Here is a 69,798-nt window from a genome sequence, read left to right on the forward strand (position 1 = left end):
ATGCAAACCTGATGACTTGCCTTTTAGGTGAGCTTTTTAATTATTGAAGAGAAAAGATGCTTGTCATTTTTTCTCTCAATCAATGTCCCCTTTGATGTAGTAAATATAATGTACATTTGAAAAACAGAACCTTTTAATGAAGGCTCACTTTTAGATCCCAAGAATATGTTTATCTAGCAATCAGCAGAAAAAATGCTGTTGTAATACACATTTTCTTAATAAAAAAAACAAAAACAATACAAACTTACTTTAGACTTGATCAGGTTAGCCCGCTGTTTAAAGGCTATTGATGATGGAATCTGCAAATCAGTTGTGAATGTCTCTCCATCAGATCTGAAGGTTACTCTCTTTTTCTTTAAATTTACTGCGGCTGTAGAAGTTGTTGTTGCTGATGTAGTCATGAAGGTAAGTGGAGTTGATGATGCAGTTGATGGTGTAAATTTTGAAAGAGTTGTCACAGCAGTGCTTGTTGGATGTTGAACTTCGGTTGTAGAACTAGATCCAGCTTGTGTTGTTTCAGTTGTTGGTTTTGCTGTACTCAGACCTAACATTGCTGTTGCAGAAGGAGTTGTTGGATTAGGAGTGGTCTCAGCTGTTGCTCTAGAACTAACTCCAAGAGTTGATTGGCCAAATATTGGAGTTGCTCTTTCTGAAGGTCTAAAAGTGGTCGATGAATAAGGGGATAATGTTGCAACATTTTCTGTTGTTGGAGCAGATGAAAGTATTGCTTCTGTGCTTTCTGGTATATAAGGTGTGGTAATCTCTGTTGTTGCTGTAGATGGTGTGGCTTCAGCTGTAGTTGAAGACTTGACAAAATGTGTTGTTTGTTCAAATAATGTAGGAGTTGTTTCTACAGGTACAAATATGGTTGATGAAGTAGTGGTTGCTGTTGCAATATTATCTGTAGTTGGAATAGATGAAAGTATTGTTTCTGTGCTTTCTGGTATATAAGGTGTGGTCTTCTCTGTGGTTGCTGTAGATGATGTAGCTTCAGCTGAATTTGAAGAAGTGACAAAGAATGTTGTTTGTTCATATATTGCAGGCATTGTTTCTAAAGATTCCAAAATGATTGAAGAAGTGGTTGCTGTTGCAACATTTTCTGTAGTTGGAGTAGATGAAAGTATTGTCTCTGTGCTTTCTGGTATATAAGGTGTGGTCTTCTCTGTGGTTGCTGTAGATGGTGTAGCTTCTGCTGTAGTTGAAGAAGTGACTAAATGTGTTGATTGCTCAAATCTTGCAGGTGTTGTTTCTACCAGTTCAAATGTGGTTGATGAAGTAGTGGATACTGTCGCAACATTTGCTGTAGTTGGAGTAGATGAAAGTATTGCTTCTGTGCTTTGTCGTATATAAGGTGTGGTCATCTCTGTTTTTACTGTAGAGGATGTAGCATCGGCTGTAGTTGAAGAAGTGACTAAATGTGTTGATTGCTCAAATATTGCAGGAGTTGTTTCTAAAGGTTCAAATGTGGTTGATGAAGTAGTGATTGCTGTTGAAACTTCTTCTGTTGTTGGAGTAGATGAAATTATTGTTTCTGTGCTTTCAGGTTTATAAAGTGTGGTCTTCTTTGTTGTTGCTGTAGATGGTGTAGCTTCAGCTGAATTTGAAGAAATGACAAAGAATGTTGTTCGTTCATATATTGCAGGCATTGTTTCTAAAGATTCCAAAATGATTGATGAAGAAGTGGTTGCTGTTGCAACATTTTCTGTAGTTGGAGTAGATGAAAGTATTGTCTCTGTGCTTTCTGGTATATAAGGTGTGGTATTCTCTGTGGTTTCGGTAGATGATGTAGCTTCAGCTGTATTTGAAGAAGTGACAAAATGTGTTGTTTGTTCAAATATTGCAGTAGTTGTTTCTACAGGTACAAATCTGGTTGATGAAGATGTCGTTGCTGTTGTAACATTTTCTATAGTTGGAGTAGATGAAAGTATTGCTTCTGTGCTTTCTTGTTTATAAGGTGTGGTCATCTCTTTTGTTGCTGTAGTTGAAGAAGTGACTAAGAATGTTGTTTGTTCAAATATTGAAGGAGTTGTTTCTAAAGGTTCAAATGTGGTTGATGAAGTAGTGGTTGCTGTTGCAACATCTTCTGTTGTTGAAGTAGATGAAAGTATTGTCTCTGTGCTTTCCGGCATATAAGGTGTGGTCTTTTTTGTGGTTGCTGTAGATGATGTTGCTTCAGCTCTAGTTGAAGAAGTGACAAAGAATGTTGTTTGTTCAAATATTGCAGGCGTTGTTTCTAAAGATTCCAAATTGGTTGATGAAAAAGTGGATACTGTTGCAACATTTGCTGTAGTTGAAGTAGATGAAAGTATTGTTTCTGTGCCTTCTGGTTTAGAAGGTGGGGTCGTCTCTGTTGTTGCTGTAGATGATGTAGCTTCAGCTCTAGTTGAAGAAGTGACTAAATGTGTTGTTTGTTCAAATATTGCAGGAGTTGTTTCTACAGGTACAAATATGGTTGATGAAGAAGTGGCTGCTGTTGCAACATTTTCTGTAGTTGGAGTAGATGAAAGTATTGTCTCAGTGCTTTCCGGTATATGAGGTGTAGTCATCTCTGTGGTTTCTGTAGATGATGTAGCTTCAGCTGTAGTTGACGAAGTGACGAAGAATGTTGTTTGTTCAAAAGTTGCAGGCGTTGTTTCTAAAGATTGCAAATTGGTTGATGAAGAAGTGGTTGCTGATACAACATTTTCTGTAGTTGGAGAAGATGAAAGTATTGTTTTTGTACTTTCTGGCCTATAAGGTGTGGTCGTCTCTTTCGTTGCTGTAGATGATGTAGCTTTAGCTGTAGTTGAAGAAGTGACTAAATGTGATGTTTGTTCAAATCTTACAGTAGTTGTTTCTACAGGTACAAATATGGTTGATGAAGAAGTGGCTGCTGTTGCAACATTTTCTGTAGTTGGAGTAGATGAAAGTATTGTCTCAGTGCTTTCCGGTATATAAGGTGTGGTATTCTCTGTGGTTTCTGTAGATGATGTAGCTTCAGCTGTAGCTGAAGAAGTGACGAAGAATGTTGTTTGTTCAAATATTGCAGGCGTTGTTTCTAAAGATTGCAAATTGGTTGATGAAATAGTGATTGCTGATACAAGATTGTCTGTAGTTGGAGTAGATGAAAGTATTGTTTCTGTACTTTCTGGCCTATAAGGTGTGGTCGTCTCTTTCGTTGCTGTAGATGATGTAGCTTCAGCTCTACTTGAATAAGTGACTAAATGTGTTGTTTGTTCAATTATTGCAGGAGTTGTTTCTACAGGTACAAATATGGTTGATGAAGAAGTGGCTGCTGTTGCAACATTTTCTGTAGTTGGAGTAGATAAAAGTGTTGTCTCTGTGCTTTCTGGTATATAAGGTGTGGTCTTCTCTGTGGTTTCTGTAGATGATGTAGCTTCTGCTGTATTTGAAGAAGTGACAAAGAATGTTGTTTGTTTAAATATTGCAGGCGTTGTTTCTAAAGATTCCAAATTGGTTGATGAAGAAGTGCTTGCTGAAGCAACATTTTCTGTTGCTGGAGTGGATGAAAGTATTGTGTCTGTGCTTTCTGGTATATAAGCTGTGGTCTTCTCTGTGGTGACTGTAGATGATGTAGCTTCATTTGTATTTGAAGAAGTGACGAAGAATGTTGGTTGTACAAATATTGCAGGCGTTGTTTTTAAAGATTCCAAATTGATTGATGAAAAAGTGGATACTGTTGCAACATTTGGTGTTGTTGGAGTAGTTGAAAGCATTGTCTCTGTGCTTTCTGGTATATAAGGTGTGGTATTCTCTGTGGTTTCGGTAGATGATGTAGCTTCAGCTGTATTTGAAGAAGTGACAAAATGTGTTGTTTGTTCAAATATTGCAGTAGTTGTTTCTACAGGTACAAATCTGGTTGATGAAGATGTCGTTGCTGTTGTAACATTTTCTATAGTTGGAGTAGATGAAAGTATTGCTTCTGTGCTTTCTTGTTTATAAGGTGTGGTCATCTCTTTTGTTGCTGTAGTTGAAGAAGTGACTAAGAATGTTGTTTGTTCAAATATTGAAGGAGTTGTTTCTAAAGGTTCAAATGTGGTTGATGAAGTAGTGGTTGCTGTTGCAACATCTTCTGTTGTTGAAGTAGATGAAAGTATTGTCTCTGTGCTTTCCGGCATATAAGGTGTGGTCTTTTTTGTGGTTGCTGTAGATGATGTTGCTTCAGCTCTAGTTGAAGAAGTGACAAAGAATGTTGTTTGTTCAAATATTGCAGGCGTTGTTTCTAAAGATTCCAAATTGGTTGATGAAAAAGTGGATACTGTTGCAACATTTGCTGTAGTTGAAGTAGATGAAAGTATTGTTTCTGTGCCTTCTGGTTTAGAAGGTGGGGTCGTCTCTGTTGTTGCTGTAGATGATGTAGCTTTAGCTCTAGTTGAAGAAGTGACTAAATGTGTTGTTTGTTCAAATATTGCAGGAGTTGTTTCTACAGGTACAAATATGGTTGATGAAGAAGTGGCTGCTGTTGCAACATTTTCTGTAGTTGGAGTAGATGAAAGTATTGTCTCAGTGCTTTCCGGTATATGAGGTGTAGTCATCTCTGTGGTTTCTGTAGATGATGTAGCTTCAGCTGTAGTTGACGAAGTGACGAAGAATGTTGTTTGTTCAAAAGTTGCAGGCGTTGTTTCTAAAGATTGCAAATTGGTTGATGAAGAAGTGGTTGCTGATACAACATTTTCTGTAGTTGGAGAAGATGAAAGTATTGTTTTTGTACTTTCTGGCCTATAAGGTGTGGTCGTCTCTTTCGTTGCTGTAGATGATGTAGCTTTAGCTGTAGTTGAAGAAGTGACTAAATGTGATGTTTGTTCAAATCTTACAGTAGTTGTTTCTACAGGTACAAATATGGTTGATGAAGAAGTGGCTGCTGTTGCAACATTTTCTGTAGTTGGAGTAGATGAAAGTATTGTCTCAGTGCTTTCCGGTATATAAGGTGTGGTATTCTCTGTGGTTTCTGTAGATGATGTAGCTTCAGCTGTAGCTGAAGAAGTGACGAAGAATGTTGTTTGTTCAAATATTGCAGGCGTTGTTTCTAAAGATTGCAAATTGGTTGATGAAATAGTGATTGCTGATACAAGATTGTCTGTAGTTGGAGTAGATGAAAGTATTGTTTCTGTACTTTCTGGCCTATAAGGTGTGGTCGTCTCTTTCGTTGCTGTAGATGATGTAGCTTCAGCTCTACTTGAATAAGTGACTAAATGTGTTGTTTGTTCAATTATTGCAGGAGTTGTTTCTACAGGTACAAATATGGTTGATGAAGAAGTGGCTGCTGTTGCAACATTTTCTGTAGTTGGAGTAGATAAAAGTGTTGTCTCTGTGCTTTCTGGTATATAAGGTGTGGTCTTCTCTGTGGTTTCTGTAGATGATGTAGCTTCTGCTGTATTTGAAGAAGTGACAAAGAATGTTGTTTGTTTAAATATTGCAGGCGTTGTTTCTAAAGATTCCAAATTGGTTGATGAAGAAGTGCTTGCTGAAGCAACATTTTCTGTTGCTGGAGTGGATGAAAGTATTGTGTCTGTGCTTTCTGGTATATAAGCTGTGGTCTTCTCTGTGGTGACTGTAGATGATGTAGCTTCATTTGTATTTGAAGAAGTGACGAAGAATGTTGGTTGTACAAATATTGCAGGCGTTGTTTTTAAAGATTCCAAATTGATTGATGAAAAAGTGGATACTGTTGCAACATTTGGTGTTGTTGGAGTAGTTGAAAGCATTGTTTCTGTGCTTTCTGGTATATAAGGTGTGGTCTTCTCTGTGGTTGCTGTAGATGGTGTAGCTTCTGCTGTAGTTGAAGAAATGACTAAATGTGTTGATTGCTCAAATATTGCAGGAGTTGTTTCTAAAGGTTCAAATGTGGTTGATGAAGTAGTGATTGCTGTTGCAACATTTGCTGTAGTTGGAGTAGATGAAAGTATTTCTTCTGTGCTTTCTGGTTTATAAGGTGTGGTAATCTCTGTTGTTGCCGTAGATGGTGTAGCTTCGGCTGTAGTTAAAGAAGTGACTAAATGTGTTGATTGCTCAAATATTGCAGGAGATGTTTCTGCATGTACAAATATGGTTAATGAAGTAGTGGTTGCTTTCGCAACATTTTCTGTTGTTGGAGTAGATGTAAGTATTGTTTCTGTGCTTTCTGGTATATAAGGTGTGGTCTTCCCTGTTGTTGCTGTAGATGATGTAGCTTCAGCTGTAGTTGAAGAAGTGACTAAATGTGTTGATTGTTTAAATCTTGCAGTAGTTGTTTCTACAGGTACAAATATGGTTGATGAAGACGTGGTTGCTGTTTCAACATTGGGTGTAGTTGGAGTAGATGAAAATATTGTTTCTGTGCTTTCTGATATATAAGGTGTGGTCTTCTCTGTGGTTTCTGTAGATGATGTAGCTTCAGCTGTATTTGAAGAAGTGACTAAATGTGTTGTTTGTTCAAATCTTACAGTAGTTGTTTCTACAGGTACAAATATGGTTGATGAAGAAGTGGCTGCTGTTGCAACATTTTCTGTAATTGGAGTGGATGAAAGTATTGACTCTGTGCTTTCTTGTTTATAAGGTGTGGTCGTCTCTGTGGTTTCTGTAGATAATGTAGCTTCAGGTGTAGTTGAAGAAGTGACTAAGAATGTTGTTTGTTCAAATATTGAAGGAGTTGTTTCTAAAGGTTCAAATGTGGTTGATGAAGTAGTGGTTGCTGTTGCAACATCTTCTGTTGTTGAAGTAGATGAAAGTATTGTCTCTGTGCTATCCGGTATATAAGGTGTGGTCTTTTTTGTTGTTGCTGTAGATGATGTAGCTTCAGCTGTAGTTGAAGAAGTGACTAAATGTGTTGTTTGTTCAAATCTTACAGTAGTTGTTTCTACAGGTACAAATATGGTTGATGAAGAAGTGGCTGCTGTTGCAACATTTTCTGTAATTGGAGTGGATGAAAGTATTGACTCTGTGCTTTCTTGTTTATAAGGTGTGGTCGTCTCTGTGGTTTCTGTAGATAATGTAGCTTCAGCTGTATTTGAAGAAGTGACGAAGAATGTTGTTTGTTCAAATATTGCAGGCGTTGTTTCTAAAGATTCCAAATTGGTTGATGAAAAAGTGGATATTGTTGCAACATTTGCTGTAGTTGAAGTAGATGAAAGTATTGTTTCTGTGCTTTCTGGTATATAAGGTGTGGTCTTCTCTGTGGTTTCTGTAGATGATGTAGCTTCAGCTGTAGTAGAAGAAGTGACTAAATGTGTTGTTTGTTCAAATATTGCATTAGTTGTTTCTACAGGTACAAATATGGTTGATAAAGAAGTGGCTGCTGTTGCAACATTTTCTGTAATTGGAGTAGATGAAAATATTGTTTCTGTGCTTTCTGATATATAAGGTGTGGTCTTCTCTGTGGTTTCTGTAGATGATGTAGCTTCAGCTGTATTTGAAGAAGTGACGAAGAATGTTGTTTGTTCAAATATTGCAGGCGTTGTTTCTACCAGTTTGACTTTGGTTGATGAAGAAGTGGTTGCTGTTGCAACATTTTCTGTAGTTGGAGTAGATGAAAGTATTGTCTCAGTGCTTTTCGGTATATAAGGTGTAGTCATCTCTGTGGTTTCTGTAGATGATGTAGCTTCAGCTGTAGTTGACGAAGTGACGAAGAATGTTGTTTGTTCAAAAGTTGCAGGCGTTGTTTCTAAAGATTGCAAATTGGTTGATGAAGAAGTGGTTGCTGATACAACATTTTCTGTAGTTGGAGAAGATGAAAGTATTGTTTCTGTACTTTCTGGCCTATAAGGTGTGGTCGTCTCTTTCGTTGCTGTAGATGATGTAGCTTTAGCTGTAGTTGAAGAAGTGACTAAATGTGATGTTTGTTCAAATCTTACAGTAGTTGTTTCTACAGGTACAAATATGGTTGATGAAGAAGTGGCTGCTGTTGCAACATTTTCTGTAGTTGGAGTAGATGAAAGTATTGTCTCAGTGCTTTCCGGTATATAAGGTGTGGTATTCTCTGTGGTTTCTGTAGATGATGTAGCTTCAGCTGTAGCTGAAGAAGTGACGAAGAATGTTGTTTGTTCAAATATTGCAGGCGTTGAAGATTGCAAATTGGTTGATGAAATAGTGATTGCTGATACAAGATTTTCTGTAGTTGGAGTAGATGAAAGTATTGTTTCTGTACTTTCTGGCCTATAAGGTGTGGTCGTCTCTTTCGTTGCTGTAGATGATGTAGCTTCAGCTCTAGTTGAATAAGTGACTAAATGTGTTGTTTGTTCAATTATTGCAGGAGTTGTTTCTACAGGTACAAATATGGTTGATGAAGAAGTGGCTGCTGTTGCAACATTTTCTGTAGTTGGAGTAGATAAAAGTGTTGTCTCTGTGCTTTCTGGTATATAAGGTGTGGTCTTCTCTGTGGTTTCTGTAGATGATGTAGCTTCTGCTGTAGTTGAAGAAGTGACTAAATGTGTTGATTGCTCAAATATTGCAGGAGTTGTTTCTAAAGATTCCAAATTGGTTGATGAAGAAGTGCTTGCTGAAGCAACATTTTCTGTTGCTGGAGTGGATGAAAGTATTGTGTCTGTGCTTTCTGGTATATAAGCTGTGGTCTTCTCTGTGGTGGCTGTAGATGATGTAGCTTCATTTGTATTTGAAGAAGTGACGAAGAATGTTGGTTGTACAAATATTGCAGGCGTTGTTTTTAAAGATTCCAAATTGATTGATGAAAAAGTGGATACTGTTGCAACATTTGCTGTTGTTGGAGTAGTTGAAAGCATTGTTTCTGTGCTTTCTGGTATATAAGGTGTGGTCTTCTCTGTGGTTGCTGTAGCTGGTGTAGCTTCTGCTGTAGTTGAAGAAGTGACTAAATGTGTTGATTGCTCAAATATTGCAGGAGTTGTTTCTAAAGGTTCAAATGTGGTTGATGAAGTAGTGATTGCTGTTGCAACATTTGCTGTAGTTGGAGTAGATGAAAGTATTTCTTCTGTGCTTTCTGGTTTATAAGGTGTGGTAATCTCTGTTGTTGCCGTAGATGGTGTAGCTTCGGCTGTAGTTAAAGAAGTGACTAAATGTGTTGATTGCTCAAATATTGCAGGAGATGTTTCTGCATGTACAAATATGGTTGATGAAGTAGTGGTTGCTTTCGCAACATTTTCTGTTGTTGGAGTAGATGTAAGTATTGTTTCTGTGCTTTCTGGTATATAAGGTGTGGTCTTCCCTGTTGTTGCTGTAGATGATGTAGCTTCAGCTGTAGTTGAAGAAGTGACTAAATGTGTTGATTGTTTAAATCTTGCAGTAGTTGTTTCTACAGGTACAAATATGGTTGATGAAGACGTGGTTGCTGTTTCAACATTGGGTGTAGTTGGAGTAGATGAAAATATTGTTTCTGTGCTTTCTGATATATAAAGTGTGGTCTTCTCTGTGGTTTCTGTAGATGATGTAGCTTCAGCTGTATTTGAAGAAGTGACGAAGAATGTTGTTTGTTCAAATATTGCAGGCGTTGTTTCTACCAGTTTGACTTTGGTTGATGAAGAAGTGGTTGCTGTTGCAACATTTTCTGTAGTTGGAGTAGTTGAAAGTATTGCTTCTGTGCTTTCTTGTTTATAAGGTGTGGTCATCTCTGTTGTTGCTGTAGTTGATGTAGCTTCAGGTGTAGTTGAAGAAGTGACGAAGAATGTTGTTTGTTCAAATATTGCAGGCGTTGTTTCTAAAGATTCCAAATTGGTTGATGAAAAAGTGGATATTGTTGCAACATTTGCTGTAGTTGAAGTAGATGAAAATATTGTTTCTGTGCTTTCTGGTATATAAGGTGTGGTATTCTCTGTGGTTTCTGTAGATGATGTAGCTTCAGCTGTAGTAGAAGAAGTGACTAAATGTGTTGTTTGTTCAAATATTGCATTAGTTGTTTCTACAGGTACAAATATGGTTGATAAAGAAGTGGCTGCTGTTGCAACATTTTCTGTAATTGGAGTAGATGAAAATATTGTTTCTGTGCTTTCTGATATATAAGGTGTGGTCTTCTCTGTGGTTTCTGTAGATGATGTAGCTTCAGCTGTATTTGAAGAAGTGACGAAGAATGTTGTTTGTTCAAATATTGCAGGCGTTGTTTCTACCAGTTTGACTTTGGTTGATGAAGAAGTGGTTGCTGTTGCAACATTTTCTGTAGTTGGAGTAGATGAAAGTATTGTCTCTGTGCTTTCTGGTATATAAGTTGTGGTCTTCCCTGTTGTTGCTGTAGATGATGTAGCTTCAGCTGTAGTAGAAGAAGTGACTAAATGTGTTGTTTGTTCAAATATTGCATTAGTTGTTTCTACAGGTACAAATCTGGTTGATGAAGATGTCGTTGCTGTTGTAATATTTTCTGTAGTTGGAGTAGTTGAAAGTATTGCTTCTGTGCTTTCTTGTTTATAAGGTGTGGTCATCTCTGTTGTTGCTGTAGTTGATGTAGCTTCAGGTGTAGTTGAAGAAGTGACTAAGAATGTTGTTTGTTCAAATATTGAAGGAGTTGTTTCTAAAGGTTCAAATGTGGTTGATGAAGTAGTGGTTGCTGTTGCAACATCTTCTGTTGTTGAAGTAGATGAAAGTTTTGTCTCTGTGCTATCCGGTATATAAGGTGTGGTCTTTTTTGTTGTTGCTGTAGATGATGTTGCTTCAGCTCTAGTTGAAGAAGTGACGAATAATGTTGTTTGTTCAAATATTGCAGGCGTTGTTTTTAAAGATTCCAAATTGGTTGATGAAGAAGTGGTTGCTGATGCAACATTTTCTGTTGCTGGATTAGATGAAAGTATTGTTTCTGTACTTTCTGGCTTATAAGGTGTAGTCTTCTCTTTCGCTGCTGTAGACGATGTAGCTTCAGCTGTATTTGAAGAAGTGACGAAGAATGTTGTTTGTTTAAATATTGCAGGCGTTGTTTCTAAAGATTCCAAATTGGTTGATGAAGAAGTGGTTGCTGATACAACATTTTCTGTAGTTGGAGTAAATGAAAGTATTGTTTCTGTGCTTTCTGGTTTAGAAGGTGTGGTGTTCTCTGTTGTTGCTGTTGATGATGTGGCTTCGGCTGTAGTTGAAGAAGTTACTAAGTGTGTTGTTTGTTCAAATAATGCTGGAGTTGTTTCTACAGGTACAAATATGGTTGATGAAGTAGTGGTTGCTTTTGCAACATTTTTTCTTGTTGGAGTAGATGAAAGTATTGTTTCTGTACTTTCTGGTTTAGAAGGTGTGGTCATCTCTGTTGTTGCTGTTGATGATGTGGCTTCGGCTGTAGTTGAAGAAGTGACTAAGTTTGTTGTTTGTTCAAATAATGCTGGAGTTGTTTCTAAAGGTTCAAATGTGGTTGATGAAGTAGTGGTTGCTGTCGCAACATTTTCTGTTGTTGGAGTAGATGAAAGTATTATTTCTGTGCTTTCTGGTTTATAAAGTGTGGTCATCTCTGTTGTTGCTGTAGATGATGTAGCTTCAGCTGTAGTTGAAGAAGTGACTAAATGTGTTGATTGTTTAAATCTTGAAGTAGTTGTTTCTACAGGTACAAATATGGTTGATGAAGAAGTGGTTGCTGTTGCAACATTGGCTGTAGTTGGAGTAGATGAAAATATTGTTTCTGTGCTTTCTGGTATATAAGGTGTGGTCTTCTCTGTGGTTTCTGTAGATGATGTAGCTTCAGCTGTATTTGAAGAAGTGACGAAGAATGTTGTTTGTTCAAATATTGCAGGCGTTGTTTCTAAAGATTCTAAATTGGTTGATGAAGAAGTGGTTACTGTTGCAACATTGGCTGTAGTTGGAGTAGATGAAAGTATTGTTTCTGTACTTTCTGGCTTATAAGGTGTGACCTTGTCTTTCGTTGCTGTAGATGATGTAGCTTCAGCTGTAGTTGAAGAAGTGACTAAATATGCTGTTTGTTCAAATATTGCAGGTGTTGTTTCTAAAGATTCTAAATTGGTTGATGAAGAAGGAGTTTCTGATGCAACATTTTCTGTTGTTGGAGTGGTTGAAAGCATTGTTTCTGTGCTTTCTGGTATATAAGGTGTGGTCTTCTCTGTGGTTGTTGTAGATGGTGTAGCTTCTGCTGTACTTGAAGAAGTGACTAAATGTGTCGATTGCTCAAATCTTGCAGGAGTTGTTTCTACCAGTTCAAATGTGGTTGATGAAGTAGTGGATACTGTCGCAACATTTGCTGTAGTTGGAGTAGATGAAAGTATTGTTTCTGTGCTTTCTCGTATATAAGGTGTGGTCATCTCTGTTTTTGCTGTAGAGGATGTAGATTCAGCTGTAGTTGAAGAAGCGACTAAGAATGTTGTTTGTTCAAATATTGCAGGAGTTGTTTCTGCATATACAAATATGGTTGATGAAGTAGTGGTTGCTGTCGCAACATTTTCTGTTGTTGGAGTAGATGAAAGTATTGTTTCTGTGCTTTCTGGTTTATAAGGTGTGGTCTTCTCTTTCGTTGCTGTAGATGATGTAGCTCCAGCTGTAGTTGAAGAAGTGACTAAGAATGTTGTTTGTTCAAATATTAAAGGAGTTGTTTCTAAAGGTTCAAATGTGGTTGATGAAGTAGTGGTTGCTGTTGCAACATCTTCTGTTGTTGAAGTAGATGAAAGTATTGTCTCTGTGCTATCCGGTATATAAGGTGTGGTCTTTTTTGTTGTTGCTGTAGATGATGTTGCTTCAGCTCTAGTTGAAGAAGTGACGAATAATGTTGTTTGTTCAAATATTGCAGGCGTTGTTTTTAAAGATTCCAAATTGGTTGATGAAGAAGTGGTTTCTGATGCAACATTTTCTGTTGCTGGAGTAGATGAAAGTATTGTTTCTGTACTTTCTGGCTTATAAGGTGTGGTCTTCTCTTTCGTTGCTGTAGATGATGTAGCTTCAGCTGTAGTTGAAGAAGTGACTAAATATGTTGTTTGCTCAAATATTGGAGGTCTTGTTTCTAAAGATTCTAAATTGGTTGATGAAGAAGGAGTTTCTAATGCAACATTTTCTGTTGTTGGAGTGGTTGAAAGCATTGTTTCTGTGCTTTCTGGTATATAAGGTGTGGTCTTCTCTGTGGTTGCCGTAGATGATGTAGCTTCAGCTGTATTTGAAGAAGTGGCAAAGAATGTTGTTTGTTTAAATTTTGCAGGCGTTGTTTCTAAAGATTCCAAATTGGTTGATGAAGAAGTGCTTGCTGAAGCAACATTTGCTGTTGTTTGAGTAGTTGAAAGCATTGTTTCTGTGCTTTCTGGTATATAAGGTGTGGTCTTCTCTGTGGTTGTTGAAGATGGTGTAGCTTCTGCTGTAGTTGAAGAAGTGACTAAATGTGTTGATTGCTCAAATCTTGCAGGAGTTGTTTCTACCAGTTCAAATGTGGTTGATGAAGTAGTGGATACTGTCGCAACATTTGCTGTAGTTGGAGTAGATGAAAGTATTGCTTCTGTGCTTTCTGGTTTATAAGGTGTGGTCTTCTCTGTTGTTGCTGTAGATGATGTAGCTTCAGCTGTAGTTGAAGAAGTGACTAAATGTGTTGATTGTTTAAATCTTGCAGTAGTTGTTTCTACAGGTACAAATATGGTTGATGAAGAAGTGGTTGCTGTTGCAGCATTGGCTGTAGTTGGAGTAGATGAAAATATTGTTTCTGTGCTTTCTGGAATATAAGGTGGGGTCTTCTCTGTTGTTGCTGTAGATGATGTAGCTTCAGCTGTATTTGAAGAAGTGACGAAGAATGTTGGTTGTACAAATATTGCATGCGTTGTTTCTAAAGGTTCCAAATTGGTTGATGAAAAAGTGGATACTGTTGCAACATTTGCTGTAGTTGAAGTAGATGAAAGTATTGTTTCTGTGCTTTCTGGTATATAAGGTGTGGTCATCTCTGTTTTTGCTGTAGATGATGTGGCTTCAGCTGTAGTTGAAGAAGTGATTAAATGTGTTGTTTGTTCAAATAATGCAGGAGTTGTTTCTACCAGTTCAAATGTGGTTGATGAAGTAGTGGATACTGTCGCAACATTTGCTGTAGTTGGAGTAGATGAAAGTATTTCTTCTGTGCTTTCTGGTATATAAGGTGTGGTCTTCTCTGTGGTTGCTGTAGATGGTGTAGCTTCAGCTGTAGTTAACGAAGTGACTAAGAATGTTGTTTGTTCAAATATTGCAGGCTTTGTTTCTAAAGGTACAAATATGGTTGATAAAGAAGTGGTTGCTGTAGGAAGATTTTCTGTTGTTGGAGTAAATGAAAGTATTGGTTCTGTGCTTTCTGGTATATAAGGTGTGGTCGTTGTAGCAACATTTTCTGTTGTTGAAGTAGATGAAAGTATTGTTTCTGTACTTTCTTGTTTATAAGGTGTGGTCATCTCTGTTGTTGCTGTAGCTTCTGCTGTAGTCGAAGAAGTGACTAAATGTGTTGATTGCTCAAATCTTGCAGGTGTTGTTTCAACCAGTTCAAATGTGGTTGATGAAGTAGTGGATACTGTCGCAACATTTGCTGTAGTTGGAGTAGATGAAAGTATTGTTTCTGTGCTTTCTGGTATATAAGCTGTGGTCTTCTCTGTGGTGGCTGTAGATGATGTAGCTTTAGCTGTATTTGAAGAAGTGACGAAGAATGTTGTTTGTTCAAATAATGCAGGCGTTGTTTCTAAAGATTCCAAATTTGTTGATGAAGAAGTGGTTTCTGATGCAACATTTTCTGTAGTTGGAGTAGATGAAAGTATTGTCTCTGTGCTTTCTGGTATATAAGGTGTGGTCTTCTCTGTGGTTGCTGTAGATGATGTAGCTTCAGCTGTATTTGAAGAAGTGACGAAGAATGTTGGTTGTACAAATATTGCAGGCGTTGTTTCTAAATATTCCAAATTGGTTGATGAAAAAGTGGATACTGTTGCAACATTTGCTGTAGTTGGAGTAGATGAAAGTATTGTTTCTGTGCTTTCTGGTTTAGAAGGTGTGGTCATCTCTGTTTTTGCTGTGGATGATGTGGCTTCAGCTGTAGTTGAAGAAGTGACTAAATGTGTTGATTGTTTAAATTTTGCAGTAGTTGTGTCTACAGGTACAAATATGGTTGATGAAGAAGTGGTTGCTGTTGCAACATTTTCTGTAATTGGAGTGGATGAAAGTATTGACTCTGTGCTTTCTTGTTTATAAGGTGTGGTCGTCTCTGTGGTTTCTGTAGATAATGTAGCTTCAGCTGTATTTGAAGAAGTGACGAAGAATGTTGTTTGTTCAAATATTGCAGGCGTTGTTTCGAAAGATTCCAAATTGGTTGATGAAAAAGTGGATATTGTTGCAACATTTGCTGTAGTTGAAATAGATGAAAATATTGTTTCTGTGCTTTCTGGTATATAAGGTGTGGTATTCTCTGTGGTTTCTGTAGATGATGTAGCTTCAGCTGTAGTTAAAGAAGTGACTAAATGTGTTGATTGCTCAAATATTGCAGGAGATGTCTCTGCATGTACAAATATGGTTGATGAAGTAGTGGTTGCTTTCGCAACATTTTCTGTTGTTGGAGTAGATGTAAGTATTGTTTCTGTGCTTTCTGGTATATAAGGTGTGGTCTTCCCTGTTGTTGCTGTAGATGATGTAGCTTCAGCTGTAGTTGAAGAAGTGACTAAATGTGTTGATTGTTTAAATCTTGCAGTAGTTGTTTCTACAGGTACAAATATGGTTGATGAAGACGTGGTTGCTGTTTCAACATTGGGTGTAGTTGGAGTAGATGAAAATATTGTTTCTGTGCTTTCTGATATATAAGGTGTGGTCTTCTCTGTGGTTTCTGTAGATGATGTAGCTTCAGCTGTATTTGAAGAAGTGACGAAGAATGTTGTTTGTTCAAATATTGCAGGCGTTGTTTCTACCAGTTTGACTTTGGTTGATGAAGAAGTGGTTACTGTTGCAACATTTTCTGTAGTTGGAGTAGTTGAAAGTATTGCTTCTGTGCTTTCTTGTTTATAAGGTGTGGTCATCTCTGTTGTTGCTGTAGTTGATGTAGCTTCAGGTGTAGTTGAAGAAGTGACTAAGAATGTTGTTTGTTTAAATTTTGCAGGCGTTGTTTCTAAAGATTCCAAATTGGTTGATGAAGAAGTGCTTGCTGAAGCAACATTTGCTGTTGTTTGAGTAGTTGAAAGCATTGTTTCTGTGCTTTCTGGTATATAAGGTGTGGTCTTCTCTGTGGTTGTTGAAGATGGTGTAGCTTCTGGTGTAGTTGAAGAAGTGACTAAATGTGTTGATTGCTCAAATCTTGCAGGAGTTGTTTCTACCAGTTCAAATGTGGTTGATGAAGTAGTGGATACTGTCGCAACATTTGCTGTAGTTGGAGTAGATGAAAGTATTGCTTCTGTGCTTTCTGGTTTATAAGGTGTGGTCTTCTCTGTTGTTGCTGTAGATGATGTAGCTTCAGCTGTAGTTGAAGAAGTGACTAAATGTGTTGATTGTTTAAATCTTGCAGTAGTTGTTTCTACAGGTACAAATATGGTTGATGAAGAAGTGGTTGCTGTTGCAGCATTGGCTTTAGTTGGAGTAGATGAAAATATTGTTTCTGTGCTTTCTGGAATATAAGGTGGGGTCTTCTCTGTTGTTGCTGTAGATGATGTAGCTTCAGCTGTATTTGAAGAAGTGACGAAGAATGTTGGTTGTACAAATATTGCATGCGTTGTTTCTAAAGGTTCCAAATTGGTTGATGAAAAAGTGGATACTGTTGCAACATTTGCTGTAGTTGAAGTAGATGAAAGTATTGTTTCTGTGCTTTCTGGTTTAGAAGGTGTGGTCATCTCTGTTTTTGCTGTAGATGATGTGGCTTCAGCTGTAGTTGAAGAAGTGATTAAATGTGTTGTTTGTTCAAATAATGCAGGAGTTGTTTCTACCAGTTCAAATGTGGTTGATGAAGTAGTGGATACTGTCGCAACATTTGCTGTAGTTGGAGTAGATGAAAGTATTTCTTCTGTGCTTTCTGGTATATAAGGTGTGGTCTTCTCTGTGGTTGCTGTAGATGGTGTAGCTTCAGCTGTAGTTAACGAAGTGACTAAGAATGTTGTTTGTTCAAATATTTCAGGCTTTGTTTCTAAAGGTACAAATATGGTTGATAAAGAAGTGGTTGCTGTAGGAAGATTTTCTGTTGTTGGAGTAAATGAAAGTATTGGTTCTGTGCTTTCTGGTATATAAGGTGTGGTCGTTGTAGCAACATTTTCTGTTGTTGAAGTAGATGAAAGTATTGTTTCTGTACTTTCTTGTTTATAAGGTGTGGTCATCTCTGTTGTTGCTGTAGCTTCTGCTGTAGTCGAAGAAGTGACTAAATGTGTTGATTGCTCAAATCTTGCAGGTGTTGTTTCAACCAGTTCAAATGTGGTTGATGAAGTAGTGGATACTGTCGCAACATTTGCTGTAGTTGGAGTAGATGAAAGTATTGTTTCTGTGCTTTCTGGTATATAAGCTGTGGTCTTCTCTGTGGTGGCTGTAGATGATGTAGCTTTAGCTGTATTTGAAGAAGTGACGAAGAATGTTGTTTGTTCAAATAATGCAGGCGTTGTTTCTAAAGATTCCAAATTTGTTGATGAAGAAGTGGTTTCTGATGCAACATTTTCTGTAGTTGGAGTAGATGAAAGTATTGTCTCTGTGCTTTCTGGTATATAAGGTGTGGTCTTCTCTGTGGTTGCTGTAGATGATGTAGCTTCAGCTGTATTTGAAGAAGTGACGAAGAATGTTGGTTGTACAAATATTGCAGGCGTTGTTTCTAAATATTCCAAATTGGTTGATGAAAAAGTGGATACTGTTGCAACATTTGCTGTAGTTGGAGTAGATGAAAGTATTGTTTCTGTGCTTTCTGGTTTAGAAGGTGTGGTCATCTCTGTTTTTGCTGTGGATGATGTGGCTTCAGCTGTAGTTGAAGAAGTGACTAAATGTGTTGATTGTTTAAATTTTGCAGTAGTTGTGTCTACAGGTACAAATATGGTTGATGAAGAAGTGGTTGCTGTTGCAACATTTTCTGTAATTGGAGTGGATGAAAGTATTGACTCTGTGCTTTCTTGTTTATAAGGTGTGGTCGTCTCTGTGGTTTCTGTAGATAATGTAGCTTCAGCTGTATTTGAAGAAGTGACGAAGAATGTTGTTTGTTCAAATATTGCAGGCGTTGTTTCGAAAGATTCCAAATTGGTTGATGAAAAAGTGGATATTGTTGCAACATTTGCTGTAGTTGAAATAGATGAAAATATTGTTTCTGTGCTTTCTGGTATATAAGGTGTGGTATTCTCTGTGGTTTCTGTAGATGATGTAGCTTCAGCTGTAGTTAAAGAAGTGACTAAATGTGTTGATTGCTCAAATATTGCAGGAGATGTCTCTGCATGTACAAATATGGTTGATGAAGTAGTGGTTGCTTTCGCAACATTTTCTGTTGTTGGAGTAGATGTAAGTATTGTTTCTGTGCTTTCTGGTATATAAGGTGTGGTCTTCCCTGTTGTTGCTGTAGATGATGTAGCTTCAGCTGTAGTTGAAGAAGTGACTAAATGTGTTGATTGTTTAAATCTTGCAGTAGTTGTTTCTACAGGTACAAATATGGTTGATGAAGACGTGGTTGCTGTTTCAACATTGGGTGTAGTTGGAGTAGATGAAAATATTGTTTCTGTGCTTTCTGATATATAAGGTGTGGTCTTCTCTGTGGTTTCTGTAGATGATGTAGCTTCAGCTGTATTTGAAGAAGTGACGAAGAATGTTGTTTGTTCAAATATTGCAGGCGTTGTTTCTACCAGTTTGACTTTGGTTGATGAAGAAGTGGTTACTGTTGCAACATTTTCTGTAGTTGGAGTAGTTGAAAGTATTGCTTCTGTGCTTTCTTGTTTATAAGGTGTGGTCATCTCTGTTGTTGCTGTAGTTGATGTAGCTTCAGGTGTAGTTGAAGAAGTGACTAAGAATGTTGTTTGTTCAAATATTGAAGGAGTTGTTTCTAAAGGTTCAAATGTGGTTGATGAAGTAGTGGTTGCTGTTGCAACATCTTCTGTTGTTGAAGTAGATGAAAGTATTGTCTCTGTGCTATCCGGTATATAAGGTGTGGTCTTTTTTGTTGTTGCTGTAGATGATGTAGCTTCAGCTGTAGTTGAAGAAGTGACTAAATGTGTTGTTTGTTCAAATCTTACAGTAGTTGTTTCTACAGGTACAAATATGGTTGATGAAGAAGTGGCTGCTGTTGCAACATTTTCTGTAATTGGAGTGGATGAAAGTATTGACTCTGTGCTTTCTTGTTTATAAGGTGTGGTCGTCTCTGTGGTTTCTGTAGATAATGTAGCTTCAGCTGTATTTGAAGAAGTGACGAAGAATGTTGTTTGTTCAAATATTGCAGGCGTTGTTTCTAAAGATTCCAAATTGGTTGATGAAAAAGTGGATATTGTTGCAACATTTGCTGTTGTTTGAGTAGTTGAAAGCATTGTTTCTGTGCTTTCTGGTATATAAGGTGTGGTATTCTCTGTGGTTGCTGTAGATGATGTAGCTTCAGCTGTAGTAGAAGAAGTGACTAAATGTGTTGTTTGTTCAAATATTGCATTAGTTGTTTCTACAGGTACAAATATGGTTGATAAAGAAGTGGCTGCTGTTGCAACATTTTCTGTAATTGGAGTAGATGAAAATATTGTTTCTGTGCTTTCTGATATATAAGGTGTGGTCTTCTCTGTGGTTTCTGTAGATGATGTAGCTTCAGCTGTATTTGAAGAAGTGACGAAGAATGTTGTTTGTTCAAATATTGCAGGCGTTGTTTCTACCAGTTTGACTTTGGTTGATGAAGAAGTGGTTGCTGTTGCAACATTTTCTGTAGTTGGAGTAGATGAAAGTATTGTCTCTGTGCTTTCTGGTATATAAGTTGTGGTCTTCCCTGTTGTTGATGTAGATGATGTAGCTTCAGCTGTAGTAGAAGAAGTGACTAAATGTGTTGTTTGTTCAAATATTGCATTAGTTGTTTCTACAGGTACAAATCTGGTTGATGAAGATGTCGTTGCTGTTGTAACATTTTCTGTAGTTGGAGTAGTTGAAAGTATTGCTTCTGTGCTTTCTTGTTTATAAGGTGTGGTCATCTCTGTTGTTGCTGTAGTTGATGTAGCTTCAGGTGTAGTTGAAGAAGTGACTAAGAATGTTGTTTGTTCAAATATTGAAGGAGTTGTTTCTAAAGGTTCAAATGTGGTTGATGAATTAGTGGTTGCTGTTGCAACATCTTCTGTTGTTGAAGTATGTGAAAGTTTTGTCTCTGTGCTATCCGGTATATAAGGTGTGGTCTTTTTTGTTGTTGCTGTAGATGATGTTGCTTCAGCTCTAGTTGAAGAAGTGACGAATAATGTTGTTTGTTCAAATATTGCAGGCGTTGTTTTTAAAGATTCCAAATTGGTTGATGAAGAAGTGGTTGCTGATGCAACATTTTCTGTTGCTGGATTAGATGAAAGTATTGTTTCTGTACTTTCTGTCTTATAACGTGTAGTCTTCTCTTTCGCTGCTGTAGACGATGTAGCTTCAGCTGTATTTGAAGAAGTGACGAAGAATGTTGTTTGTTTAAATATTGCAGGCGTTGTTTCTAAAGATTCCAAATTGGTTGATGAAGAAGTGGTTGCTGATACAACATTTTCTGTAGTTGGAATAAATGAAAGTATTGTTTCTGTGCTTTCTGGTTTAGAAGGTGTGGTGTTCTCTGTTGTTGCTGTTGATGATGTGGCTTCGGCTGTAGTTGAAGAAGTGACTAAGTTTGTTGTTTGTTCAAATAATGCTGGAGTTGTTTCTAAAGGTTCAAATGTGGTTGATGAAGTAGTGGTTGCTGTCGCAACATTTTCTGTTGTTGGAGTAGATGAAAGTATTATTTCTGTGCTTTCTGGTTTATAAAGTGTGGTCATCTCTGTTGTTGCTGTAGATGAAAGTATTGTCTCTGTGCTATCCGGTATATAAGGTGTGGTCTTTTTTGTTGTTGCTGTAGATGATGTTGCTTCAGCTCTAGTTGAAGAAGTGACGAATAATGTTGTTTGTTCAAATATTGCAGGCGTTGTTTTTAAAGATTCCAAATTGGTTGATGAAGAAGTGGTTTCTGATGCAACATTTTCTGTTGCTGGAGTAGATGAAAGTATTGTTTCTGTACTTTCTGGCTTATAAGGTGTGGTCTTCTCTTTCGTTGCTGTAGATGATGTAGCTTCAGCTGTAGTTGAAGAAGTGACTAAATATGTTGTTTGCTCAAATATTGGAGGTCTTGTTTCTAAAGATTCTAAATTGGTTGATGAAGAAGGAGTTTCTGATGCAACATTTTCTGTTGTTGGAGTGGTTGAAAGCATTGTTTCTGTGCTTTCTGGTATATAAGGTGTGGTCTTCTCTGTGGTTGCTGTAGATGATGTAGCTTCAGCTGTATTTGAAGAAGTGGCAAAGAATGTTGTTTGTTTAAATTTTGCAGGCGTTGTTTCTAAAGATTCCAAATTGGTTGATGAAGAAGTGCTTGCTGAAGCAACATTTGCTGTTGTTTGAGTAGTTGAAAGCATTGTTTCTGTGCTTTCTGGTATATAAGGTGTGGTCTTCTCTGTGGTTGTTGAAGATGGTGTAGCTTCTGCTGTAGTTGAAGAAGTGACTAAATGTGTTGATTGCTCAAATCTTGCAGGAGTTGTTTCTACCAGTTCAAATGTGGTTGATGAAGTAGTGGATACTGTCGCAACATTTGCTGTAGTTGGAGTAGATGAAAGTATTGCTTCTGTGCTTTCTGGTTTATAAGGTGTGGTCTTCTCTGTTGTTGCTGTAGATGATGTAGCTTCAGCTGTAGTTGAAGAAGTGACTAAATGTGTTGATTGTTTAAATCTTGCAGTAGTTGTTTCTACAGGTACAAATATGGTTGATGAAGAAGTGGTTGCTGTTGCAGCATTGGCTGTAGTTGGAGTAGATGAAAATATTGTTTCTGTGCTTTCTGGAATATAAGGTGGGGTCTTCTCTGTTGTTGCTGTAGATGATGTAGCTTCAGCTGTATTTGAAGAAGTGACGAAGAATGTTGGTTGTACAAATATTGCATGCGTTGTTTCTAAAGGTTCCAAATTGGTTGATGAAAAAGTGGATACTGTTGCAACATTTGCTGTAGTTGAAGTAGATGAAAGTATTGTTTCTGTGCTTTCTGGTTTAGAAGGTGTGGTCATCTCTGTTTTTGCTGTAGATGATGTGGCTTCAGCTGTAGTTGAAGAAGTGATTAAATGTGTTGTTTGTTCAAATATTGCAGGAGTTGTTTCTACCAGTTCAAATGTGGTTGATGAAGTAGTGGATACTGTCGCAACATTTGCTGTAGTTGGAGTAGATGAAAGTATTGTTTCTGTGCTTTCTGGTATATAAGCTGTGGTCTTCTCTGTGGTGGCTGTAGATGATGTAGCTTTAGCTGTATTTGAAGAAGTGACGAAGAATGTTGTTTGTTCAAATAATGCAGGCGTTGTTTCTAAAGATTCCAAATTTGTTGATGAAGAAGTGGTTTCTGATGCAACATTTTCTGTAGTTGGAGTAGATGAAAGTATTGTCTCTGTGCTTTCTGGTATATAAGGTGTGGTCTTCTCTGTGGTTGCTGTAGATGATGTAGCTTCAGCTGTATTTGAAGAAGTGACGAAGAATGTTGGTTGTACAAATATTGCAGGCGTTGTTTCTAAATATTCCAAATTGGTTGATGAAAAAGTGGATACTGTTGCAACATTTGCTGTAGTTGGAGTAGATGAAAGTATTGTTTCTGTGCTTTCTGGTTTAGAAGGTGTGGTCATCTCTGTTTTTGCTGTGGATGATGTGGCTTCAGCTGTAGTTGAAGAAGTGACTAAATGTGTTGATTGTTTAAATTTTGCAGTAGTTGTGTCTACAGGTACAAATATGGTCGATGAAGAAGTGGTTGCTGTTGCAACATTTGCTGTAGTTGGAGTAGATGAAAGTATTTCTTCTGTGCTTTCTGGTTTATAAGGTGTGGTAATCTCTGTTGTTGCTGTAGATGGTGTAGCTTCAGCTGTAGTTGACGACGTGACTAAGAATGTTGTTTGTTCAAATATTGCAGGCTTTGTTTCTAAAGGTACAAATATGGTTGATAAAGAAGTGGTTGCTGTAGGAACATTTTCTGTTGTTGGAATAAATGAAAGTATTGGTTCTGTGCTTTCTGGTATATAAGGTGTGGTCGTTGTAGCAACATTTTCTGTTGTTGAAGTAGATGAAAGTATTGTTTCTGTACTTTCTTGTTTATAAGGTGTGGTCATCTCTGTTGTTGCTGTAGATGGTGTAGCTTCTGCTGTAGTTGAAGAAGTGACTAAATGTGTTGATTGCTCAAATCTTGCAGGTGTTGTTTCAACCAGTTCAAATGTGGTTGATGAAGTAGTGGATACTGTCGCAACATTTGCTGTAGTTGGAGTAGATGAAAGTATTGCTTCTGTGCTTTCTGTTTTATAAGGTGACATCCTACCTGTTGTTGCTGTAGATGATGTACCTTCAGCTGTAGTTGAAGAAGTGACTAAATGTGTTGATTGCTCAAATATTGCAGGAGTTGTTTGTACCAGTTCAAATGTGTTGGATGAAGTAGTGGTTACTGATGCAACATTTTCTGTTCTTGGAGCAGATGGATTTATTGTTTCTTTGCTTTCTTGTTTATAAGGTGTGGTCATCTCTGTCATTGCTGTAGATGGTGCAGTGGCAGATATGTCATCTAAAGAAAAAAATATTAATATTATTTTATAAATATAAAGCCCAATTTAATTTTACATTAACAAAAAATGACATATCTTACATTTATCATCCACAGTGATGGAGTCAATGGAAATGTTGAATTCTGTTATATTTGATGCAGCATCAATTAGGACATTAATTATATCTGTGTTGTTTGGAACAGATGTTGAAATAAATGCCACTTCCATGGTGTTGACAATCGACCCCTTGCTGCAAAAGTAATACAAATAAAGTTATGAGGAAAAGCTTTTAAAGTTTAAAAACGAAGGTTTTGTTTTAGAGAAAAAACAAAAAATTGTGCATATACCTGAAGAATATCACTATTATGTCGATGAACGAGGTAAAAGCCCGTCTAAAGAATGGCTCAAACTGTTGAAAGAAAATAACATGTAATTATCCATAAATTAAAAACACTTGAGTTTTAACTTGATCGTCTTTGAAGAGTTTGACTCCACCATACTTTTTCTCCAACTTGTTAAACTTTTTGTTTTATGTTTTATGTATTTAGTGGTGTGACATGCATCCTCTACACCAGGGGTCGGGAACCTTTTTGGCCGAGAGAGCCATAAACGCCACATATTTATAAATGTGATTTCAATATAGCCATACAATACTGTAGTGTCCCTTTCCCACACTGAGGCACGGAGAATTAACCCCTTTGAGGGTTCTTTATTCTGGTTACTGTAGACCGCAACAAACGCCGTACAATTGATTCAGCAACTCTTGAATCTCTCCCGCCGAGAGAGAGCGCTTTGCGCAACTTAATATTCCCTCCTCCTGCATCAGCCCTCCTATTTCCCTTATTCGGCCCATAGCTGAACCCCACTGGTCCAAACTCTCTAATGACAGGCCGAGCGACAGAACTGAGGCCAATCAGATCTCTGTATTATTCGTTCCATGAACTCCGAAACATATAATGCGACCCAACAGCCACCCAGTTGAACTCAGTCCACTACAATAAGTTTGAAACTAAATATACAAGTGACTGTGTGCATTTGATTTAATTTAATACTTTTAAAGTACAATAAGTCTGTGGATTCTTTTTAATAAGATTGTTATGCTGTTGCTAATAAAGGATGAGTATTTCTTAGCATAAATTTTACTTCAGGTGCTGCGTGGTGGTTCTGCTGATGCTCTAGTCTGGTTGATATGTGGTGAGTTTAAGCTTCATGCAGGCGTTGTGACTTCCATCCAATAAACGTGATGTTAGGTTGGTCTTAATGTTCTTTAGATGTGAGAAAGACTGCTCACATGCATAGGTGGAGCCAAACACACACTCACGCTGCAGTGAGTGACGGGTTGTGCGTTTTAAGTTATGACAACTTGCCCACTACCCCCCCCCCCCACCTTCTTCCTCACATATCCCGTGCCTGCAAATGTGCACTCTTTTTCAGAGACGGGAGCGCGCAGTTGCAGGCACGGCAATTGACAGGTTTCCGGTTGGTACAAACTTTGTGAAATAATCGATAATAGTAGACTGATAGTGCTGGTGCAGAATTTTTTTCTGCAAGCACCGATACTACTGCGCGCCCCTCTGGCATCGCATCGCGCCTGAGAAGGACTGGTCTAATGAAAAAAAGATTTTATAATTAAAGATTTGTCTGCGAGCCAGATGTGACCATCAAAAGAGCCATATTTGGCTCGCGAGCCATAGGTTCCCGACCCCTGCTCTACACCTTCAAAATGTCTGATTTGCAAAATCAGGGCTTGCCTTTCAAGTGAGCAGTGTTTTTTTATTGAGCAGAAATTATGCCTGTCATTGTATCCTCCATGCAGTCAGATCTTATATGCATTAAAGTGATTTAAAAAAAGATCAATGTTCCTATGATTCAGGAAATGTAGATGAATTTAGTAAATCAAGGGGAATCTTATAAAGAACTTTCAACTTATAGAATAATGTACAATTGCAACACAAGCCTTTTAATGAAATCTCCGTTTTAGACCGCAAAAAGATGTTTTATCTAGCAATCAGATTTTAAATGTATGTACTTTTGAAAAAAAATGGAATACTCATATTAAACATGACAATTTTCTTGAGAAAAACTGTTTCAAAATGATTTCTCTTGTAATTTTCCGTTTTGCATTAATAATGTTTGACAGCTCACCATAAAACATTTTTCTAGTTCAAAAGTAGTATTTCAGCATAAATCTTTTCATAGTTTAATATCAGTGGAAAACATGCTGTTGTATTACAAATACCAATCCTTGTTAAGCATTTTTAAATAAAATGAAAACAGTGGAAACTTACTTTAGATGTGATCAGGTCAGCCCGCTCTTTAAAGGCTCTTGATGATGGAGTCCGCAAATCAGTTGTGAATGTCTCTCCATCTGATCTGAAGGTTACTCTCTTTTTATTTTTATTTACTCTTGTTGTTGTTGTTACTGATGTGGTCGTGAAGGTCAGTGGAGTTGTTGATGCAGTTGATGATGTCAATTTTGTCAAGGTTGTCACAACAGTGCTTGTTAAATGTTGCGCTTCAGTTGTGGAACTGGATGTAGCTTTTGTTGCATCAGTCGAGGGTTTTGTTGTGCTTGGACTTGATGTTGCTGTAACAAAGGTAGTTAGAACTGTTGTTGGAGAACTAACGACAGTTGTTTGGTCAAAAAATGCAGTTGATTTTTTTGTGCGTGGAAGAATTGTTGATAAAGGAGTGTTTAATGTAGCAACATTGTCTGTTGTTGTCGATGAAGCGGATGTAGCTGTCCTTGATGGTTCATAAGGGGTGGTTGTCACTAATGTAGCCGTATTTGAGGTAGCTTCAGCTGTTGTTAGAGAAGTGACTGCACCTGTGGTTTGGTCAAATACAATTTTTGTTTGTATTGGTCTGGATGTGGTTGATGCAGAAGTTGTTGGTGTGGTGACAACTTCTGCTGTTGAAGAATATAAAACAGATGAAGCTGTTCTTGTTCTTGTATAGATTGTGGAAATATCTGTTATAACAGTAGTTGGGGTACTTTCACCTTTTATTTTCGAACTGTTTACAACTGTTGATGTATCTACAGGTTCAAATGTGGTTGATGCAGCTGTAATTAATGTAGCAAGATTTTCTGTTCTTGAAGCAGACGAAGTTATTGTTGCTCTGCTTGTTGTTGTATTAGGTGTTAAAGCCGTTAAGGATTCCTGAGTAACAGTAACTTCAGCTGTTGTTGAACTGACTTCAAATGTAGTTTGTTCAAATATTTCAGGTGTTGTTTCTACCGGTTCAATATAGGTTGATGCAGTGGTTGATGTGGCAACATTTTCTGCTGTTGTGATGGATGACTCCATTATACCTGTACTTGTTGGTGTATTAATCCTTGTTGTTACTATAGGTGAGGTACCTTCAGCTGTTATTCTTGAACTGAATCCAAGTGTTGATTGGCCCAATATTTTAGTTGTTGGTTCTACAGTCTTAAATGCAGTTCTTGCCGCAGTGGTCAATGTAGCAACATTTTCTGTTGCAACAGATAAAGTACCTATTGCTGCTGTTGTTTGGATATTGGGTGTGGCAATTCCTAATGTTCCTGAAGTTTGAGTGGCTGCAGTTGTTGTTGGTGAAGTGAGTAAAACAGTTGTTTTGTCAAATATTTCAGGTGAAGATTCAACGGGTAAAAATGAGGTTGATGCAGCAGTTGTTAATGTGGCAGCATTTTCTGTAGTTGTGGCTGAGGATTCAAACATAGCTTTAATTGTTGTTGTATTTGGTGTATTAATCCTTGTTGTAACCTTAGGTGAGGTACCTTCAGCTGTTGTTTTTGAACTGACTCCAAATGTTGATTTGCCGAATATTCCAGTTGTTGGTTCTGCAGTCCTAAATGTAGTTGTTGCATCAGTGGTAATTGTAGCAACATTTTCTGTTCTTGAAGCAGACAAAGTAAATGTAGATTTGCTTGTTGGTGTAATAGCCGTTGTAGCCGTTGATTTCTCCCTGGTAACGTTTACTTCAGTAGTTGTTGATGAACTGAGTGTAGGCGTTGTTTGCTCAAATAATCCAGTGGGTCTTTCTGAAGGTTTAACTGTGGTTGATGAAGAAGTGGTTTTTGTTGCTAGATTTTCTGTAGTTGGAGTAGACGAAGTTATTGTTTCTGTGCTTTCGGGTTTAAAAGGTGTGGTCATGTCTGTTATTGCTGTAGTTGATGAAGATCTAGCTGTAGTTGAAGAAGTGAGTAAAACGGTTGTTTGGTCAAATATTGTAGGTGTTGTTTCTAAAGGTTCAACTATGGTTGATTTAGAAGTGGTTGCTGTAGCAACATTTTCTGGTGTTAAGGTAGATGAAAGTATTGTTTCTGTGCCTTCTGATTTATAAGGTGTGGTCTTCTCTGTTGTTGGTGTAGTTGATGTAGATTCAGCTGTTGTTGAAGAAGTTACTAAATGTGTTGTTTGTTTAAACATTGAAGGAGTTGTTTCTAAAGGTAAAAATATGGTTGATGAAAAAGTGGTTGCTGTTGCAACATTTTCTGTTTTTGGAGTAGATGAAGTCATTGTTTCTGTGCTTTCTTGTTTATAAGGTGAGGTCATCTCTGTTGTTGCTATAGTTGATGTAGATTCAGCTGTACTTGAAGAATTGACTAAATCTGTTGTTTGGTAAAATATTGCAAGAGTTGTTTCTACAGGTAAAAATGTGGTTGATGAAGAAGTGGTTGCTGTTGCAACATTTTCTGTTGTTGAAGTAGATAACAGTATTATTTCTGTGCCTTGTGATTTATAAGGTGTGGTCATCTCTGTTGTTGCTGTAGTTGATTTAGCTTCATCTGTAGTTGAAGAAATGGCTAAAACTGTTGTTTCGTCATATATTGTAGGTGTTGTTTCTACAGGTTCAAATGGGGTTAATGAAGAAGTGGTTGCTGTTGCAACATTTTCTGTAGCTGTAGTAGATGAAAGTATTGTTTCTGTGATTTCTTGTTTATAAGGTGTGGTCATCCCTGTTGTTGCTGTGGATGATGTAGCTTCAGCTGTAGTTGGAGATGTGACTAAATGTGTTGTTTGTTCAAATATTGAAGAAGTTGTCTCTACAGGGAATAATTTGGTTGATGAAGAAGTGGTTGCTGTTGCAGCATTTTTTGTAGTTGGAGTATATGAAAATATTGTTTCTGTGCTTTCTGGTTTATAAGGTGTGGTCATCTCTGTTGTTGCTGTAGATGATGTAGCTTCAGCTTTAGTTGAAGAAGTGGCTAAAACTGTTGTTTGGCCATATATTGTAGGTGTTGTTTCTACAGGTTTAAATGGGGTTAATGAAAAAGTGGTTGCTGTTGCAACATTTTCTGTAGTTGTAGTAGATACAAAAATTGTTTCTGTGCTTTCTGGTTTATAAGGTATGGTCATCTCTGTTGTTGCTGTAGATGATGTAGTTTCAGCTGTAGTTGAAGAAGTGACTAAATGTGCTGTTTGGTCAAATCTTGTAGGTGTTGTTTCTACAGGTAAAAATATGGTTGATGAAGAAGTGGTTACTGTTGCAACATTTTCTGTAGTTGGAGTAGATGAAAGTATTGTTTCTGTGCTTTTTGGTTTAAACGGTTGGGTCTTCTCTGTTGTTGCTGTAGATGATGTAGCTTCAGGTGTAGTTGAAGAAGTGACTAAATGTGTTAATTGTTCAAATATTGTAGGTGTTGTTTCTACCAGTTCAAATGCGGTTGATGAAGTAGTGGTTACAGTTGCAACAATGTCTGTTTTTGAAGTAGATGAAAGTATTGTTTCTGTGCCTTCTGATTTATAAGGTGTGGTCTTCCCTGTTGTTGGTGTAGATAATGTAGCTTCAGCTGTAGTTGAAGAAGTGTCTAAAACTGTTGTTTGGTCATATATTGTAGGTGTTGTTTCTACAGGTAAAAATGTGGTTGATGAAGAAGTTGTTGCTGTAGCAACATTTTCTGTTGTTGAAGTAGATGAAAGTATTGTTTCTGTGCTTTCTGGTTTAGAAGGTGTGGTCTTCACTTTGGTTGCTGTAGATGATGTAGCTTCAGCTATTTTTGAAGAAGTGACTACTAGTGTCATTTGGTCAAACGTTGTAGGTGTTGTTTCTACCAGTTTGAATGTGGTTGATGAAGTAGAGGTTGCTGCTGCAACATTTTCTGGTCTTGGAGTAGATGAAAGAATTATTTCTGTGCTTTCTGGTTTATAAGGTGTTGTCTTCTCTTTGGTTGCTGTAGATGATGTAGCTTCAGCTGTTTTTGAAGAAGTGACTACTAGTGTTGTTTGTTCAAATGTTGAAGGTGTTGTTTCTACTGGTACAAAAATTGTTAATGAAGAACTGGTTGTTGGTGCAACATTTTCTGGTGTTATGGTAAATGAGAGTAATTTTTCTGTGCTTTCATGTTTATAAGGTGTGGTCATCTCTGTTGTTGCTGTAGTTGATGTAGCTTCAGCTGTAGTTGAAGAAGTGACTAAATGTGTTTTTTGTTTAAACATTGAAGGAGTTGTTTCTACAGGTTCAAATGGGGTTAATGAAGAAGTGATTGCTGATGCAACATTTTCTGTTGCTGGAGAAGATGAAGTTATTGTTTCTGTGCTTTCTGGTTTATAAGGTGTGGTAATCTCTGTTGTTGCTGTAGATGATGTAGCTTCAGCTGTAGTTGAAGAAGTTACTAAATGTGCTGTTTGTTCAAATCTTGTAGGTGTTGTTTCTACAAGTTCAAATGCGGTTGATGAAGAAGTGGTTACAGTAGCAACATTTTCTGGTGTTAAGGTAGATGAAAGTACTGTCTCTGTGCTTTCTGGTTTATAAGGTATGGTCTTCCCTTTGGTTGCTGTAGATGATGTAGCTTCAGCTGTTTTTGAAGAAGTGACTACTAGTGTTGTTTGGTCAAATGTTGAAGGTGTTGTTTCTACAGGTACAAAAATTGTTGATGAAGAACTGGTTATTGTTGCAACATTTTCTGGTGTTAAGGTAGATGAAAGTACATTTTCTGTGCTTTCTTGTTCATAAGGTGTGGTAATCTCTGTTGTTGCTGTAGTTGATGTAGCTTCAGCTGTAGTTGAAGAAGTTACTAAATGTGTTGTTTTTTTAAACATTGAAGGAGTTGTTTCTACAGGTAATAATATGGTTGATGAAGAAGTGGTTGCTGTTGCAACATTTTCTGTTGTTGGAGTAGATGCAAAAATTGTGTCTGTGCTTTTTGGTTTAAACGGTTGGGTCTTCTCTGTTGTTGCTGTAGATGATGTAGCTTCAGGTGTAGTTGAAGAAGTGACTAAATGTGTTAATTGTTCAAATATTGTAGGTGTTGTTTCTACCAGTTCAAATGCGGTTGATGAAGTAGTGGTTACAGTTGCAACAATGTCTGTTGTTGAAGTAGATGAAAGTATTGTTTCTGTGCCTTCTGATTTATAAGGTGTGGTCTTCCCTGTTGTTGGTGTAGATAATGTAGCTTCAGCTGTAGTTGAAGAAGTGTCTAAAACTGTTGTTTGGTCATATATTGTAGGTGTTGTTTCTACAGGTTCAAATGGGGTTAATGAAGAAGAGGTTGCTGTTGCAACATTTTCTGGAGTTGTAGTAGAGGAAGTTATGTTTTCTGTGCTTTTAGGTTTATAAGATGTGGTCATCCCTGTTGTTGCTGTAGTTGATGTTGCTTCAGGTGTAGTTGAAGATGTGACTAAATGTGTTGTTTGTTTAAACATTGAAGAAGTTGTTTCTACAGGTAAAAATATTGTTGATGAAGAAGTGGTTGCTGTTGCAACATTTTCTGTTGTTGGAGTAGATGCAAAAATTGTTTCTGTGCTTTCTTGTTTATAAGGTGTGGTCATTTCTGTTGTTGCTGTAGTTGATGTAGCTTTAGCTGTAGTTGAAGAAGTGGCTAAAACTGTTGTTTGGTCATATATTGTTGGTGTTGTTTCTACAGGTAAAAATGTGGTTGATGAAGAAGTTGTTGCTGTAGCAACATTTTCTGTTGTTGAAGTAGATGAAAGTATTGTTTCTGTGCTTTCTGGTTTAGAAGGTGTGGTCTTCACTTTGGTTGCTGTAGATGATGTAGCTTCAGCTATTTTTGAAGAAGTGACTACTAGTGTCATTTGGTCAAACGTTGTAGGTGTTGTTTCTACCAGTTTGAATGTGGTTGATGAAGTAGAGGTTGCTGCTGCAACATTTTCTGGTCTTGGAGTAGATGAAAGAATTATTTCTGTGCTTTCTGGTTTATAAGGTGTTGTCTTCTCTTTGGTTGCTGTAGATGATGTAGCTTCAGCTGTTTTTGAAGAAGTGACTACTAGTGTTGTTTGTTCAAATGTTGAAGGTGTTGTTTCTACTGGTACAAAAATTGTTAATGAAGAACTGGTTGTTGGTGCAACATTTTCTGGTGTTATGGTAAATGAGAGTAATTTTTCTGTGCTTTCTTGTTTATAAGGTGTGGTCATCTCTGTTGTTGCTGTAGTTGATGTAGCTTCAGCTGTAGTTGAAGAAGTGACTAAATGTGTTTTTTGTTTAAACATTGAAGGAGTTGTTTCTACAGGTTCAAATGGGGTTAATGAAGAAGTGATTGCTGATGCAACATTTTCTGTTGCTGGAGAAGATGAAGTTATTGTTTCTGTGCTTTCTGGTTTAAACGGTTGGGTCTTCTCTGTTGTTGCTGTAGATGATGTAGCTTCAGGTGTAGTTGAAGAAGTGACTAAATGTGTTAATTGTTCAAATATTGTAGGTGTTGTTTCTACCAGTTCAAATGCGGTTGATGAAGTAGTGGTTACAGTTGCAACAATGTCTGTTGTTGAAGTAGATGAAAGTATTGTTTCTGTGCCTTCTGATTTATAAGGTGTGGTCTTCCCTGTTGTTGGTGTAGATAATGTAGCTTCAGCTGTAGTTGAAGAAGTGTCTAAAACTGTTGTTTGGTCATATATTGTAGGTGTTGTTTCTACAGGTAAAAATGTGGTTGATGAAGAAGTTGTTGCTGTAGCAACATTTTCTGTTGTTGAAGTAGATGAAAGTATTGTTTCTGTGCTTTCTGGTTTAGAAGGTGTGGTCTTCACTTTGGTTGCTGTAGATGATGTAGCTTCAGCTATTTTTGAAGAAGTGACTACTAGTGTCATTTGGTCAAACGTTGTAGGTGTTGTTTCTACCAGTTTGAATGTGGTTGATGAAGTAGAGGTTGCTGCTGCAACATTTTCTGGTCTTGGAGTAGATGAAAGAATTATTTCTGTGCTTTCTGGTTTATAAGGTGTTGTCTTCTCTTTGGTTGCTGTAGATGATGTAGCTTCAGCTGTTTTTGAAGAAGTGACTACTAGTGTTGTTTGTTCAAATGTTGAAGGTGTTGTTTCTACTGGTACAAAAATTGTTAATGAAGAACTGGTTGTTGGTGCAACATTTTCTGGTGTTATGGTAAATGAGAGTAATTTTTCTGTGCTTTCTTGTTTATAAGGTGTGGTCATCTCTGTTGTTGCTGTAGTTGATGTAGCTTCAGCTGTAGTTGAAGAAGTGACTAAATGTGTTTTTTGTTTAAACATTGAAGGAGTTGTTTCTACAGGTTCAAATGGGGTTAATGAAGAAGTGATTGCTGATGCAACATTTTCTGTTGCTGGAGAAGATGAAGTTATTGTTTCTGTGCTTTCTGGTTTATAAGGTGTGGTAATCTCTGTTGTTGCTGTAGATGATGTAGCTTCAGCTGTAGTTGAAGAAGTTACTAAATGTGCTGTTTGTTCAAATCTTGTAGGTGTTGTTTCTACAAGTTCAAATGCGGTTGATGAAGAAGTGGTTACAGTAGCAACATTTTCTGGTGTTAAGGTAGATGAAAGTACTGTCTCTGTGCTTTCTGGTTTATAAGGTATGGTCTTCCCTTTGGTTGCTGTAGATGATGTAGCTTCAGCTGTTTTTGAAGAAGTGACTACTAGTGTTGTTTGGTCAAATGTTGAAGGTGTTGTTTCTACAGGTACAAAAATTGTTGATGAAGAACTGGTTATTGTTGCAACATTTTCTGGTGTTAAGGTAGATGAAAGTACATTTTCTGTGCTTTCTTGTTCATAAGGTGTGGTAATCTCTGTTGTTGCTGTAGTTGATGTAGCTTCAGCTGTAGTTGAAGAAGTTACTAAATGTGTTGTTTGTTTAAACATTGAAGGAGTTGTTTCTACAGGTAATAATATGGTTGATGAAGAAGTGGTTGCTGTTGCAACATTTTCTGTTGTTGGAGTAGATGCAAAAATTGTGTCTGTGCTTTTTGGTTTAAACGGTTGGGTCTTCTCTGTTGTTGCTGTAGATGATGTAGCTTCAGGTGTAGTTGAAGAAGTGACTAAATGTGTTAATTGTTCAAATATTGTAGGTGTTGTTTCTACCAGTTCAAATGCGGTTGATGAAGTAGTGGTTACAGTTGCAACAATGTCTGTTGTTGAAGTAGATGAAAGTATTGTTTCTGTGCCTTCTGATTTATAAGGTGTGGTCTTCCCTGTTGTTTGTGTAGATAATGTAGCTTCAGCTGTAGTTGAAGAAGTGTCTAAAACTGTTGTTTGGTCATATATTGTAGGTGTTGTTTCTACAGGTTCAAATGGGGTTAATGAAGAAGAGGTTGCTGTTGCAACATTTTCTGGAGTTGTAGTAGAGGAAGTTATGTTTTCTGTGCTTTTAGGTTTATAAGATGTGGTCATCCCTGTTGTTGCTGTAGTTGATGTTGCTTCAGGTGTAGTTGAAGATGTGACTAAATGTGTTGTTTGTTTAAACATTGAAGAAGTTGTTTCTACAGGTAAAAATATTGTTGATGAAGAAGTGGTTGCTGTTGCAACATTTTCTGTTGTTGGAGTAGATGCAAAAATTGTTTCTGTGCTTTCTTGTTTATAAGGTGTGGTCATTTCTGTTGTTGCTGTAGTTGATGTAGCTTTAGCTGTAGTTGAAGAAGTGGCTAAAACTGTTGTTTGGTCATATATTGTTGGTGTTGTTTCTACAGGTAAAAATGTGGTTGATGAAGAAGTTGTTGCTGTAGCAACATTTTCTGTTGTTGAAGTAGATGAAAGTATTGTTTCTGTGCTTTCTGGTTTAGAAGGTGTGGTCTTCACTTTGGTTGCTGTAGATGATGTAGCTTCAGCTATTTTTGAAGAAGTGACTACTAGTGTCATTTGGTCAAACGTTGTAGGTGTTGTTTCTACCAGTTTGAATGTGGTTGATGAAGTAGAGGTTGCTGCTGCAACATTTTCTGGTCTTGGAGTAGATGAAAGAATTATTTCTGTGCTTTCTGGTTTATAAGGTGTTGTCTTCTCTTTGGTTGCTGTAGATGATGTAGCTTCAGCTGTTTTTGAAGAAGTGACTACTAGTGTTGTTTGTTCAAATGTTGAAGGTGTTGTTTCTACTGGTACAAAAATTGTTAATGAAGAACTGGTTGTTGGTGCAACATTTTCTGGTGTTATGGTAAATGAGAGTAATTTTTCTGTGCTTTCTTGTTTATAAGGTGTGGTCATCTCTGTTGTTGCTGTAGTTGATGTAGCTTCAGCTGTAGTTGAAGAAGTGACTAAATGTGTTTTTTGTTTAAACATTGAAGGAGTTGTTTCTACAGGTTCAAATGGGGTTAATGAAGAAGTGATTGCTGATGCAACATTTTCTGTTGCTGGAGAAGATGAAGTTATTGTTTCTGTGCTTTCTGGTTTATAAGGTGTGGTAATCTCTGTTGTTGCTGTAGATGATGTAGCTTCAGCTGTAGTTGAAGAAGTTACTAAATGTGCTGTTTGTTCAAATCTTGTAGGTGTTGTTTCTACAAGTTCAAATGCGGTTGATGAAGAAGTGGTTACAGTAGCAACATTTTCTGGTGTTAAGGTAGATGAAAGTATTGTCTCTGTGCTTTCTGGTTTATAAGGTGTGGTCTTCTCTGTTGTTGCTGTAGTTGATGTAGCTTCAGCTGTAGTTGAAGAAGTGACTAAATGTGTTGTTTGGTCAAATCTTGTAGGTGTTGTTTCTACAGGTAAAAATATGGTTGATGAAGAAGTGGTTACTGTTGCAACATTTTCTGTAGTTGGAGTAGATGAAAGCAATGTTTCTGTGCTTTTTGGTTTAAATGGTTGGGTCTTCTCTGTTGTTGCTGTAGATGATGTAGCTTCAGGTGTAGTTAAAGAAGTGACTAAATGTGTTGATTGTTCAAATCTTGTAGGTGATGTTTCTACCAGTTCAAATGCGGTTGATGAAGTAGTGGTTACAGTTGCAACAATTTCTGTTGTTGAAGTAGATGAAAGTATTGTTTCTGTGCCTTCTGATTTATAAGGTGTGGTCTTCTCTGTTGTTGGTGTAGTTGATGAAGATTCAGCTGTTGTTGAAGAAGTTACTAAATATGTTGTTTGTTTAAACATTGAAGGAGTTGTTTCTACAGGTAAAAATATTGTTGATGAAGAAGTGGTTTCTGTTGCAACATTTTTTGTTGTTGGAGTAGATTCAAAAATTAGTTCTGTGTTCTCTTGCTTATAAGGTGTGGTCATCTCTGTTGTTGCTGTAGTTGATGTAGCTTCAGCTGTAGTTGGCGAAGTGGCTAAAACTGTCGTTTGGTCATATATTGTAGGTGTTGTTTCTAAAGGTTCAAATGGGGTTGATGAAGAAGTGGTTGCTGTTGCAACATTTTCTATAGTTGTAGTAGATGAATTTATTGTTTCTGTGCTTTTTGGTTCATAAGATGTGGTCATCCCTGTTGTTGCTGTGGATGATGTAGCTGCAGCTGTAGTTGGAGATGTGACTAAATGTGTTGTTTGTTCGATTATTGAAGAAGTTGTCTCTACAGGGAATAATTTGGTTGATGAAGCAGTGGTTGCTGTAGCAACATTTTTTGTAGTTTGAGTAAATGAAGTTATTGTTTCTGTGCTTTCTGGTTTATAAGGTATGGTCATCTCTGTAGTTGCTGTAGATGATGTAGCTTCAGCTGTAGTTGAAAAATTGGCTAAAACTGTTGTTTGGTCACATATTGTAGGTGTTGTTTCTACAGGTTCAAATGGGGTTAATGAAGAAGTGGTTACTGTTGCAACATTTTCTGTAGTTGGAGTAGATGAAAGTATTGTTTCTGTGCTTACTGGTTTATAAGGTATGGTCATCTCTGTTGTTGCTGTAGATGATGTAGTTTCAGCTGTAGTTGAAGAGGTGACTAAATGTGTTGATTGGTCAAATCTTGTAGGTGTTGTTTCTACAGGTAGAAATATGGTTGATGAAGAATTGGTTGCTGTTGCAACATTTTCTGTAGTTGGAGTAGATGAAAGTATTGTTTCTGTGCTTTCTGGTTTAAATGGTTGGGTCTTCTCTGTTGTTGCTGTAGATGATGTAGCTTCAGGTGTAGTTAAAGAAGTGACTAAATGTGTTGATTGTTCAAATCTTGTAGGTGATGTTTCTACCAGTTCAAATGCGGTTGATGAAGTAGTGGTTACAGTTGCAACAATTTCTGTTGTTGAAGTAGATGAAAGTATTGTTTCTGTGCCTTCTGATTTATAAGGTGTGGTCTTCTCTGTTGTTGGTGTAGATGATGTAGCTACAGCTGTAGTTGAAGAAGTGACTAAAACTGTTGTTTGGTCATATATTGTAGGTGTTGTTTCTACAGGTTCAAATGGGGTTGATGAAGAAGTGGTTGCTGTTACAGCATTGGCTGTAGTTGGAGTAGATGAAAATATTGTTTCTGTGCTTTCTGGTATATAAGGTGGGGTCTTCTCTGTTGTTGCTGTAGATGATGTAGCTTCAGCTGTATTTGTAGAAGTGACGAAGAATGTTATTTGTTCAAATATTGCAGGTGTTGTTTCTAAAGATTCCAAATTTGTTGATGAAGAAGTGGTTTCTGATGCAACATTTTCTGTAGTTGGAGTAGATGAAAGTATTGTCTCTGTGCTTTCTGGTATATAAGGTGTGGTCTTCTCTGTGGTTGCTGTAGATGATGTAGCTTCAGCTGTATTTGAAGAAGTGACGAAGAATGTTGGTTGTACAAATATTGCAGGCGTTGTTTCTAAAGATTCCAAATTGGTTGATGAAAAAGTGGATACTGTTGCATCATTTGCTGTAGTTGAAGTAGATGAAAGTATTGTTTCTGTGCTTTCTGGTTTAGAAGGTTTGGTCATCTCTGTTTTTGCTGTGGATAATGTGGCTTCAGCTGTAGTTGAAGAAGTGACTAATTGTGTTGATTGTTTAAATTTTGCAGTAGTTGTGTCTACAGGTACAAATATGGTCGATGAAGAAGTGGTTGCTGTTGCAACATTATCTGTAGTTGGAGTAGATGAAAGTTTTTCTTCTGTGGTTTCTGGTTTATAAGGTGTGGTAATCTCTGTTGTTGCTGTAGATGGTGTAGCTTCGGCTGTAGTTGAAGAAGTGATTAAATGTGTTGATTGTTCAAATCTTGTAGGTGTTGTTTCTACCAGTTCAAATGCGGTTGATGAAGTAGTGGTTGCAGTTGCAACAATTTCTGTTGTTGAAGGAAATGAAAGTATTGTTTCTGTGCCTTCTGATTTATAAGGTGTGGTCTTCTCTGTTGTTGGTGTAGATGATGTAGATTCAGCTGTTGTTGAAGAAGTTACTAAATGTGTTGTTTGTTTAAACATTGAAGGAGTTGTTTCTACAGGTAAAAATATTGTTGATGAAGAAGTGGTTTCTGTTGCAACATTTTTTGTTGTTGGAGTAGATTCAAAAATTGTTTCTGTGTTCTCTTGTTTATAAGGTGTGGTCATCTCTGTTGTTGCTGTAGTTGATGTAGCTTCAGCTGTAGATGAAGAAGTGGCTAAAACTCTTGTTTGGTCATATAATGTAGGTGTTGTTTCTAAAGGTTCAAATGGGGTTGATGAAGAAGTGGTTGCTGTTGCAACATTTTCTATAGTTGTAGTAGATGAAGTTATTGTTTCTGTGCTTTTTGGTTCATAAGGTGTGGTCTTCCCTGTTGTTGCTGTGGATGATGTAGCTGCAGCTGTAGTTGGAGATGTGACTAAATGTGTTGTTTGTTCGATTATTGAAGAAGTTGTCTCTACAGGGAATAATTTGGTTGATGAAGAAGTGGTTGCTGTTGCAACATTTTTTGTAGTTTGAGTAAATGAAGTTATTGTTTCTGTGCTTTCTGGTTTATAAGGTGTGGTCATCTCTGTAGTTGCTGTAGATGATGTAGCTTCAGCTGTGGTTGAAGAATTGGCTAAAACTGTTGTTTGGTCATATATTGTAGGTGTTGTTTCTACAGGTTCAAATGGGGTTAATGAAGAAGTGGTTACTGTTGCAACATTTTCTGTAGTTGGAGTAGATGAAAGTATTGTTTCTGTGCTTTTTGGTTTAAATGGTGTGGTCATCTTTGTTGTTGCTGTAGATGATGTAGCTTCAGGTGTAGTTGAAGAAGTGACTAAATGTGTTGATTGTTCAAATTTTGTAGGTGTTGTTTCTACCAGTTCAAATGCGGTTGATGAAGTAGTGGTTACAGTTGCAAAAATTTCTGTTGTTGAAGTAGATGAAAGTATTGTTTCTGTGCCTTCTGATTTATAAGGTGTGGTCTTCTCTGTTGTTGGTGTAGATGATGTAGCTACAGCTGTAGTTGAAGAAGCGACTAAAACTGTTGTTTGGTCATATATTGTAGGTGTTGTTTCTACAGGTTCAAATGGGGTTGATGAAGAAGTGGTTGCTGTTACAGCATTGGCTGTAGTTGGAGTAGATGAAAATATTGTTTCTGTGCTTTCTGGTATATAAGGTGGGGTCTTCTCTGTTGTTGCTGTAGATGATGTAGCTTCAGCTGTATTTGAAGAAGTGACGAAGAATGTTGTTTGTTCAAATATTGCAGGTGTTGTTTCTAAAGATTCCAAATTTGTTGATGAAGAAGTGGTTTCTGATGCAACATTTTCTGTAGTTGGAGTAGATGAAAGTATTGTTTCTGTGCTTTCTGGTATATAAGGTGTGGTCTTCTCTTTGGTTGCTGTAGATGATGTAGCTTCAGCTGTAGTTGAAGAAGTGACGAAGAATGTTGGTTGTACAAATATTGCAGGCGTTGTTTCTAAAGATTCCAAATTGGTTGATGAAAAAGTGGATACTGTTGCAACATTTGCTGTAGTTGAAGTAGATGAAAGTATTGTTTCTGTGCTTTCTGGTTTAGAAGGTTTGGTCATCTCTGTTTTTGCTGTGGATGATGTGGCTTCAGCTGTAGTTGAAGAAGTGACTAATTGTGTTGATTGTTTAAATTTTGCAGTAGTTGTGTCTACAGGTACAAATATGGTCGATGAAGAAGTGGTTGCTGTTGCAACATTATCTGTAGTTGGAGTAGATGAAAGTATTTCTTCTGTGCTTTCTGGTTTATAAGGTGTGGTAATCTCTGTTGTTGCTGTAGATGGTGTAGCTTCGGCTGTAGTTGAAGAAGTGATTAAATGTGTTGTTTTTTCAAATAATGCAGGAGTTGTTTCTACCAGTTCAAATAAGGTTGATGAAGTAGTGGATACCGCCGCAACATTTGCTGTAGTTGGAGTAGATGAAAGTATTGCTTCTGTGCTTTCTCGTATATAAGGTGAAGTTGAAGAAGCTACTAAGAATGTTGTTTGTTCAAATATTGCAGGCTTTGTTTCTAAAGGATCCAATATGGTTGATGAAGAAGTGGTAGCTTTTGCAACATTTTCTTTTGCTGGAGTAGATGAAAGTATTGTTTCTGTGCTTTCTGGTATATAAAGTGTGGTCATCTCTGTTGTTGCTGTAGTTGATGTGGCTTCAGCTGTAGTTGAAGAAGTGACTAAATGTGTTGTTAGATCAAATTTTGCAGGTGTTGTTTCTAAAGGTTCAAATATGGTTGATGAAGAAGTGGTTGCTGTTGCAACATTTTCTGTAATTGGAAAAGATGAAATAATTGTTTCTGTGCTTTCTGGTTTATAAGCGGTGGTATTCTCTATGATTGCTGTAGATGGTGTAGCTTCAGCTGTAGTTGAAGAAGTGACTAAATGCGTTGTTTGTTCAATCATTGAAGAAGTTGTTTCTACAGGGAATAATTTGGTTGATGAAGTAGTGTTTACTGTTGCAACATTTTCTGTTGTTGGAGTAGTTGAAAGTATTGTTTCTGTGCTTTCTGTTTTATAAGGTGACATCCTACCTGTTGTTGCTGTAGATGATGTACTTTCAGCTGTAGTTGAAGAAGTGACTAAATGTGTTGATTGCTCAAATATTGCAGGAGTTGTTTGTACCAGTTCAAATGTGTTGGATGAAGTAGTGGTTACTGATGCAACATTTTCTGTTCTTGGAGCAGATGGATTTATTGTTTCTTTGCTTTCTTGTTTATAAGGTGTGGTCATCTCTGTCGTTGCTTTAGATGGTGCAGTGGTAGATATGTCATCTAAAGAAAAAAATATTAATATTATTTTATAAATATAAAGCCCAATTTAATTTTACATTAACAAAAAATGACATATCTCACATTTATCATCCACAGTGATGGAGTCAATGGAAATGTTGAATTCTGTTATATTTGATGCAGCATCAACTAGGACATTAATTATATCTGTGTTGTTTGGAACAGATGTTGAAATAAATGCCACTTCCATGGTGTTGACAATCGACCCCTTGCTGCAAAAGTAATACAAATAAAGTTATGAGGAAAAGCTTTTAAAGTTTAAAAACGAAGGTTTTGTTTTAGAGACAAAACAAAAAATTGTGCATATACCTGAAGAATATCACTATTATGTCGATGAACGAGGTAAAAGCCCGTCTAAAGAATGGCTCAAACTGTTGAAAGAAAATAACATGTAATTATCCATAAATTAAAAACACTTGAGTTTTAACTTGATCGTCTTTGAAGAGTTTGACTCCTCCATACTTTTTCTCCAACTTGTTAAACTTTTTGTTTTATGTTTTATGTATTTAGTGGTGTGACATGCATCCTCTACACCAGGGGTCGGGAACCTTTTTGGCCGAGAGAGCCATAAACGCCACATATTTATAAATGTGATTTCAATATAGCCATACAATACTGTAGTGTCCCTTTCCAACACTGAGGCACGGAGACTTAACCCCTTTCAGGGTTCTTTATTCTGGTTACTGTAGACCGCAACAAACGCCGTACAATTGATTCAGCAACTCTTGAATCTCTCCCGCCGAGAGAGAGCGCTTTGCGCAACTTAATATTCCCTCCTCCTGCATCAGCCCTCCTATTTCCCTTATTCGGCCCATAGCTGAACCCCATTGGTCCAAACTCTCTAATGACAGGCCGAGCGACAGAACTGAGGCCAATCAGATCTCTGTATTATTCGTTCAATGAACTCCGAAACATATAATGCGACCCAACAGCCACCCAGTTGAACTCAGTCCGCTACAATAAGTTTGAAACTAAATATACAAGTGACTGTGTGCATTTGATTTAATTTAATACTTTTAAAGTACAATAAGTCTGTGGATTCTTTTTAATAAGATTGTTATGCTGTTGCTAATAAAGGATGAGTATTTCTTAGCATAAATTTTACTTCAGGTGCTGCGTGGTGGTTCTGCTGATGCTCTAGTCTGGTTGATATGTGGTGAGTTTAAGCTCCATGCAGGCGTTGTGACTTCCATCCAATAAACGTGATGTTAGGTTGGTCTTAATGTTCTTTAGATGTGAGAAAGACTGCTCACATGCATAGGTGGAGCCAAACACACACTCACGCTGCAGTGAGTGACGGGTTGTGCGTTTTAAGTTATGACAACTTGCCCACTACCCCCCCCCCCCCCCACCTTCTTCCTCACATATCCCGTGCCTGCAAATGTGCACTCTTTTTCAGAGACGGGAGCGCGCAGTTGCAGGCACGGCAATTGACAGGTTTCCGGTTGGTACAAACTTTGTGAAATAATCGATAATAGTAGACTGATAGTGCTGGTGCAGAATTTTTTTCTGCAAGCACCGATACTACTGCGCGCCCCTCTGGCATCGCATCGCGCCTGAGAAGGACTGGTCTAATGAAAAAAAGATTTTATAATTAAAGATTTGTCTGCGAGCCAGATGTGACCATCAAAAGAGCCATATTTGGCTCGCGAGCCATAGGTTCCCGACCCCTGCTCTACACCTTCAAAATGTCTGATTTGCAAAATCAGGGCTTGCCTTTCAAGTGAGCAGTGTTTTTTTATTGAGCAGAAATTATGCCTGTCATTGTATCCTCCATGCAGTCAGATCTTATATGCATTAAAGTGATTTAAAAAAAGATCAATGTTCCTATGATTCAGGAAATGTAGATGAATTTAGTAAATCAAGGGGAATCTTATAAAGAACTTTCAACTTATAGAATAATGTACAATTGCAACACAAGCCTTTTAATGAAATCTCCGTTTTAGACCGCAAAAAGATGTTTTATCTAGCAATCAGATTTTAAATGTATGTACTTTTGAAAAAAATGGAATACTCATATTAAACATGACAATGTTCTTGAGAAAAACTGTTTCAAAATGATTTCTCTTGTAATTTTCCGTTTTGCATTAATAATGTTTGACAGCTCACCATAAAACATTTTTCTAGTTCAAAAGTAGTATTTCAGCATAAATCTTTTCATAGTTTAATATCAGTGGAAAACATGCTGTTGTATTACAAATACCAATCCTTGTTAAGCATTTTTAAATAAAATGAAAACAGTGGAAACTTACTTTAGATGTGATCAGGTCAGCCCGCTCTTTAAAGGCTCTTGATGATGGAGTCCGCAAATCAGTTGTGAATGTCTCTCCATCTGATCTGAAGGTTACTCTCTTTTTATTTTTATTCACTGTTGTTGTTGTTGTTACTGATGTGGTCGTGAAGGTCAGTGGAGTTGTTGATGCAGTTGATGATGTCAATTTTGTCAAGGTTGTCACAACAGTGCTTGTTAAATGTTGTGCTTCAGTTGTGGAACTGGATGTAGCTTTTGTTGCATCAGTCGAGGGTTTTGTTGTGCTTGGACTTGATGTTGCTGTAACAAAGGTAGTTAGAACTGTTGTTGGAGAACTAACGACAGTTGTTTGGTCAAAAAATGCAGTTGATTTTTTTGTGCGTGGAAGAATTGTTGATAAAGGAGTGTTTAATGTAGCAACATTGTCTGTTGTTGTCGATGAAGCGGATGTAGCTGTCCTTGATGGTTCATAAGGGGTGGTTGTCACTAATGTAGCCGTATTTGAGGTAGCTTCAGCTGTTGTTAGAGAAGTGACTGCACCTGTGGTTTGGTCAAATACAATTTTTGTTTGTATTGGTCTGGATGTGGTTGATGCAGAAGTTGTTGGTGTGGTGACAACTTCTGCTGTTGAAGAATATAAAACAGATGAAGCTGTTCTTGTTCTTGTATAGATTGTGGAAATATCTGTTATAACAGTAGTTGGGGTACTTTCACCTTTTATTGTCGAACTGTTTACAACTGTTGATGTATCTACAGGTTCAAATGTGGTTGATGCAGCTGTAATTAATGTAGCAAGATTTTCTGTTCTTGAAGCAGACGAAGTTATTGTTGCTCTGCTTGTTGTTGTATTAGGTGTTAAAGCCGTTAAGGATTCCTGAGTAACAGTAACTTCAGCTGTTGTTGAACTGACTTCAAATGTAGTTTGTTCAAATATTTCAGGTGTTGTTTCTACCGGTTCAATATAGGTTGATGCAGTGGTTGATGTGGCAACATTTTCTGCTGTTGTGATGGGTGACTCCATTATACCTGTACTTGTTGGTGTATTAATCCTTGTTGTTACTATAGGTGAGGTACCTTCAGCTGTTATTCTTGAACTGAATCCAAGTGTTGATTGGCCCAATATTTTAGTTGTTGGTTCTACAGTCTTAAATGCAGTTCTTGCCGCAGTGGTCAATGTAGCAACATTTTCTGTTGCAACAGATAAAGTACCTATTGCTGCTGTTGTTTGGATATTGGGTGTGGCAATTCCTAATGTTCCTGAAGTTTGAGTGGCTGCAGTTGTTGTTGGTGAAGTGAGTAAAACAGTTGTTTTGTCAAATATTTCAGGTGAAGATTCAACGGGTAAAAATGAGGTTGATGCAGCAGTTGTTAATGTGGCAGCATTTTCTGTAGTTGTGGCTGAGGATTCAAACATAGCTTTAATTGTTGTTGTATTTGGTGTATTAATCCTTGTTGTAACTTTAGGTGAGGTACCTTCAGCTGTTGTTTTTGAACTGACTCCAAATGTTGATTTGCCGAATATTTCAGTTGCTGGTTCTGCAGTCCTAAATGTAGTTGTTGCATCAGTGGTAATTGTAGCAACATTTTCTGTTCTTGAAGCAGACGAAGTAAATGTAGATTCGCTTGTTGGTGTAAGAGCCGTTGTAGCCGTTGATTTTTCCCTGGTAACGTTAATTTCAGTAGTTGTTGATGAACTGAGTGTAAGCGTTGTTTGCTCAAATGATCCAGTGGGTCTTTCTGAAGATTTAACTTTGGTTGATGAAGAAGTGTTTTTTGTTACAAGATTTTCTGTAGTTGGACTAGACGAAGTTATTGTTCCTGTGCTTTCGGGTTTAAAAGGTGTGGTAATGTCTGTTATTGCTGTAGTTGATGAAGATGCAGCTGTAGTTGAAGAAGTGTCTAAAACTGTTGTTTGGTCAAATATTTTAGGTGTTGTTTCTAAAGGTTCAACTATGGTTGATTTAGAAGTGGTTGCTGTAGGAACATTTTCTGGTGTTAAGGTGGATGAAAGTATTGTCTCTGTGCTTTCTGGTTTATAAGGTGTGGTCATCTCTGTGGTTGCTGTAGATGATGTAGATGATGTAGCTTCAGCTGTAGTTGAAGAATTCACTAAATTTGTTGTTTGTTCAAATATTGCAGCAGTTGTTTCTAAAGATAAAAATATGGTTGATGAAGAAGTGGTTGCTGTTGCTACATTTTTTGTAAATGGAGTAGATGAAAGTATTGTTTCTGTACTTTCTTGTTTATAGGGTGTGGTCCTATCTGTTGTTGCTGTAGATGATGTAGCTTCAGCTACAGTTGAGGAAGTTACTAAATGTGTTGATTGTTTAAATCTTGTAGGTGTTGTTTCTACCAGTTCAAATGCAGTTGATGAAGTAGTGGTTATTGTTGCAACATTTTCTGTAGTTGAAGTAGATGAAAGTAATTTTTCTGTGCTTTCTTGTTTATAAAGTGTGGTCTTCTCTGTTGTTGCTGTAGTTGATAAAGCTTCAGCTGTAGATGAAGAAGTGACTAAAAATGTTGTTTGTTCAAATTTTTTAGGAGTTGTTTCTAATGGTTCAAATGTGGTTGATGAAGAAGTGATTGCTGTTGCAACATTTTCTGCAGTTGGAGTAGATGAAAGTATTGTTTCTGTGCTTTCTGTTTTATAGGGTGTGGTCATATCTGTTTTTGCTGTAGATGATGTAGTGACTAAATACGTTGTTTGGTCAAATCCTGAAGGTGTTGTTTCTACAGGAAAAAATATGGTTGATGAAAAAGTAGTTACCGTTGCAACATTTTCTGTAGTTGGAGTAGATGAAAGTATTGGTTCTGTGCTTTCTGGTTTAAACAGTGTGGTCATCTCTGTAGTTGCTGAAGACGATGTAGCTTCAGCTGTAGTTGAAGTAGTTACTAAATGTGTTGATTGTTCAAATCTTGTAGGTGTTGTTTCTACCAGTTCAAATGCGGTTGATGAAGTAGTGGTTGCAGTTGCAACAATTTCTGTTGTTGAAGGAAATGAAAGTATTGTTTCTGTGCCTTCTGATTTATAAGGTGTGGTCATCTCTGTTGTTGCTGTAGATGATGTATTTTCAGCTGTAGTTAAAGAAATGACAAAAACTGCTTGTTCAAATATTGTAGGTGTTGTTTTTAAAGGTTCAACTGTGGTTGATTTATAAGTGGTTGCTGTAGCAACATTTTCTGGTGTTAAGGTAGATGAAAGAATTGTCTCTGTGCTTTCTTGTTTATAAGGTGTGGTCATCTCTGTTGTTGCTGTAGATGATGTAGCTTCTACTGTTTTTGAAGAAGTGACTACTAGTGTTGTTTGGTTATATGTTGAAGGTGTTGTTTCTATAGGTACAAAAATTGTTGACGAAGAACTGGTTATTGTTGCAACATTTTCTGGTGTTAAGGTAGATGAAAGTAATTTTTCTGTACTTTCTTGTTTATAAGGTGTGGTCATCTCTGTTGTTGCTGTAGTTGATGTAGCTTCAGCTGTAGTTGAAGAAGTGGCTAAAACTGTTGTTTGGTCATATATCGTAGGTGTTGTTTCTACAGGTTTAAATGGGGTTAATGAAGAAGTGGTTGCTGCTGCAACCTTTTCTGTTCTTGGAGTAGATGAAAGTATTGTTTCCGTGCTTTCTTGTTTATAAGGTGTGGTCATTTCTGGTGTTGCTGTAGATGATGTAGCTTCAACTGTGTTTGAAGAAGTGACTACTAGTGATGTTTGTTTAAACATTGAAGGAGTTGTTTCTACTGGTAATAAAATGGTTGATGAAGAAGTGGTTGCTGTTGCAACATTTTCTGCTGTTGGAGGAGATGCAGAAATTGTTTCTGTAATTTCTTGTTTATAAGGTGTGGTCATGTCTGTTATTGCTGTAGTTGATGAAGATGCAGCTGTAGTTGAAGAAGTGGCTAAAACCGTTGTTTGGTCATATATTGTAGGTGTTGTTTCTACAGGTTTAAATGGGGTTAATGAAGAAGTGGTTGCTGTTGCAACATTTTTTGTAAATGGAGTAGATAAAAGTATGGTCTCCGTGGTTTCTGGTTCATAGGGTGTGGTCCTATCTGTTGTTGCTGTAGATGATGTAGGTTCAGCTACAGTTGAGGTAGTTACTAAATGTGTTGATTGTTTAAATCTTGTAGGTGTTGTTTCTACCAGTTCAAATGCACTTGATGAAGTAGTGGTTATTGTTGCAACATTTTCTGTAGTTGAAGTAGATGAAAGTAATTTTTCTGTGCTTTCTTGTTCATAAGGTGTGGTCTTCTCTGTTGCTGTAGTTGATAAAGCTTCAGCTGTAGTTGAAGAATTGATTAAAAATGTTGTTTGTTCAAATTTTGCAGGAGTTGTTTCTAATGGTTCAAATGCGGTTGATGAAGTAGTGGTTGCTGTTGCAACATTTTCTGTAGTTGGAGTAGATGAAAGTATTGTTTCCGTGCTTTCTGTTTTATAGGGTGTGGTCATATCTGTTGTTGCTGAAGATGATGTAGTTTCAGCTTTAGTGTAAAAAGTGACTAAATACGTTGTTTGGTCAAATCCTGAAGGTGTTGTTTCTACAGGAAAAAATATGGTTGATGAAGAAGTGGTTACCGTTGCAACATTTTCTGTAGTTGGAGTAGATGAAAGTATTGGTTCTGTGCCTTCTGGTTTAAACAGTGTGGTCATCTCTGTAGTTGCTGTAGACGATGTAGCTTCAGCTGTAGTTGAAGTAGTTACTAAATGTGTTGTTTGTTCAAATATTGTAGGAGTTGTTTCTAAAGGTTCATATGTGGTTGGTTTAGAAGTGGTTGCTGTAGCAACCTTTTCTGGTATTGAAGTAGATGAAAGTATTGTATCTGTGCTTTCTGGTTTAAAAGGTGTGGTCATCTCTGTTGTTGCTGTAGATGATGTAGCTTCAGCTTTAATTGAAGAAGTTACTAAATGTGTTGATTGTTCAAATCTTGTAGATGTTGTTTCTACCAGTTCAAATGCGGTTGATGAAGTAGTGGTTGGAGTTGTAACATTTTCTGTTGTTGAAGGAAATGAAAGTATTGTTACTGTGCCTTCTGATTTATAAGGTGTGGTCATCTCTGTTGTTGCTGTAGATGATGTATTTTCAGCTGTATTTGAAGAAATGACAAAAACTGTTGTTTGGTAAAAAATTTTAGGTGTTGTTTTTAAAGGTTCAACTATGGTTGATTTAGAAGTGGTTGCTGTAGCAACATTTTGTGGTGCTAAGGTAGATGAAAGAATTGTCTCTGTGCTTTCTGGTTTATAAGGTTTGGTAATCTCTGTTGTTGCTGTAGATGATGTAGCTTCAGCTGCAGTTGAAGAATTGACTAAAACTGTTGCTTGGTCATATATTGTAGGTGTTGTTTCTAAAGGTTCAACTATAGTTGTTTTAGAAGTGGTTGCTGTTGCAACATTTTCTGGTGTTAAGGTAGATGAAAGTTTTGCTTCTGTGCTTTCTGGTTTATAAAGTGTGGTCATTTCTGTTGTTGCTGTAGATGATGTAGCTTCAGCTATAGTTGAAGAAGTGACTAAAACTGTTGTTTGGTCAAATATTGTAGGTGTTGTTTCTAAAGGTTCAAATGCAGTTGATGAAGTAGTGGTTATTGTTGCAACATTTTCTGTAGTTGAAGTAGATGAAAGTAATTTTTCTGTGCTTTCTTGTTCATAAGGTGTGGTCTTCTCTGTTGCTGTAGTTGATAAAGCTTCAGCTGTAGTTGAAGAATTGATTAAAATTGTTGTTTGTTCAAATATTGCAGGTGTTGTTTCTACCACTTTGAATGTGGTGGATGAAGTAGAGGTTGCTGCTGCAACATTTTCTGTTCTTGGAGTAGATGAAACCAATGTTTCTGTGCGTTCTGGTTTATAAGGTGTGGTCATCTCTGTTGTTGCTGTAGATGATGTAGCTTCAACTGTTTTTGAAGAAGTGACTACTAGTGTTTGGTCAAATGTTGAAGGTGTTGTTTCTACAGGTACAAAAATTGTTGATGAAGAACTGGTTATTGTTGCAACATTTTCTGATGTTAAGGTAGATGAAAGTAAATTTTCTGTGCTTTCTTGTTTATAAGGTGTGGTCATCTCTGTTGTTGCTGTAGTTGATGTGGCTTCAGCTGTAGTTGATGAAGTGACTAAAATCGTTGTTTGGTCATATATTGTAGGTGTTGTTTCTTCAGGTTTAAATGGGGTTAATGAAGAAGTGGTTGCTGTTTCAATATTTTCTGTAGTTGTAGTAGATGAAATTATTGTTTCTGTGCTTTTTGGTTTATAAGATGTGCTTTTCTCTGTTGTTGCTGTAGACGATGTAGCTTTAGCTGTAGTTGAAGAAGTGAGTAAAACTATTGTTTGGTCATATATTGTAGGTGTTGTCTCTACAGGTTCAAATGGGGTTGATGAAGAACTGGTTGCTGTTGCAACCTTTTCTGTAGTTGTAGTAGATGAAAGAATTGTTTCTGTGCTTTTTGGTTTATAATGTGTGGTTATCTCTTTTGCTAATGTAGATGATGTAGATGTTGTTTGATCATATATTGTAGGTTTTGTTTTTACAGTTTCAAATATGGTGGTCGAAGTAGTGTTTACCGTTGCAACATTTTCTGTTGTTGAAGTAGTTGAAAGTATTTTTTCTGTGCTTTCTGTTTTATAAGGTGACATCCTACCCGTTGTTGCTGTAGATGATGTAGCTTCAGCTGTAGTTGAAGAAGTGACTAATTGTGTTGATTGTTCAAATATTGCAGGTGTTGTTTCTACCAGTTCAAATGTGGTTGATGAAATATTGGTGACTGATGCAACATTTTCTGTTGTTGGAGCAGATAGATTTATTGTTTCTGTGGTTTCTTGTTTATAAGGTGCGGTCATCTCTGTCGTTGCTGTAGATGGTGTAGTGGAAGATATGTCATCTAAAGAAAAAAATATTAATATTTTTTTTATATATAAAGCCCAAAATAATTTTACAGTAACAAAAAATGACATATCTTACATTCATTATCCACAGTGATGGAGTCAATGGAAATGTTGAATTCTGTTATATTTGATGCAGCATCAATTAGAACATTAATGATATCTGTGTTTTTTGGAACAGATGTTGAAATAAATGCCACTTCCATGGTGTTGACAATCGACCCCTTGCTGCAAAAGTAATACAAATAAAGTTATGAGGAAAAGCGTTCAAATTTTAAAAACGAAGGTTTTGTTTTAGAGACAAAACAAAAAATTGTGCATATACCTGAAGAATATAACTATTATGTCGATGAACGAGGTAAAAGCCCGTCTAAAGAATGGCTCAAACTGTTGAAAGAAAATAACATGTAATTATCCATAAATTTAAGACACTTGCGTTTTAACTTAAAATCTTTAAAGAGTTTGACTCATCACTTCTTTTACTCCAAACTGTTAAACTTTTTATTTTATTTTTTTATTTATTTGGTGGTGTGACATGCATCTTTTACAACTTAAACATGTATGATTTGCAAAATCATGGCTTGCCTTTCAAGTAAGCAGTGTTTTTTTATTGAACAGAAATTATGCCTGTCATATTTTTTCTCCATCCAGTCAGATCTTCTATGCATAAAAAGCTATTTAAAAAAAATCAATGTTCCTTTTGATCCAGGAAATGTAGATGAATTTAGTAAATCAAGGGGTATTATGGCGTTTCACTGCTGTCATCAATTGAATTAGCGCAAAAACATCTGAGCGGGTGTCTTCAGGAACTGAGTGAGCGAACCTTACAACCGCGCAGGCGCAATTCTAACTGAGCACCCCCGCAATTTACGACTGCACGCCTGCAATCCGGTTTATAAACCAGTTAGGATTACAAGCCTACACTTGTAAAATGCGGGGTCGCTCAGTTAGAATTGCGCCTGCGCGACTGTAAGGTTCACTGACTCATTTTTTTGAAAAACACCGCTCAGTTGTCTTTGCAGTTTTTCAATTCATGGCAACGATGAAACTCAAAAGGGAATCTTCTGAAGAACTTTTAAATTAAAGAATGATGTAAAATTGCAAAACAGGAATCTTTTATTGAAAGATCACTTTTAGATCCCACAAAGATGTTTCTCTAGCAATAAGGTTTTAAATGTATTTACTAAGAAATAAAAATGAAATACTTTAACATGACAACTTTTTTGAGAAAAACTGTTTCGGAAGGATTTCTTGTGTAATTTTCCATTTTGCATTAATATTGTTTGACAGCTCACCATACATTTTTTCAATATTTTTCTAGTTCAAAATAAGTATTTCAGCATAAATCTTTTCATAGCTTAACATCAGTGGAAGTAATGCTGTTGTAAATACAATTTCTTGTTAAGAATTTTTAAATAAAATGAAAACAGTAGAAACTTACTTTAGACTTGATCAGGTCAGCCCGCTCTTTAAAGGCTGGTGATGATTGATTCTGCAAATCAGTTGTGAATGTCTCTCCATCAGATCTGAAGGTTAATCTCTTCTTCGTTTTATTCACTGCTGTTGTGGAAGTTGTTGTTTTAGATGTGGTGGTGGCGGTCACCAGAGTTGTTGATGCAGTAGATGGTGTAGCTTTTGTCAAAGTTGCCACAACAGTGCTTGTTAAACGTTGAGTTTCAGTTGTGGAACTGGATATAGCTTTTGTTGCTTCAGGTGCTGGTTCTGCTGTGCTTGCTTGAGATGCTAATGTGACAAAGGTACCCTTAGTTGTTACTGGGAAAGTGACCACTGGTGTTATTTGGTCAAACATTGCAGTTGATGTTTTTGTGTGTTTATATGTTGTTGATGCAGGGGTGCTCAGTGTTACGAAATTCTCTGTTGCTAGGGATGGTACATAGGCTGCGGTTGTCACTGATGTTCCCTTACTTGAGGTAGCTTCCGCTGTTGTTGTTGAAGTGCCTACAGCTGTATTTTGGTCTAATAATGTTGTTGTTTGTTCGGGGGGTCTGAATGTGGTTGATGCTTCAAAGCTTGATGTGGCACCAATTTCTGTTGTTGAAGAAGATAAATCAGATGAAGCTGCACTCTTTGGTGCATACATTGTGGTGTTTTCTGATGTTACTTTGGTTAAGGTTTGTTCAGCTGTTGTATTTTCAGCTACAATTGTTGATTGGCCAAAAAATTCAGCTGTTGTTTCTACAGCCTTTAATGTAGTGGATGCAGCAATAGTTGAGGTAGAGACATTGTCTTTTGTTGCAGTGGATGTGTCTAATTTAGCTGTGGTTTCTGGTGTAATAGGTTTGTTTGTTTTTGATGTCTTTGTATTTAAAGTATCTTTAGTTGCTGATAATGAGGTAAATGACAGTGTTGTTTGATCGATCCTAGCATTTGTTGTTTCCACAGTTTCAAATGTGGTTGATGCCGGCGTGTTGGTTTTTGTGACAATGTCTGATGTTTGAGCAGATGAAGTTATTTTAGTTCTGGTTGTTGATGTATTAGGTGTGGAAGTTTTAAACGTTTCTGTTGTAAAAGTATGGTCAGCTGTTGTTGGAGACGGAACTACAGCTGTGGTTTTGTCTAGTAATGTAGTTGTTGTTTCTGTGGGTCTGAATGTAGTTGATGCCTCATAGGTTGGTGTGGCACCATATTCTGATGTTGAAGAAGATAAAACAGATGAGGCAGCACTTGTTGGTTTGTAGTTTGTGGTGATATTGGATGTTACTTTTGTAGAAGTACCTTCAGCCGTTTTAGAACTGACTACAAGCGTTGATTGGTCATGAATTTCAGTTGTTGTTTCTATGGTCTTAAATGTAGTAGCTTTGGCAGTGGTTGATGTAACAACATTGTCCATCGTTGTAGTGGATGTGCCTAATCTAGATGTGGTTGTTGGTATCTTAGTCTTTACTGTAGTTGGAGAAGTGACTACTACTGTTGTTTGGTCACACAATGCAGGGGTAGTTTCTACAGTTTCAAATGTGGTTGATGGAGCAGTGGTTGATGGAGCAGTGGTTGATGGAGCAGTGGTTGATGGAGCAGTGGTTGATGTGGCAACATTGTCCATCGTTGTAGTGGATGTGCCTATTCTAGATGTGGTTGTTGGTATCTCAGCCATAACTGTAGTTGGAGAAGTGACTACTACTGTTGTTTGGTCAAACAATGCAGGGGTTGTTTCCACAGTTTCAAATGTTGTTGATGCAGCAGTGGTTGATGTGGCAACGCTTTCTTTTCCCGTAATGAATGACTCCAACATAGCTGTGTCTGTTGGTAAATTTGGTGTAGTAATCTTTGCATTGACTGTAGCTGAGGTATCTTCAGCTGTTGTTCTAGCACTGAGTTCAAGTGTTGATTGGCCGAACACTTCCGTTGTTGATTCTACAGGCCTATATGTAGTTGATCCAGCAGTGGACGACATAGCAACATTTTCCGTTGTTGAAACTATTGTGTCTAATTTAGCTGTTGTTGTTCGTGAATTGGGTGTTGTAATCCTTAATGTACCTGAAGTTAGAGTACCTTTTGCTGTTGTTGGTGAAGTGACTAAAACTGTTGTTTGGTCAGATACTGCAGGTGTTGTTTCTACAGGTTCAAATGTAGTTGATGCTGCAATGGATGTTGTGGCAACATTTTCTATTGTTGGAGCAGACAAATTGAATGGAGCTGTGGTTGTGGGTGTATTAGGTGTAGCAGTCTGTGTTGTTTTCCTAGTAATGGTAACTTCAGTGGATCTTGGGGATTTGACCGCAACCGTTGTTTGGTCATATGTTTCAGTTGAGGGTTTAAATGCGGTTGATGAAGAAGTGGTTGTTATTGCAACATATGCAGTTGTCAGAGAAGATGAAGTTATTGTTGCTGTACTCTGTGGTTTATAAGGTGTGGTCATCTCTGTTGTTTCTGTAGTTGTTGTTGGTTCAGCCATTGTTGAAGAAGTGATTGATGCTATGGATTGCCCCTTTAGTGTAGTTGTTGTTTCTACAGGCTTAAGTGTAGTGGATGCAGCAGTGGTGGATTTAGCATCATTGTCCATTGTTGAAGGAGATGTGCCTAAATTATCTGTGACTGTTGGTGTACTGGGTGTGGTATACCCTAATGTCCCCATAACTGTTTGGTCAAATGTTACCAGTGTTGATGCCACAGGTTCAAATGTGGTTGATGCCGGCGTGTTGGTTTTTGTGACAATGTCTGAGGTTTGAGCAGATGAAGTTATTGTAGTTCTGGTTGTTGATGTATTAGGTGTGGAAGTTTTAAAAGTTTCTGTTGTAAAAGTATGGTCAGCTGTTGTTGGAGACGGAACTACAGCTGTGGTTTTGTCTAGTAATGTAGTTGTTGTTTCTGTGGGTCTGAATGTAGTTGATGCCTCATTGGGTGTTGTAATCCTTAATGTACCTGAAGTTAGAGTACCTTTTGCTGTTGTTGGTGAAGTGACTAAAACTTTTGTTTGGTCAGATACTTCAGGTGTTGTTTCTACGGGTTGAAATGTAGTTGATGCTGCAGTGGCTGTTGTGATAACATTTTCTGTTTTTGGAGCAGACAAAGTCAATGGAGCTAAGGATGTATTAGGTGTAGTAGTCTTTAATGTTTCCCTAGTAAGGGTAACTTCAGTGATCCTTGGGGAACTGACTGCAACCGTTGTTTGTTTATATACTGCAGTTGATCTTTCTGAAGGTTTAAATGTGGGAGATGAATAAGTGGTTGCTGTTGCAACATATTCGGTTGTTAAAACAGATGAAGCTATTGTTGCTGTGCTTTCTGGTTTATAACGTGTGATCCTCTCTGTTGTTGTTGTATCTAATGTAGCTTCAGCTGTTGTCGGAGAAATGCCCACTACCGTGTTTTGGTCAAATATTGCAGATGTTGTTTCTACAGGTTCAAATGTTTTCGATGGATAAGTGGTTGATCTGACAACATTTTCTGTTGTTATTGTGGTTGACCCTATTGTAGCAGGTCTTGTTTTTAAATGAAGTGTAGTATTCTTTGATGTGCTCGTAGTAAAGATGCCGTGTGCTGTTGTTGGAGATTTTATCACACCTGATGTTTGGTCAAATGTAGTCTTTTCTTGTAATGTTGTTACAGGTATGGTGGTCGGCATTATTCGTGCTGTTTCAGCTTGAGTTGATTTAGTTAAAGATGTCTCATCTAAAGAAAAAGATGCAATCCACAAATGAAGCTGTAAAGATTTTCATGTTATTAGAAAATGTCATAGTTTTCTTACATTCGTCCTCCACAGTGATGGAATCATAAGCAATGTTGAATTCAGTTATATTTGATGCAGCATCAATTAGGACATATGTGATGTCTTTGTTGTTTGGAACAGATGTTGAAATAAATCCCACTTCCATGGTGTTGACAATGGACCCCTTGCTGCAAAATTAATACACATTAAGTTATAGGCAAAAACTATTGCAATTTAAAAAGTGAGGTTTTGTTCAGGGACCTAAAAAATAAGGAATACAATACCTGAAGAAGAGCACTGTTAAGTAGAGGAATGAGGGAAAGGTCCGTCTGTAGAATGGATCAAGCTGTAGAAAAACAAATTGATGTACATTTTTTTAACATCTTTTCAGTTAATGACTTTGAACAGATTAAGTCCTTATTTCTGTTACCCTAAAAGCTCTTCTCCTTCAACTTTTCCTTTTAAAATTAGTTTATTTAGAAATGTGAAATGTATTTTCTGCACCAGGGGTGCTCACACCTTTTTTTTTTTAATATTAACATGCACGAGCAGTGACTTATGTATGAATTTGAGAATGGTCAAATGGCCAATCAGCATGCCATGCAATTGACGTATAGTTGAATAACACAAAAAATGTGATAGTTTATTGAAATTACTTGCGATTTATTTTTCTTTATGAATAAGACAAAATGAACTTACTTTAGACTTGATCAAGTTAGCCCGCTCTTTAAAGGCTGGTGATGATTGGTTCTGCAAAGCAGTTGTGAATGTCTCTCCATCAGATCTGAAGGTTAATCTCTTTTTTGTTTTATTCACTTCGGTTGTAGAAGTTGTTGTTTTAGATGTGGTGGTGGCGGTCACCAGAGTTGTTGATGCAGTAGATGGTGTAGCTTTTGTCAAAGTTGCCACAACAGTGCTTGTTAAACGTTGAGTTTCAGTTGTGGAACTGGATGTAGCTTTTGTTGCTTCAGGTGCTGGTTCTGCTGTGCTTCCTTGAGATGCTAATGTGACAAAGGTACCCTTAGTTGTTGCTGGGAAAGTGACCACTGATGTTATTTGGTCAAACATTGCAGTTGATGTTTTTGTGTGTTTATATGTTGTTGATGCAGGGGTGCTCAGTGTCACGAAATTCTCTGTTGCTGGTGATGGTACATTGGCTGCGGTTGTCACTGATGTTGCCTTACTTGAGGTAGCTTCCGCTGTTGTTGTTGAAGTGCCTACAGCTGTATTTTGGTCTAATAATGTTGTTGTTTGTTCGGGGGGTCTGAATGTGGTTGATGCTTCAAAGTTTGATGTGGCACCAATTTCTGTTGTTGAAGAAGATAAATCAGATGAAGCTGCACTCTTTGGTGCATACATTGTGGTGTTTTCTGATGTTACTTTGGTTAAGGTTTTTTCAGCTGTTGTATTTTCAGCTACAATTGTTGATTGGCCAAAAAATTCAGCTGTTGTTTCTACAGCCTTAAATATAGTGGATGCAGCAATAGTTGAGGTAGAGACATTGTTTTTTGTTGCAGTGGATGTGTCTAATTTAGCTGCGGTTCCTGGTGTAAAAGGGATGTTTGTTGTTGATGTCCTTGTAGTTAGAGTACCTTCAGTTGTTGTTGGTGAGGTAAATAACACTGTTGTTTGATCTAACCTAGCATTTGTTGTTTGGTCAAAAACAGTAGATGTTATTTCTACAGGTTTGATTGTAGTTGATGCAGCAGTGATTGTTGCAACATTTTTTGATGTTACAGCAGGTGAAGCTGTTGTAGATCTGCTATTAAGATTATTAGGGGATGATAATGCAGTTGTTGATGTAGCAATATTTTCCTCAGTTGTAGTGGATGTGTCTATTCTAGATGTGGTTGTTGGTATCTTAGCCTTTACTGTAGTTGGAGAAGTGACTACTACTGTTGTTTGGTCAAACAATGCAGGGGTTGTTTCCACAGTTTCAAATGTTGTTGATGCAGCAGTGGTTGATGTGGCAACACTTTCTGTTACTGTTGTGAATGACTCCAACATAGCTGTGTCTGTTGGTAAATTTGGTGTAGTAATCTTTGCATTGACTGTAGCTGAGGTATCTTCAGCTGTTGTTCTAGCACTGAGTTCAAGTGTTGATTGGCCGAACATTTCCGTTGTTGGTTCTACAGGCCTATATGTAGTTGATCCAGCAGTGGACGACATAGCAACATTTTCCGTTGTTGAAACTATTGTGTCTAATTTAGCTGTTGTTGTTCGTGAATTTGGTATTGTAATCCTTAATGTACCTGAAGTTTGAGTACCTTTTGCTGTTGTTGGTGAAGTGACTAAAACTGTTGTTTGGTCAGATACTGCAGGTGTTGTTTCTACAGGTTCTAATGTAGTTGATGCTGCAATGGATGTCGTGGCAACATTTTCTGTTGTTGGAGCAGACAAATTTAATGGAGCTGTGGTTGTGGGTGTATTAGGTGTAGCAGTCTGTGTTGTTTCCCTAGTAATGGTAACTTCAGTGGATCTTGGGGATATGACTGCAACTGTTGTTTGGTCATATGTTTCAGTTGAAGGTTTAAATGCGGTTGATGAAGAAGTGGTTGTTATTGCAACATATGCAGTTGTCAGAGAAGATGAAGTTCTTGTTGCTGTGCTCTGTGGTTTATAAGGTGTGGTCATCTCTGTTGTTTCTGTAGTGGTTGTAGGTTCAGCCATTGTTGAAGAAGTGACTGATGCTGTGGATTGCCCCTTTAGTGTAGTTGTAGTGGATGCAGCAGTGGTGGTTTTAGCATCATTGTCCATTGTTGAAGGAGATGTGCCTAAATTATCTGTGACTGTTTGTGTATTGTGTGTGGTATACCCTAATGTCCCTATAGCTGTTTGGTCAAATGTTACCAGTGTTGATGCCACAGGTTCAAATGTGGTTGATGCCGGCATGTTAGCTTTGGTGACAATGTCTGAGGTTTGAGCAGATGAAGTTATTTTTGTTTCAGCAGGGGCTGATGTGGCAACACCTTTTGTTGTTTGACCAGTTGAAGTCAATTTAGCTGTGCTTGTTATTTTGTTAGGTTTTGTTTGCACTTTTGGTTCTATAGTCATGGAAGCTTTGCCTTCTGTTGGAGAAGTGACTTCAACTGTTGTTTTGTCAAACATTGCAATCGTCTCCGCAGGTTCAAATGTTGTTGTTTCAACAATGGCTGATGTGGGAACACCAGTTGTGTTTTGAGGAATTGAAGTCAATTTAGCTGTGCTTTTTACTTTGTTAGGTTTTGTTTGCACTTTTGATTCTATAGTCATGGAAGCTTTGCCTTCTGTTGGAGAAGTGACTTCAACTGTTTTTTTGACAAACATTGCAATTGTCTCCGCAGGTTCAAATGTTGTTGTTTCAACAATGACTGATGTGGGAACACCAGTTGTGTTTTGAGGAATTGAAGTCAATTTAGCTGTGCTTGTTACTGTGTTTGGTGTGGTTTGCGCTGTTGGTGCTGTAGTTATGGAATCTTTGCCCTTCGTTGGAGAAGTGGCTTCAACTCTTGTTTTGTCAACAATGGCGGTAATCTCCGCAGGTTCAAATGTTATTGTGTCAGCAGTGGCTGATGTGGCAACACCTTTTTTTCCTTGTGCAGTTGAAGACCATCTAGCTGTGCTTCTTACTTTGTTAGGTGTAGTTTGCACTGTTGGTGCTGTTGTTATGGAAGCTTCACCTTCTGTTGGAGAAATAACTTCAACTGTTGTTTCGTCAACAATTGTGGGAGTCTCCGCAGGTCCAAATGTGGTTGTTTCAACAGCGGCTGTTGTGGCAACACCATTTGTTGTTTGAGCAGTTGAAGTCAATTTAGCTGTGCTTGTTGCTTTTTTAGGTGCAGTTTGCACTATCTCTGATGTGTTTGTGGTGTTAGAAGCTGTTTTTGTTGAGTTGTTTGTTGCTGGAGCCGTAGTGGTATTTATAGAAGTAACTGATGTTGCTGGGTCTTCTTTAGCAACTATTGGTAAATAGAGATCAATTAATAGACATTAATAGACATTAATTAATAGACATTAATTCATCTTTAATTAAATATTTTATATTTTTGGAATTCTCAATAGGTGTTATGTTTCTTACTTGGGTCATCTACAGTGATGGAGTTGATGTCAATCTCAAATGCTGTAATGTTTGAAGCTGCATTAACCAAAAGATTAACTATTTCTGTGTCATTTGGAACAGCTGATGTTGTGAATTCTAGGTCCATGTTGTTGATTATTGATCCGTTGCTGTAAAGGTAAGAAAACATTACCTATATTGTACAAAAACATACTTTTTAAAGTATTTCTTATGATACAAAAACAAAAGTACCTGAATGAAACCACTGCCAAAGACTGGAATGACAAAAACTTTTCTTGATAGTATGGCTCAAGCTAAAGAAATACCAACAAAAAACTTGTTTTAATTATGGTGAGAATGCAATGAAAGTATCATATTGTGTATGTAGTAATGCATAAATTTGGAACATTAAATAAAAAGCAAAAACAAAAAAAACTTACAGTCAATTTTAGCAGCCCTGACCGATTTGTAAATGCTGCAGATGATGGATTTTTCAAGTCAACTGTGAATATTTCTCCAACAGATCTAAATGTCATTCTTCTTGTTAGGGTTGCATTAGCTGTGCTCTGTGTTGAAGATGCTGTTAAGGTAGATGTATCCAATGTTGAGCCATCTGTTGTCGTTTTTTGCCCAGTTTCTGGTGATGATACTGTTGCTGTGGTTTGTTGGAATACATTTGCTCCTGCGGGTGGAAGTGTTGCTTGAGTCATTGTGGTAATTGAAGACAGCTCTGTTCTTTTGGTTATAGATGTTGTTGGAAATAATGTGGGATTTGTGATGGCACTTGTTGAGTTTATAGGTCCATTTGTTGTTATGGAGTTGTTATGTAAGTGGTTCAAAAATTACTGTGGTGGGCAACAGCTTGCTGGGTAGAGTGGGGATCGATCCACCAACGACCTGCTCTACCGCCTGATCTAAACTGCCGCCTAACTGTGCTGGCTTTAGGTTCATGTGTGATTGTTGACAGATCAGATATTGCTGTGGGTTCAGCTGGTAACTGTTGGCTCAGATGTAGTTTTTAGTGGTGGATGATAATTATTGTATATGTTTTTGTTACTTTTGCAACTAATTCTGTAGGTCCAATTGTTTCTATTGCTGTGGCTGTTTTTAATGCAGATCACGCTGTTGCAAATGTAGCTGTTGTCTTAATTGGTGTATTTGATGTTTGTGCAGTTGTAGTTGTTAGTTTGTGGTGTTGTTGTTTTGGTAAGTTCATTGGAATGGTTTTCTGTTGTTGGGCATGGTGCTGGTGGAACCTATTGTAATTGAGATTATTGGAGCAGTTGTGGTTTTGTTTTGTCTGTTATTCCCCTGTCTCCAGCTGTAGTTGCTACATTAGATGTGACAAAACTGATAACATTTTCTGTTTTGAACTCAGCCCAACTTAATTCAGATACTTGTGTTACTGTTTCAACTGCATTTGTACGTTTAGTTGTTTTAAAAAAATATGGCTGTATTAATTTCAGGCATATATCCTGTTGTTGGAAGTTTAGCCATAGCTTGTTAAGCTGTGTTTGATGTTAAAGCAGTTGTAAGTGTTGGATGGATAAATAGATTAAAGTTCACATTAGACACATTAGACATGCAGTACTAGTGTCTCAAGTCAGAGGGCACTTGTGTGTGCAAGAGAATCTGACACGGGGGCTAAGGAGTAATAAAAAAATAATGGTAGAAAGTCAAGTGCAGCCATTCTTTAATATTGTTTAGCATTACTTTCTAAATGGACGATTACGTGTCTAAATTCAGGAATTTGTGGAGAGACGTCACTGTCAGAGATCTCCATTGAGACCGAGACTTTTAAAACTGAAGAGAGAAGAGGAAAACTTCTACAAACAGGTTATCCATGTGTTTCTTCAGAGGAAGCGGCAAACAGATTTCATTTTTATAAGTCAAATTAAGTCAATAACAATTTTGGTGATTCTTTTTTTCTATGGTAGAGTTTACAAACAGAAGAAAAATATTGAAATGACATTTCAACGCTTGTGCTATCCTATGGGGTCAAGATGACCATTGACGTGTTCTCCCTACCATGACAAAGGTGGATAAAGGTGGAGAGGATTTCATGTAATTCATGGACACCAGTGAAGATCACAAATCATTGAAGAAAAAAGGTTCAGAGCACTGTCTAGTGGGGTCTAGATGACCCAACTCCCAATGTTAAAGTGCCTAGGATCGCACAAGGGTTAAACAACAAATTTTAACTGTTGCCAATCAACTGCTGAATAAGTTACTTTGTAGGGTTCATGTGTTTGTAAATCTGACTGATGACGTCAGTGCCTCACTAGCCGTGAACCTCACCACACATCACTGGTTTTAGGGTTCTTTAATTTGTGGTTACTGTAAGTCAAAGTCAATGCTGTACAGTTTGAACCAACAAGTGTCAACCACAGAAAAAGAAAAATGTTCCTCCCTAAATGTATTAAATCCTTTTTTCAAGCACCCCCCCAACACCAAATTCAGCTTGGACCTTACCCCAAAACCCCAACATCAGGTTCAATGAAAGAACCTAGGGCCTTTAAGCGTCTCTACCTGGTGCGTTTACTGAACATAGAGAACATAGAACAATAGCGGAACTCCAACAGCTACCCAGCCTAACTAAATCTACTACATATATTTTAATTAGTAAATAAAACTGCTGAAAATTATGCCCAACCACCCAAAGCCATTTTTACCCGCAAATTGTGAATCAAAATTGCCCAAATTGGCAGGAAACTCCCCAATGTGGCAACACTGATTATGTGCTCAATTATTTATACAGATGAACTTACCTATTAGTAGCATTAGTAACAGTAGCTTTTGTTCAAACCCCATTGTTGTTTTTTCTTTTTCCTGAAACATAAAAACAAAAAAACGTCAAATATCCTAAACTATATATTTTCAATGTACCATTTTAAAATGTATGTTTAATAACTACTACTTCAGAAAAACGTTTTTTTAGATGTTATTTCAATCATCTTGTGTTGTGTTGTCTCATCTTGCAAAGTGGTTTGGCTTCAACATGGGTAAAATGTTTTCACTACTTAACTGTTGTTCAAATGTACTCATTGGTTTAACTGCCCTTTCTGAATTAGTGAAATGCAACAATTCTAAATAAAAACTTTAGGTCCTGAAAAGTTGATGATTTATTTCTTATACCTAAACTGTCACAAAGGTGTTTTCACTTAAGCCACAAATCCTTATGGTACATTCACACTGGTTTTGGCACACACGTTCCAATCCAAAGTTTACGCAAATGTAGGTATATGTGCATTCAGGTTTACAGGTTCAAAATTCGCGTTTTCATGCATGATTTTAAGACCTTTTTGGGGCTCTATGTAAAAAACATGGGGCCACTGAACACATATTGAAAAAATCAGTTGAACTTTGACCAGGGACTTGGATTTGGTAGTGACGTATGGATGTGCTAACAGTTTAAAAATGTATCATGAAGGAGAAATTAATAATTGCGGTTTTAATGACAGCAAGTCTTTCATGGGAATAGAGCTGTAAAAGAAAAAAAGGTATCTATGCTTCACAAACAAAACTGCTTTGCTTGGATTTTCATTAAGTAATTTAGAAGATACTAATACCCAAAGTGATATATGTACAAATGAGGTAGAGTAAATCTTTTTTTGTATTTTTGCTTGTAAGTGTAGAAGAAAATAGTTGATTTTGCAGCCTGAAAGTTTATTTTCTTGAATTGTTGGCATGTACTTTTTGACTTTGCCTCCTGTTTTCTTTAAAATTTCTTGTGCTTTCTTCGTTCTCTACCTCCTACTGTAAAAAAAAAAATTCTCAAGGTTTTTTTTTTTGCTCTCAGTTCTCACTTCAGTTAAGTATCTTTTCGAACGGTTTATCTTTTACATTTGAAAAATTCTACGAGGTTTAAACACACCTTTCACTTATCTTCAATCTTAAATAACTCAGAAGAAAACAAACATTTTTTTGACAATTATTTATGAAATAGTTTCTATGCCATGGGATTAAGTCGATTTTTTTTTTCCTCAGTGTGTTTTGTCAAATCAAATCAAACTTTATTTATAAAATAGCGCTTCTCATGCATTTTGTGCAGCTCGAAGCGCTTTAACATTAAACACAGAAGACACACAATATTACAGTAAAAACCCAACCCACCCTTCACCCTTCCCACTCCCCTCCGTTAAAACACATGACCCATGGCCCCCACGTGTAACTTTAAATAAATAAATAGGCAAACAAACAAGTAAGGCTTGGCTCTGCTGTGAGGAAACAGTATTTGGGAATCCTTTCATATCAGGAGCCAGCCCGGCCATTGGAACATCGCCACAGCGCCCACCCAGACTGGGACAACACTGGGGTCCACTTCACTGCCGTGAAGCTGCACAATTAGACCCCAGCTGCCCCAGCAAGCAAATACATAAAATAGCCTGTACTATATCTAATAGAATAAATTATCAGTTAAAATCAACTAACAGCTAAAAAAGGTGGGTCTTGAGCCTCTTTTTAAAAACCTCTACAGTCTCTGGGGCCCTGAGGTTCTCCAGCAGGCTGTTCCACAGGCGAGGACCGTAATGGCATAATGAAGCCTCACCATAAGTTTTGGTCCTCACCTTCGGAACAACTAAGAGGCCAGCACCGGAGGACCTCAGGGTCCGCGAGGGGCTCATATTTTAAAATAATATCATTTAAATAAGAAGGCCCAAGACCATTAAAACATTTATAAACCATTAAAAGAATTTTAAAATCAATCCTGAAACGCACAGGGAGCCAATGCAGCGATTTTAAAACCGGTGTAATGTGTGGATAAGTAAAGGTATATATAAGCAACAAAACATGTATGAACAGCCTTAGGCCTTTTATATCAGACCTTTCGCTAAACACTGCCCCCTTGTGGCAATATAAAACGACTGAAACAGTTTAGTGTGAATTAGAACAGCGAACCCCTACCAACTTACTGTTGCTTTTATTCAGTTTCTTCACAGCTTTTTCATGTGGGAAACATATTATGATTTAAACACTTTCATTTTTTACTCAACAAAACATAAATCATGCAAATATATCAAAGGAACAACAAAATGAAAACAAGAATAAAACTAATATTTGAGTAGCGACAATGGTGCATATTTTAAAAATCATTTCCCTTGTTTAAAATACAGCAACTGACTCAAACAGCTCTCCAACTACTTAATTATCTTGTGCTACTTGTTTTACTGCTCTAGGTCAATGTTTGAACTAACACCAACCTTTTGTTCCCCTTTAAGTATGTACTTTTTGCTTAGAAGTTGCATCAAAAATGCATGTAAAAGGTGAACTGAAATGTGCACGTGCCCAGAAAAACATTTGCGTAAAATACCCTTTTATTGTTGTTACTAAAAATGGTCAGAATTGTTTAAAAAATAATGATTGGCTCAGTTTTTGATTGTGTTGTGTGTAAAGTTTTCTGTGAAGTATATTTGAGATAAAAAAAGCTTTGAAATACACCATACATATTATTAAAATAAGTTTTTGCTGTTTACATAAAAACATGTGTTGTAATATACTCATAACAATAAATGTGCAAAAAGAAATATTTAATTACTTACAAATCAACAGTATAATCAAATATATACACTCATATATTTTAAAAGTTTCAGTAAATATGAATTTCCCTAACGGACTAGAAATCGGGTAGACGTGCCAGATAATCTGCATTTTATCAGAAGCATTTACTCTTGTTTTTAAGATTCTAACCTAAAAAAATACTTAAATGTTTAGATGTTTTTTTAACTGCAACAAAATTAAACTTCATTGCTTATTTGGCTATTTTTGGTATGTATTTATGAGCCTCGAACTACGTTGTGTGATCAGATGAGCATAAAATGCCTTTTAACAAGCGGCACCCTCCAGCATCTGTAGTTGAAATGTTTCCTATTCAACTGAACGTGCTATTGTATGAGGATATGAATTGTTAGTAATTTTTAAGAAAAGAAAAACTATCTTGTACAAACAAGTTTAAGTCAAAACTTTCAATCCTTTAAGCAAGAATCAAGTAAAAAATACCTTTCTTATGTAAAAACCGAAAATCGCTTTTATTTATTTCAAATCACTTATTGAATGAATGAGATATTTAAACATCTGCAATGACTGCAGATACTTCTCAAAATATTGAATTTAACGAAATCTCCTTACACTCTCGTTTATGTTTAATAAGCTCACACAGAACAACTAAAATGTAACTATACTCATTCTATTTTGTGCTTTTCTCTTTACGGTTCTTCTTTTATTTTGAAATTATGTGTTAAAAAGTTTTCACTTTTTTTTTTAGACAGTCCATATATCAATTTTAAATTTTGCAAATCCCTAAAAAATATTTCAAAGTAGCCAGTTAGGAAAGGCACATTTAAAAGGTACACTTACTTCCATATGAGCTGAAGATTCTGAAATGTCCTTCAAGAACTGCCTTATTAATAAGCCTGTTCAAATCTTTTCTGCTTCTCTCTGAGAAGTGGGAAAAAACTAGTAAGATCAACCTCCTTGCTTCTTCTTATGCACCTGTTATGGTTTCTGCATATTTGAGAAATATTAGGTGTGTCGTGACGTTTTTTTGAAACTGATGCTGTTCGTGGGAACAGGGGGAGGAAGACAGTGAATATTTAGAAATTAAGTAAGCCTTATGCTTAAGGCAATGACGTTTTCCAGAGTGCTATTTTTCTTCATTCCACTCATAAGAACAGCATTTTCTTCTTTGATCTCTGACAGGTAAAGGTTTGACACTTTTGAGTGATTCCTTGCATTTTTCAAACAGTGTTATTTTTGCAAAATACATGGTATAAACACTATTTCATTTGGCTTTTAACTTTATAATATGTACTGATCAAGAACCACACCTGCTTAAAGTTTATGTTTTTATAACAATTGAATAAAATTGCTTTATAGTTGTAGTTTTTAGTTTAGTTAAATTTACTATTTTATTAAATGACAGCTGAATTATTGTGCCGATCCAACAAGGTAAAAAAAAAAAAAGTTTTAGGATTTTCTTTTATTTGTACAGGGAAAAAATTGAATATTTTGAGGAAGCTTATTGTAAAATATTTCAAAGCCACTCTAGATTTCTTTTGTCCCAAATGTCCTCAGGGAAAAAATAAAATAAAAAAATTGGCCAGTCTTTTTAGAATTTAGCAATTGCAAATTCTGGTGTCTGTTAAAAAAAATATGTTTCACATTCATTTATTTTTTATTTTACTAATCCATTCAGGTTTGCATTTCCAAACTTTGAGTTACCTGTGCCTAAAGTCTTTCTTACAAGGAAGTCAAAACGAGAAATCCCCAAACACTAAACATATTTTCAGGTGTTCTGTGACATTCATCTTCAAATTTGACATTTAAAATATTCTAGAATAGATAATCCATCCTGGGTGACACACTGAACAACTGGCCCAACCACCCCAACCAAAAAAATAAAAAATATGAAAGCAACATTTAGTTGTTCATTTGTGGTGGTTTGCTTTCAGAATTGTCTTTGAGCAGAACAGCATTACTAACGCACATCATTCTCCCCCCCATAAGGTTTGTGGTTGAAGAGGTGACCATGAGTTGGATGTTCACTGAAGGCAGTCACTGTGGGAAGCTGAAAATAAGAAAGAAACTGACTTTTTCTCAAATCAAACATCAATCAAACTTTATTTGTAAATCACTTTCATATAAAAGCATGACACACAAAATTCTTTAGATTAAAACAAAGATCTTCTTTGACTTTCGGCTTCTCCCATCAGGGGTCGCCACAGCGAAACACATAAATGAGTCGCATGGTGAACTTGAAAATGTTTCTACGCCGGATGCCCTTCCTGACGCAACCCTCTCAATCCAACCGGGCTTGGGACAGGCACAGCAGCAGAGAAGGGAATAGGGAGCAGCCCGGATTCGAACCCTGGTTTCACAGACGGAAGGCATCACAAACCAGCACGAGTAATATAAAAACAAGCATGAAAATTAAAATAAACAAGCACGGGAAAAAAAAACTACCTACACACAACCCCCCATTCCTTTCACAACTCCCACCCCCTATCTGATGGGGAAAGACAATGAGAACAGGCTGAGCATGAAAACAAGATGTTGGAAACGCTAATAACTTGGACCTTTCTCTCTGGGAAAACTGCACCACAGTTAAGCGGCGATGCAGGTTTCCATCTAGAGCTGCAGCAGCTAAACAGCAGCCGACCCAGAGGGAGAGGTTCCAGCTGAGGAAGCACCGGAAATAAAAATTTAAATAAAAATAAATATAAAGAAATTCTGTCAATAAACCTCTCACAAACAAAGAAAAAACATGCAGAAATAAATATGGTGCAAACGTTTTTTTTCTGTTAGCTTTATTTATTAATTATTTATAGTGGTTTTACATAAGTGAAGTCTTTATCTGCATTTCAATAAGGAGAGGTCTTAGGAATGCAAATAAAAAAAAAATAGCTGTGATAAAAAAGATGTGCATAAAACAAGTCCATAGTCTTTGACGGTTCGACTGTGACATCCTGCAGGCTGGTAGGATAAACCTGGACCATAGAGGAAGAAACAGTAAAGCATTTGTCCAGGTGGATGACAGGGTCGAAGAGAGCCGGTAAAACCATCTGGAATGTTGAGAGATAAATGTCCATTAATATAAAAGCAAAAATATGATTGTGATTGTCTGAGAAGAAAAAGTGGGGAATATAGCCATTGGTTCAGAGGTCAACAACCCTGTTCTCCTTAGGCCTCCTGCCCTGCTTGATTTCCAGCGAACCCTGCTTCAGTAATTGCTGCTCACCTGGATCAGGTGTGTTCAGTCAATCAGAAACTGGGCTGATTCAATCCAGCTAATCAACATCTACTGAAGCAAGATTGCCTGCAAAACGAGCAGTAGCCCACAAGGAACAGGGTTGGTTCAGAGTGAGGGTTTGATTGAGTGGCGTGCAGAGTGAGTGACGTAAGAACCCAGCTTACCTGGAAGAGAGGCAGATCTTTCTCATAGAATTTACGCCAAAGCTTCACTACAGGCCCACCACTACCCCAGAAACTGTCTAATGCACTGTCAATAAAAGAAAGAGCAAAAAAATAAATAAAAATAAAGTGAAATTACTCTTAGAAATTGATGAAGATCAATCACCCTGATTCTTTAGGTAGAACCAAGGATTCTTGTAAGGTTTATATTAACCTGCTAAGTATAGATGTTGTTGGGCTCATTCTCCATGTGGGACTCCAACCAGCAGATGGTGCAGTAACTCCTAAAAAAGCAATGTGAAACTATTACGACTGAAGATTTCTAAAACAGAACTAACTTGGTCTGTGTGAGCCTTACTCTGGGTAAGCCCAAAAGCCCGCAGAGGTCCAACAGGACGGCTCGAGGAAGTCGGAACCAGCTCATAAGCCATTCGTCCTCGTTTGCCAGCAATTATTCCATTTGCCACATCTCCTAAGAGCGCAAGATCAGCTATTGTGCGTCATTACGCATTTTATTTCCATCCATTTAATTGCATCTGACAAGCTACAGATGTCGGTAATAATCGACGTGGAAATGGGAAATTGATCAGCGCAAATGTAATTTCTTGTTGCTTTCTGAATGGTTGAGACATACGCCATACATTGTTTTATCAAAAATAAAACAAACTAAAGACATATGCATGAATACCATAATTCTGTAGCTTATGAAGAAATGTTTTACTATGAAAACAACTTTCCCCAGTGGACAATTTATCTATCTATCTATCTATCTATCTGTCTGTCTGACTGTCTGTCTGTCTGTCTGTCTGTCTGTCTGTCTGTCTGTCTGTCTGTCTGTCTGTCTGTCTGTCTGTCTGTCTGTCTGTCTGTCTGTCTGTCTGTCTGTCTGTCTGTCTAATTGCACCTATATTTGCTCCGTCAGACGGACACATTGACGAGAATATAAGTTTTGTACATTATTTCATTCATTGCACAACATGCCAATGTTGCAGAACATATTTCACTTTTCTTTTTGCAAATGTGTTCATTTGAATTTCTGTTGTAATTTTCGTTTGATTTTTTTGTTTGTTTCACTGCTGATCGATCAAACAGGTGTTCATGTAGGCTGTTAATTGTAAGACTTGCTTTGTGAAGTCATCATGTTTTTTATGAGAGGCAGTATTGTCATTTTCAATTTCACTTTCACGTGTTTCTTCCATCTGCCGACGGTGTCACCATTTCTCATTTCACCCGTTTTTGTGCGTACGCCTGGATCAGAGCTTGCGTGAAGGACCGCACATTTTCCCGTCAAATTTTGCTTTTTATAAATATCAATTATTGCGTACAGAGTGGCGTACGCCTACTTTTGTGCGTACGCAACGTTTATAAATGAGGCCCCAGAGCATTTCATCAATAAAACAATTTTGTTTTAAATTTTCCTCAAAGTTAAGGCATTCCTGATACACGTCACTGCCAATTGTTACAACTTAAAAAAAACAAAAAAAAAACATCAGATTAGAAATAGAATGTAGACTCTGGCATCTATGCTTGTGTTCCTACAACTGTCAAGCTCTCCTATTTAAAAAAAAGGCCATAGATCCTGGGTGTCATTTTCTGCCAACATTCATATGATTAGCTGTAGCACTGAATTTAATTTGGCTGAAAAAGACTAGAAAATAGTGTGTCACCTCACCACATATATTGCCTAACTGAATTTACAGCAAGTGTATGAAAAAACTGTTGGCTTAGTGTAAGCATGTGAACTTCCTTTTACTTATATTCATAACTAAAAACAGTAGTATTTCCTGAAATCCTAAATAAAGACTCACCTTAAAGAGACACCAAGTTCCAGAAACTTTAATAGG

The 69,798-nt window shown here is 37.1% G+C and overlaps 3 protein-coding genes and 1 long non-coding RNA gene across 4 annotated transcripts; all 4 read right to left on the reverse strand.

The window, feature by feature from the left end:
* Positions 1-327: 327 nt before the first annotated feature.
* On the reverse strand, positions 328-28,932 carry LOC144987086 (uncharacterized). Its single transcript, XM_078936009.1, has 9 exons — positions 25,802-28,932; positions 23,861-23,922; positions 23,615-23,763; positions 23,318-23,533; positions 19,712-20,026; positions 12,545-13,060; positions 12,005-12,217; positions 1,995-2,635; positions 328-495 (listed from the first exon to the last, which is right to left on the reverse strand). Exons 1-9 carry the CDS (start codon positions 28,853-28,855, stop codon positions 328-330), a joined length of 5,334 nt encoding a protein of 1,777 aa, XP_078792135.1. The 5' UTR covers positions 28,856-28,932.
* A 9,353-nt stretch (positions 28,933-38,285) lies between these two features.
* Positions 38,286-45,644, reverse strand: LOC144987087 (uncharacterized). The gene is made up of 3 exons (XM_078936011.1): positions 42,984-45,644; positions 41,041-41,102; positions 38,286-38,391 (listed from the first exon to the last, which is right to left on the reverse strand). Exons 1-3 carry the CDS (start codon positions 45,642-45,644, stop codon positions 38,286-38,288), a joined length of 2,829 nt encoding a protein of 942 aa, XP_078792137.1.
* A 5,780-nt stretch (positions 45,645-51,424) lies between these two features.
* On the reverse strand, positions 51,425-55,111 carry LOC144987088 (uncharacterized). Its single transcript, XM_078936012.1, has 2 exons — positions 53,959-55,111; positions 51,425-51,502 (listed from the first exon to the last, which is right to left on the reverse strand). The coding sequence occupies exons 1-2, from the start codon at positions 54,925-54,927 to the stop codon at positions 51,425-51,427; spliced, it is 1,047 nt and encodes a 348-aa protein (XP_078792138.1). The 5' UTR covers positions 54,928-55,111.
* Positions 55,112-67,397: 12,286 nt separating this feature from the next.
* LOC110013807 (uncharacterized) lies at positions 67,398-68,433 on the reverse strand. Its single transcript, XR_002875289.2, has 4 exons — positions 68,313-68,433; positions 68,169-68,238; positions 67,958-68,042; positions 67,398-67,605 (listed from the first exon to the last, which is right to left on the reverse strand). It is a non-coding gene; the product is annotated as an uncharacterized LOC110013807 (long non-coding RNA).
* Between the last annotated feature and the right edge of the window lie 1,365 nt (positions 68,434-69,798).

This window comes from Oryzias latipes, chromosome 18, assembly GCF_053564925.1.
Source record: "Oryzias latipes strain Hd-rR chromosome 18, Olatipes_Hd-rR_3.1".
Lineage (NCBI taxonomy): Eukaryota > Metazoa > Chordata > Actinopteri > Beloniformes > Adrianichthyidae > Oryzias > Oryzias latipes.

Bases quoted from the DNA above. Each gene is read 5' to 3' on its own strand.
- LOC144987086 (XM_078936009.1), bottom strand. From the start codon at position 28,855: ATGACCATACCTTATAAACCAGAAAGCACAGAAACAATTTTTGTATCT. The intron at 20,027-23,317 runs GTACATCATCTA...TTGAACCTTTAG, and splicing joins TTCTTCAACTACAGCTGAAG to AAACAACTCCTTCAATATTT. The intron at 12,218-12,544 runs GCACAGAGACAA...CAACATTCTTAG, and splicing joins CACACCTTATATACCGGATA to TCGCTTCTTCAACTACAGCT.
- LOC144987087 (XM_078936011.1), bottom strand. From the start codon at position 45,644: ATGACCACACCCTATAAAACAGAAAGCACAGAAACAATACTTTCATCT. The intron at 41,103-42,983 runs GTAAGTTTCCAC...TTCTTTCAACAG, and splicing joins CTGACCTGATCACATCTAAA to TTTGAGCCATTCTTTAGACG. The intron at 38,392-41,040 runs GTATATGCACAA...TATTCCCTGTAG, and splicing joins ATAATAGTGATATTCTTCAG to AGACAACTTCTTCAATAATC.
- LOC144987088 (XM_078936012.1), bottom strand. From the start codon at position 54,927: ATGCCGACCACCATACCTGTAACAACATTACAAGAAAAGACTACATTT. The intron at 51,503-53,958 runs GTAACATTTGAC...ACGTTTAACAAG, and splicing joins AACCTGTGGCATCAACACTG to CACTGTTGTGGCAACTTTGA.